Here is a 72,089-nt window from a genome sequence, read left to right as displayed (position 1 = left end):
TCTCTCTCTCCCAAAAGTAAATAAACATTAAAAATTGTTTTTTAGTCGAAAAAAAAATCACCAGCTCTTCCGTCCATTACCTGCATGCCATTAGATCAAGGTTTCTCCAGTTCCAGGCTGTCAATACTTTTGGCCAGATAATTGTCTTGGGGGGCTGTCTTGTGCATTACAAGATGTTTAACAGCATCTCTGGCCTCTACCCACTAGATGCCAGTAGCACGGCATCTCCCCTGCCACCCAGGAGTTAAAATATCTTAGAACATTTCCACATATTCCCTGGGGGGCAGAACCACCTTTTCTTAAGAAACACCACTCTAAAGAGGGAAGTGACCTCTGTTGCTCTGACTTTTTCATCTGTAAAATGGGGAGTATTTTCATGACACTTGAAAGTGTTACTTGAATCAGGTGTGATAATGGTTCTGCAATTGTTTTGAAAACTTCAAAGTGCTTTTCAAATATAAAATAAGTGTTTTGACAGATATCATCAACTTGAGTACTTAAAGAAAAGCCAGCATATCCTCAAGCTACCAACCCTCCCCCAAGTTGCCCAAGAACCTCTGTGAAATGGAGTCCCCTGGGGCCAATTCTGTCCCCAGATGTTGAGTGGAGGACTGGAAGGTGAGCTCTCTCCACCAGCCTCGTCATGTTGGTAGCTGAAGACTAGTCTAACCCAGCCCTGTGGGCGTGAGGTCACAATGGCACCTGCGCTGAGCTGCAAGGTCATATTCTAGAATTCTCCCTAAAACTCAGGTGGCTATTGAGCCTGGTAGATTTGGAGGTCTGACCATTTCTTGCTGCCTATAGACAAGTTTCCATATCCAACACTGCCATTGCTACTGCTTAAAGTTTGCACTGGCAATAAAAGTGAGTGATAATTTTAACCCCAACTAAGTTAAGATCACATGAAGGGGACCACAAGCAGCCAAAACCTCATGGGGTGTAACAAGGATCTGATTTCAGTGTTCAAGTCCTATTGCAACAGCGGCACTGGTGAGATTTTTTTCTGGCCGGAAGTTTGTGAACCTAGAATGTGGGTTGGAAGAGAATAGAGCGAATATTTGGCACAAATGATGCTCCAAAATTTACCTTTTATCTCCCCTTTTCTCAAAGCTTATCCCTAAAGAGATATTGGAAAACAGAGACAATTAGACAGGTACCCTGAGTGATGTCACATCATAAACCACCTTCCAAAGGGCTCCCGCCCTAACAGTGATCTCTCTTCATTTCTCAGATGCCGGTCCTCATTCCCAGCGTACATTGCCAGGCAAGTGTAGCTGCTGGCCCACTCCAGAAACCCAGCAGTTTGGGGTCAAGCCCAGATCACTAGCTCTGGTTGCCCTTGATCCCTGGGATATTCCCGCCTTATGCTTCTGGCGTCCCTCCCTTCAGATAGACTTTGCACAGGACCACGGGTACACCTTGAGATTGTCCCCACTCTAGACCTTAGAGGGTGTGGGGTCTCTATCTATCCCTTCTTCTTCAGAACGCCCTGGACTCTTATAAAGCTTGGTCCAGCCCCTCTAAAGGGACCAGAATATGCAGTCTGTGGGACAGTCAGCCTTTCTCAACCCACAGAAAGATGTGGCATACGCTCCCTGAACAATTTTTTTGTTTTGTTTTATATTGTTGCCTAATGAAGAGGAATCATGCAAATAATTCCACCTGTAATAAAAATCTGCTCCCTGTGACTTTATGGATTAGTAAACTTCAAAGCAGCTCACATAATTTTTAAACTCTTTCCTCCTATAAGGGGGTATCACAGTTAGCTCGAGGATGGGCGTCATTAAGCACGGAAGGAAGGGCTCTTGGCCAAGCAGACAACCTCCTTGCGCCTCAGTTTCCCTGTCTATAAAGTAAGGAGAACAATCCCAAGGCTGTTGTTCGCCGTGGCGGGCAGGGAGGATAGAAGGAAGGTGGCCCAATTGAGTAGAACCAGGAAAATGTCTGCCATAAAGCAAGGCCACCTGGCCTATAAAAGCATTCTGGAGGGCTCTGGGTGCAGATGCAAAGACAGGAAACTGCGAGACAGGGAATTGGTAGCAACAACTCCAGGTAACTCGGCTTTTTAATTAGAGAAGCCTTCAGCCGGCAGCAGAATTGCTTCCGCCCCGCAAACCAGAGACCTGAATCGCAGCAGTGCAAGATCCAGTGTTTGCACTTGGTAGTAACAGGGGTACAGTAAGGCCTCCCTGCTCCGTGCCGCACCATCCATTAGAAAACAAAAAAGGTACAGTAAGTGCCACTGAGCTCCTCCATTAATTGCTAAGTAAGGGGAAAAAAAGAGAAGAATAAAGTGCTTTTACCTGCTCGGCTGGATAATTAAAAGCTGCCTGAAGCACTGCTAACCTTTTTCATTATGGCAGTGTTCATTATAAAGCCAGAAAGAATTAACTACACTGCATTATCAGATATCGAAAAATATTAATAGCAAAAGTGAGAAAGGGAAAGGAGGAATTTTGGGCGAGTTAATTAAACCACACGTCCTCAATGACTTATTAAGTGACTGGTCGAGCTTCCTGGAGCTCGGTGAGTCCCAGAGAGCATGCGATGTGTTTCTACTCCTCAGGAAATGAGTTTCCAGCCCCGTGGACTTGTATTATTTTTCCTTCCTCTATTGCAAAATTCTTGTTTCTGTCTCTCTTCGCAAATACTGCCGAGTGAGTCAAGTCCTGGATTGGGACCATCTTAGCGCCAATAGAGTGGGAGCTGGTTGAGAGCCCTTGAAGGTCACTGCTGTGGGGACCACTGTGGGAACGAGACCACTGTGTTGTTCAGCAAAAGCCTTACAGTTCTTCTGTAACGGAGCAGGTGAGAACATCTTATAATGAGGTCCCTTTGCTGCTTCTGTAACCCAAGCCCGTGAATGAATCCAAGAAGGGCTCACCTTGCCTATCAAATTCCCTTCTACAGGGTCTGATACTACAGCCTGGCACAGGGCATTGAGGGGGGATGTGCCCTTGGGGCCTCAAGAGCTGTTTGGAGTAAGTTATCCACGCTCCATCCATAGAGCAGAACATGGTCAGAGCCCAGCTGCAGCAGGAAGGCCAGCTGAGCGAGGACTGTCATACTCGCAAATCTTTGGTGAATTAAGATGACATCCTCTGCAATACTCTTAAGTGCTTAGTCCAAAAAGGCACACGTACGGCACTGTCCTACATGGCATAACAGGATGGGGGTGAAGATAGTAACGGGGGAGAGTGGGGGGGAGACAAGGAACATCTTCCATGGTGGAAGGAACCAGGGAGGGAATGAAAGCATTTTCATTTAGCAAAAAGCAAAATTGATGATGAAGAAAATGTAATATTGATTTCTTTCTTCTTCCTGCTGGCACTGAAACTTTAAATGAAGTCATAGAGCAACTGAGACTCCCGCTTTGATTGGTTGTACTTTGACCTAATCTCATTTTAAGAGTCTAGTTTGCATGATTGTTGGTGACACGCAAGAGGTTTCTCTTTAAGCAGGGTAAGGTTATCGTTTCTCCAACATGACATTATGACAATCAGACGCTGTTCTGGGGAGCTCCGAGCCTGTCCTTGCTGATGGGTTTCTTCCCTAGGTGGTACGTTGGCCCCCATGGCAGCTTTTCTCAGAAACTCAATGAGCACTTGCCCAAAGAAGAGCTTTCCAGAAAATGGGTGTAAGTGATGGTTTATCCAGCTGCAGCCTACATGGAGGTAGTGGGGACAGGAAAGCTTTGGCTAGTATGTGAATGAATGTCAAAATAGCAATAGGGGCAGAGTCAGGAGGTTGAGCACAATGGATGAAGTCATTGAAATGGACCCAGTGGTCACGTGTCTTCCTGACCATGATTAAAAGCCATGTTTGCACAGGTACCTTCTTGCATTTTGTCAGCCTGCACAGAAGTATGTGGAGCGGCCTATGGGGGCTTAGCTGTCCCGGCAGCAGGACCTTCTCCCTGTTAAGTGAGCTTTGCATGTAAAACATTTAGAACAGTGCCTGGCACTTAGTAAGCACTCAATAAATGTTATTGATTCTTCAGCATCTTGCATCTTTATCTGGAACTTTTCATGAGCTTCCTTTATCTCGAAATGCCTTGAAAGGAGAAATCTGGAGATAACATAGAAAAGGGTATGAACATCGAATTTTGAACAACTCTTTAGAGGTGGATTGCCCCCTGGAATGGCAATGGCACCCCCCCTCCCCACCCAGCCCCGTGATTGGAAAAAATTGTAACTTTCTGGTTTTTCACCCTGTCCTTCTGGGGGTGCGGTCTGGGGTAGGGAGAGATTAGAATCAGTCTTTTATGAATTCCCAGATTTGAGACTAAAATTGAAGTGGGCCACCAATGACCTCCAGCATTCAAGCCTCGAGTGTTTGCTGACCGCTCTGCCTCTCTCTTCAGAATGCACTTAAAGGGTGGGCTGCTTTGGCCAGGAGGAATACCTCTGCTTGGGACCATATAAGATATATAAGAAGGGGTGCCTGGGTGGCTCAGACGGTTGGGCGTCCGACTTCAGCTCAGGTCATGATCTCACAGCTTGTGAGTCCGAGCCCGGCATCGGGCTCTGTGCTGACAGCCCAGAGCCAGAACCTGCTTCAGATTCTGTGTCTCCCTCTCTCTCTGCCCCTCCCCCACTCACACTCTGTCTCTCTTTCCTTCAAAAATAAATATTTAAAAAAATTTTTTAAAGAAATATAAGAAAACCCTTTGGACCTTGGTGACTGGGAGCTTGGAGAGAAGGAAGAAAGAGGTTGCCCTTGGGCCCTTTTGCATTAGGGCAGGCTTCCAAATATATCACACACATTCCCACCTCTTTCTCTTGGCTCAGTCTGCAACACTTCACTCATCCCTCCCAGTATTCTTCCTCCATGGACCATCTTCCAGGTCTCCCGTGTGAGGTCCACTACCCCAGGTCTTCTTCAAGCAGATCCAGTCCTGGTGACTCCTCTTAGCTTCCATAGTGTTATCTGAACTTCTCATGTTCACCAGCCTGGAATGTTTGGCCTATCAGTTTCTCCATTCTAGAGAATCTGATGGCATCATGCTCTCAATCTCTTTTCTGTTCTGTGGGACTCTGGAATGAATGGTCGTTCAAAGTGCTCCTCTTGTTGGGTCCACAGAGCTCCATTGGTTTTTGGTTCGTGTCTGTATTATAGTAAGTATTTTATAGCATTTCAGTGAGATGCCTGTGTTATTGTCCATTCTATTTGGGAGCACTTGGAGGGAAAGCATCATTTATTTATGTTTATATATTTATCATGCCTGGAACAAGCACACTCGGTAGATGTTTGTTGGGTCAAAATGAATTGAATTGAATAGCACTTATTCTATATCTACCACAGGCTCTAATTTGGCTTTGGGCAAAGGATGGGCACACACCAAATATTTGCTGAGACTGAATTAACCCCCTTGGCTGTCTCAGCCCCCTCAGCCTCTCCACACTGTGTGATGTTTTATGGCTGTATAGTGAAGAGTTGGTACATGGCTTTCTGGGTCCCCCTGAACTTGCTCGTCTTAAACCTCTGCAGCCACAAAACAGACAGATCTAGACGGCCAATACCTCCATTTTCCTTTTTATCTCTGTAACTTAATTTATCTCTGTATCCTAGAAAACCACATAACTATTTAGAAAAAAAACTACAGATATGTTTTGAAACCCTAGGTTTCCAGGCTATTCCATATAAGGGACTTTTTCTCAAATGCCTCATAATCCATGTGAAACATGGAAGTAATCCATTTATGCCCCCTTCTAAGCACTGTAGTGTCTGCCACTTAATTTGTGACTTCAGACAAGTAATAACCTCTCTGGGGCTACATCAGTCCGTCTCCAAGGCCCCTTCCTGCTCTAACATCTGTGCTTCTGACGCCTTTTGGAAGGCCCATTGATTAGCTAACTTAGCCATTTTTTTTTTAACGTGTGTTTATTTTTGAGAAAGAGAGAGACACAAAGCACAAGCAGGGGACAGGCAGAGAAAAAGGGAGACACAGAATCCGAAGCAGGCTCCAGGCTCTGAGCTGTCAGCACAGAGCTTCATGCAGGGCTTGAAACCACAAACCGTGAGATCGTGACCTGAGTCAAAGTCGGACACTCAACCGACCGAGCCACTCAGACACCATTTCTAACCCCTTCTCTCTTGCCCTCTTCCTGCTATTCATGATTTTTTTTTTTAAAAAAAGGACACATACTTACATTCCTTGTGGGTCCTCATACAATCTGAGTAGCCATGGGACCAATTTTGGACAGGGGCTTCTTGGGGAAAAAAAATTGCTTTCCAAGGGAAAATGGAGAGATCCAGCTTATGAAGTCCCTTCTTTCCTCCTGTCTTGAGTGAGAAGCTGCTAGCCATTCCATGATAATGAGGGGGTGAGCGTGAGGGCAGAAAACCAACACGTCAAGGATAGTGGAGTGCCCAACACCTTGGTGACAGCACAGAGCAGTGGGTCAGCCCAGCAAAGGAATCATTAATGCCTTCATGAGTCTAAACTACTATTAGGCAAGAGTTTTGTTGAAATTTTTGCTGAAAAAGATGTTGCCATGAGCATCCCTCACATACACCTTTCTAATTTCCAGGCGAGAGGATTCTTCAGGTCAATTACTTCGTTTCCTTGGGTCCTCCCCATGAGTGTTACTCCACCTTGACCAAACTCATAGGCCCGCCTGCACACGTGTGCACGCGCACGCGATTTGTAGCATGCTTTATGTTGCACAAGTTTCCATGTGCATTACCACATTCGATCCTTCTATCCTGTGAGGGATGTCCTATCATCCCCCTCCCCTGTTTATACACAAGGAAACTTAAAACAGTCCCCCACGGTCTCACTGACTCCAAATACAACACGTTCATGCAACTCACCGACAACCCAGGTCAAAGTTCCACACCCACTTCTTCCACAGAGAAAGCTGTTGGCCTTATCCCGCCACCACCCTGGGGCACAGGCCCAGAGTGAGTCTTCAGAACCTTGGAGGACTCGCCAAGGCCCACACAACTCCGTAAGGAGAACCGTGTCAGAGAGGGTGCCTCCCCACCCCTGGAGCTCAGCAGCCCTCAAGGGGGAGGCAGCAGAGACTGTCCCCCAGCTGGGGCCGGAACGCAAGTAATTAATAGGTGATCACGGAGCTGGACAAATGCAGACTGACAGCAGGCTTACCTATCTTATAGCCTGCGCCTTGGCTAACATTAGTTCTACAGCTAAACCCGGGCTTTGTTGACATGTTGTTCCCTTTCATTAATAAATAACTGCCCGAAACAATTACACTTCAGGAAACTAACCTTATTTTTCTCTTTCCCTCTGAAAGTTACCAAAAATTAAAAGCAAAGATGCTTAAATCAGCTGGAGCACTCCTGGGCGGGTGTTCCTAAGTGCAATCTGCTTAATGGGAAAGACCTTTCGGGGGAAGGGCAGTCACTCTGCAGCTCCCCCGGAGGGGCCACGGCAGGTAGAGATAGAATACACGGTTTCTCCATGAGGGCCTGGCCCTCTGCTTATCTCAGGATCCCACTGTCCAACGGACTTAATTTACCTCTCCAGTCTAGCTCTTCCTGGAGCTGCAGGCACATGTCAATCTTCTTTTTTTTTTTTTTTAAACCAATATAATATCATGAAAAGATCGTGACACTTTAAAATCAAGCAGTCCCAAGTTTGAGTCTGAATGCTGCCACTTATTAACTGTCTGTTTTGCACCACTTATCTGACTATTCTGATTATTTGTTTGTTGTTGCATAGCAAAATACTCCAAAACCTAGTGACTTAAAACAGCACCCATTTATTACCCTGCAGTTGCTGTGGGTCAGGACTCCACGTGCAGCTGAGCTGGGCCCTGTGTCCAGGGTCTGCCAGGCTACAGTTAGGGTGCTGGCTGGGGCTGCACACCTCTCCCAGCTTCACCCACGGAGGTACGCTCTGGGCTCCAACCTCACTCACTTGACTGTTGACGAGACGCAGGGCCTCCCGGGCTGTGGGCTGGAGGTCTCCCTCAGTTCCTTGCCACTTAGATCTTTCCATGAGGCAGCTCCCACCGAGGTAGCCGGCTTGCATCAGACTGAGCCAGCAAGAGAACAAGATGAAAGTTAAAGTCTTTAATAACCTAATCTCACAAGTGACATGCCATCACTTCTGCCGTATTCTTTTCATTAGAAACAAATCTCTGGGTTTGGCTCACACCCCAGGGGAGGGGATTGCATAAGGACACGAATGCCAGGAACCAGGATCACTGGCTGCCGGTTTAGCAGCTTCTGAACTGCATCTTCTGAAGCACAGTTTCCTCATCTATAAGCGAGCATTATAATAATTCCCTGAGAGGTGGGAGAAAGATTCCGATGAGATGCTATACAGCTTAGGGCCTGGAAGAATGCATAAGAATGCATAAGGAGATAACTGTCCTTCCCCTCCTCTGCCTGCCACATCACGCTGATACACTCAGAGGCTGATATGCAAAGAGGCTTTATGGCTAGTTCCACTCCCAAGAATGAAGCAATATGGATACAGAGAGCAAGTCAGAGGGTTCCAGGGAACAAAACTGATGGTGGGGGGAACATTTGAGCTCTCCGGACAGGGTCAGAGGCTGGCTGTCCCTGAGGCAGAAGGCCGGAGAGATCACTGCTGAGAGGCTGAGCCCTGGGTGATCTTGAGAGGACAACCAAGGGCCAGACCCCAGCAAACGGCCTCAGGAGCCAGGGCCGTCACAGCCCCCATCACAGGCCAACCCCGCCACCCTCCCCAAGGGCTACCGACAGCCCCAGAGACGCTCCCAGAGGGGGTCCATAAATCACAAGATGCCTTCTTCCCCCAAGGTCAGTGGACTGTGGAGCCAGCTCTGAGCATGGATCACTCTCGCTTTCCTTCCCTAATTTCCCACCAGTTCATTAAAGCTTGACCTTCTGGGCTCCTACGGCTACTGCGGATGTCCAGCCAGAGAGACCATTATATTTTAAAGGCTGTTAAACTGTCCAATGATATTTTAGCCTCTTTTTTTTTTTATATTTGATAGCAAATCATCAATCACTTGTGTAAACTTCCAAGTAAAAACTAGGGAGAAAAAGATGGAGAATTATATGAAATTACAGTGGAATGAAGCAGTTAGATTTCTCTCTATCAGCCAAGGCGAGGCGAGGTGAGATGGTGGTCAATTATCTTTTTCCACTCACTGATAAATCGCCAGCACCATGGAGGCTGTCAGTGTCTGACTCATGACAAGCAGAGAGGGGGGCACTGGTGTGACCAGAGAGCCGGGGATGCAGGCTAGCTTTACAGCCGGTGCTGGGGCTTCTCCAGTGCTGACCTTCACCGGCCGGCCAGGATAGCAGCCCGGGCCCCGACCATGTCCTGGGAGAACCCCTTTCTCTTCTGACCACCGCCCCTATGACCCCCTTCCTCCCCTCATCATGCAGGGGACAGCGGAGACCGCCCCCAGCCTTAACGTGCAGAGGCGTGCTGCTCTCCACTACTGTGTCCCAAACTGACCTTATTATTTTCCTCGCACATTCCTTATCTGAGTTAGTGGTACCATCATTCACCGAAGTGATTTAACTAAAAACATCCTCGTCATCCCCGACACCTCCCTTTTGCTCCCCCCCCCCCGGCTGCCCCCCACCGGTGAATCCATCTCTGCGCTTGGTCTATTGTCTACCACAATTATTTGGCAGACTCACCCCACCTCACATCACCCTGCTGTTGCCAAGGTCCAGGCTCTGTCACTTTTGTTCTAACCTGTTGGAAAAGCCTCTTAATGGGTTTCCACATCTTCAGCGTTTTTATCAAAAGCTCACACTCATACTCACACACGCCTCTGTGCACTCCTGCCGGTCTGTTTTTTAAGGCACGTCCCTGACTGCGTGCTGTCACCACTGGCACTTAGGAAGGTTCCCCTTGCTTCAGGAATAGGCTAACACCCCCCACCTGGTGTACAATTTCCCACAGTCGTCCTGATGCCCACGGGCCATCCCCAGCCAGGGAAGCCATGGTTTCCGTCCCTGCTCTTTTTTGTGTCCAGGACTGTGTTATCTCCGCCCCCCCCCCCGCCAGAGCCCCCTGTCCCTCTGGTTGAACTGGCCAATTTCTACCCAACCTTCACGACCCAGATCAGAAGTCACCTCCTCCAGCAAGTTCCTCCTGACTCCCCTCTTCTCTTGCTTTTATAAAGCAGCGCAAAACACCACCACCACGCCCACACTGAATTCTGATTTCCTTGAGTAAAGACCTCAGCTCATTGTCTGGCAGCCAGCACCACCCCAGGCTCTGGGGCACAGGGAGTACTTGTTGGCCCATAAGCTGCCGTGAGCTGTAGAGTAACACAAATCCAGGGGCGCTTGGGTGGCTCCGTCAGTTGAGCAGCCGACTTCGGCTCAGGGCATGATCTCTCGGTCCGTGAGTTCGAGCCCCGCGTCGGGCTCTGTGCTGACGGCTCAGAGCCCGGAGCCTGTTTCAGATTCTGTGTCTCCCTCTCTGTCTGCCCCTCCCCCGTTCATGCTCTGTCTCTCTCTGTCTCAAAAATAAATAAACGTTAAAAAAAAATTTAACAAAAAAAAAAAAAAAAAAAAGAGTAAGACAAATCCAGGGGGTGGGGCACCTAGGTGGCTCCGTCGGTTAAGCATCCAAGTCTTGATTTCGGCTCAAGTCATGGTCTCATGCTTCATGAGTTTGAACCCCACATCAGGCTCTGCAATATCATTGCAGAGCCTGCTTGGGATTCTCTCTCTCTCTCTCTCTCTCTCTCTCCTCCACCCCCGCTTGCTCACACTCTCTTTCTCTCAAAATTAATAAACTTTTAATTAAAAAAAAAAGACAAACCCAGGGTAGAATATTGCTCTCCCACCTTCTGGCCCTTTGACCTCAGCAAGACTACTGTGCCTTTGAGCTGCAGCCCTTACTGATAAAATGAAAGTCATTAACTTAACCCTGTGAGAATAGTATGGAGATAGGAAGTGAGATTTAGAAAGTGATAAATTGTTGGTAGAGTAAGGGCCGGGCAGGAGTTTGGGATGGGAGCTGAGGTTTCTAGGAATAACGCGGGCGAATGTAGGTACGGAGAGGGGGATGGTAGGCAGAAGAGTATAGTGAAGAGCTCAACACATGGCAGGCGTTCAACCTCTACTTTCCTTCGGAAGTCTGACAACTGGAGGAGCGGAGGAAGTAGTAACTATGTCCCTTAAATGCTCGCCACCTTATTTCTCTCAGTTACTACCCGTTTTCTTTTGCTGACTTGGATACCCAGCCAGTGATTAGGGACAAAAACCCCTCTGTTTGATAGCAGTGTCCCCAGCAGACTCTAAAACACACACACTGAGGGATCTCATCATCCCCCTAAGTGACTCCAAGCTTGCCTGTCTGGCACCACACTATCTGTACACACAAATACAGCTGGGCAGGCAGGTAGGAGGTGTGCACTCTTGTGAGTCATCCTGTGCCAGCATAGCACCAGGGGACCCTGCCTGTGACGGCGGGGGGGGGGGGGGGAGGAGTGGGCTCCTGAGTGACAGTAGCTCATCTTGGACCCCTAGTTCCTGGCTCCGATGCATTTGACCCTGTCCCCAGGTTGGGAGTTGCTACCTAGGGAGCAGTATGAGGGAGAGCAAAGGCCAGGTAAGAAAGCAGGGCCTGCTGATAAAAGGCTTGGGCTAGACTGGAATGGCCCCATGAGACAAAGGTACTCAGAAAATTCTAGATGGTGGAGCAAAGAGGAAAAACAAGGACACAACCCAGCTACCGGAGCCCCAGGGACCAGAGGGAAATAGGAGGACCAGGTAATCCTACAAACAGAAAGGTCTTATATGTAACATGAAATATTTGGCCAAGGAACAATCCAAACACAGAAATGGGTGGGCTAGAACAAGGTGGGGTCGATGTTAGCTCAAAGATGCCATGTCCTCCACAACAGTCAGATAAGACCTGCCTGGTGATGCTTCAGAGGCATTTGTCTGGACAGGAGAAAACAGTGGCACCTTCACGCACATTTCAATGAGCAGTATGTGTCTGTCCCCCTTCACATCTATTACCCACAAACATGAGCAGAACAGCCAGCATGAGAGGTTCCTGACTCCTTCTGGAATAAAGCAGCTAAGTTCTCATGTACCTGGTATGACTGCCCCAGTCACACCCTGTCTACTAACGCCCAGGTAAGCATAGAACCTTAGGACTAGACAATAGCATATATTTCATCTCTTTTTACAGATAAAATAAAGTTTCTAGAAAGATTAAATGAATTCTGAAGCTAATGTGACTAGTCTGTGTAGAGCAAGAACTAGAATTCATTCTTCCAACATCTAATAGAAGGTTTCCTCCACCCTATCAAACAGCCAAAGGGAATCCATTGGAGACTGGAATTGAACTTTTGGAGGAAAGTACTCCTTAGTTTGGAAAAAAAAAAAATCAAAAGAAACATATTACCAATGCAAACCAAAAACAAGGACACACTAAAATTTTTGAGGAAGATCTGGGAGCCATGAAGCAATCCAAATGTTGATGCTTCAAATTGAGCCTTCAAGTGTACTATTTAATATCACACATTTAGAGTAATTTATCCTCACCATTTACATATTTGATTGGATTTTTTTCTCTTTTTCTTAACTTATATTTCAGGAGAGAGGTGCTTGAAAATTACTGTTTGTTTTTGAGTGATGTATCCATGGGCTTGTTTCCTTATCCACTGTTGTTTCCCCAAAAGACCCAATATTAAGATTGGGAGAAGGGAACGGGAGGAAGGTACTGTGCCGTTTAGATCCATCACAATGGACGCTGGATCCATCCAACACAAGCTAGACTAGACAGTTCATGTAGACAAACAACATTAGCTGATACTGAATAAGACAGACCTTGGCTAATGCCATATGGAACCAATGTATCAATGTTTGAGATAATGCAAATAGATTCAACCTTGGGGGTGAGTTGAAGTTACCCCTGAATGTAATGGATATTTCCACCATCAGTCATTGAAGGACAAAGTTAATCTCAGGACAAAAAACAAAATTGGTGTAGAAAAGAAAATACCTACCATTTGGGGAATCAGGGTCAGATGATCTGGAATCAGGAGAGATGGGAGAGAGATGGCACCTGCATGTGTGGAAGCAAGCAGATGCTGGGAAGGGATGTAGCCCCATCATCAAAGGGCTCTGGAGCTGGCTTCACATGTGTAGATTCTAACGATGGCCAGTGCTAGAATCAAAAAACTTCTGTTAGATTCAAGGCTTTAGTAAAAATCATAGTCTGATCTCTGTTGGGCTGATGGGAATTAGAAAAGAGGAAATCCCATATTTAAGAAGGTGGAGCTAAAAGAAGAATGGGTGTCCCTCTCCCTGAAGCCAGCTTGAGGGTTCTCAGTGGCAGCAGCCTCCAGCTAAAAAGTTAGGACCAGATTGGCACTGATCTCTGTGAGATCATCAGCAACAGGGACAATGATAGGGCTGGAAAATTAGTGGACCAAAGACACCAGAAAAGAGCCGAAGGTTCTTATTCCAGAAGAAAAACAGTGAGGATAGGCACTGTGTTGGGGGCTAATTTATGGCAATTAGACTAACAACAAAATTTAACAGGTTGTAACATTTATTTGGGTCGCAAGCAAGAACAACAATCTCTAGCTGGCTTAAGAATTTTTTCTAACTCTTTAATGTTTGTTTATTTTTGAGAGAGAGAGCATGCAAGTAGGGGAGGAGCAGAGAGAGAGGGAAACAGAGGATCCGAAGTGGGCTTTGCACTGGCAGCAGAGAGCCCAAAGCAGGACCCAAACTCACAAACCATGAAATATTGACCTGAACCTAAGTCAGATGCTCAACCGACTGAGTCACCCAGATGCCCCAAGAATTTTTTTTCTTTAAAAAGCAGGATGAAGGATTTATTGGAAGGATAGTTGGACATGTCATGGAACAGAAGGAAGAATTGCAAAATCAAAACCTGAGAAGAGGGGCACCTAGGGGGCTTAGTCAGCTGAGCCTCTGACTTGGCTCAGGTCATGATCTCATGGTTTGTGAGTTTGAGCCCCATGTTGGGCTCTGTGTTGTCAGCCTGTCAGCACGGAGGCCACTTCAGATCCTCTGTCTCCCGTCTCTGCTCCTGCCCTGCTTGTGTCTCTCAAAAATAAAATAAAATAAATATAAAAAAAAAAAAAACCAAGAAGAAAAGGATTCTCAAACAGGGGAGTTGACGGAACCTCTCTATATGGTGCAAATGATAGTGTAGCTTCTCTCTGATTTCCATTCAAACTGTATTTTCTTTCTTGCAAAAATCCAATTCAGAAAAGAAATAGGATGGTGTGAGGGACAATAAAGACTGAGTGTAATGGGAGGAAGGACCTTTCCTCCTTCCTTCCACACTTCTTGGGTCCATAAAATAACTGCTTCCTTCACAGAAACATTACATCTCTTTTCTCCACCATTTACTCCTGTCCCCTTCATTTCTCTCCAAGGGGATAGTATTAGTTTTCCTGGTTACATAACCAATTATCAGAAACTTAGTGACCTAAAGCAACATGCATTTTTATTTCACAATTTTCTGTTGGCTAGAGTCCAGACACAGCTTAATTGAGTCCTCTGCTCAAGGTCTCACAGGGGCTACAGTCTAGGGGTTGGCTGGCTGCATTCTCATCTGGAGACTCAACTGGGGAGGCAGCTGCTTCCAAGACGTATTCAGGTTGTTGGCAAAATTCACGTCCTTATGGTGGTATGACTGAGGACCCTGACTTTCTGCTGGTGTTACCTGGAGGCTGCCCACATTTCATAAAGGGCACCTCAGTTCCTTGCCTTGTGGGCTTCCTTCAATAGTGGCTTATTTTGTCAAGCTAGCAAGGGGAATCTCTTTCTCAGGGGACAGCCCGGTCCCTTTGAAGAGCTTTGACCTGATGAAGTCAGGCCCACCCAGGCTGTGATCCCCTTCCTGACGTATACACTCTCCTTCTCTCTCACAACTTCTCACTCCTCATCGGCCTGCACTCAGGCCACAAGCATTCTTGTCTTCTTCAGGTAGTGAGCTCACCTGGGCAGGCTGGCAGTCACTCAATGTCTCTGCCTATGACTGCGTCCAAAATTTCAATTCAAGAAGGAAGGAAAGAAAGCCCAAGTGCCAAACCTCATTAAGCCTCAGATCCAAACCTTATTTTCCCATACAACTTTACCACCCATAAAACTGATACATTGATCCCTGTCTGATTCTTCTATTTTCCAATTGTTTCATAGCCCAAAGGGGAAAACTCTGATTTATTAGAACCTCAAACCCCCCTCGGTGTCCTGGGGACCGGTGCCATGGGAGTGAGAGCCATTCTTAGCTTGGTAGCCACACTGGGAGGTATCACCTCTGTGCCCCAACAGTCTAGGTGTAGAGGGGTACTAAAAGCTGGTTTTGGTAGGTCCAGCCTACAGAGGCCAGAGACACTTAAAATATGGGAGAAAAAGGCACATAGCATGTTATGTGTCTTGGGGACGAAGGGTTCTGCAGAGACCATCTCATATTTGTCCTGATTTTAGAAAAAAGACAGCTTCTATGGCAAACAACTAGAATGTGTTTTTTAAAGACTTTTTAAAAAAATGTTTGTTTATTTTTTTGAGAGGGGCAGAGAGAGAGGGAGACACGGAATCTGAAACGGGCTCCAGGATCTGAGCCGTCGGCACAGACTCAAACTCACAAACTGCAAGATCATGACCTGAACTGAAGTCAGACACTCAACTGACTGAGCCACCCAGGAGGCCCTAAAACGTTTATTAATGTAAGAAGTTCTTTTCTTCTGTATCCTGTCCACTCCCTCTGCCTCTCGTTACAGAGGAAAAACTAGGACATGTGTGCTGGTGCTTTGCTGCCCACCAGACTATCTGCTCTCCCATGCCTGTACCCTTGTTGTGACTCCCAACTCTCCAGGCTTTTCTGGGGCCACACATCTCAACGTGTCGTCCTGTCCCACAAGTGATAACTAGGTAGAGTCAGAGTACGGCCATCCCATGGGAAACCACTTCCCCAGACCGTGTCCTGACAAGGAAGAGGCTAAGTCATAAAAGCCATTACTTACAAGTGTCCAGAAGAGAAACTGAGGCACAGAAAGGGCAATTCACTATCCCAGATACACACAGCATTCAGCAGGTGAACCAAATAGAGAGTTTTAGACTCTTTCCTTTGTAGCCCCTGACACCACACTGCTCCATTAATCTAGAGCAGAAGCGAATGAACCCCTCCCAGGCCCAGAGCCTCCTGAGAAATAATCCACTGATGTAAATAAGCCTGGAACCCAGGTGCCCTCGGGGGTCAGTTCTTAGAGCACCTCAGTTAAGATGGTTAATAACCACAGCAACGTGATTGATTACTTAGCACTGGAAGGGAGTGAGCGCTGGCCGGCACCCCCTCCAGCCGGCTCCCTTCATTTGCATAGGTAACGGTTGTGTTATTAGCAGCTCATTAGTGCTAAGCCCAGGTGACCAGAAAGGCAGACTCAGTGGTCTAACTGGAAAGAACCTCTCCTGTTTTAGGGGAAAAACTGTACTAGGACTCTTATTCCAGGGCCATGTGACCCAGACACCGTGAGAGTGGGTTCTAAAACAGGGGTCCCTGGCTTTTCTTAGTGACAAAGTATGATTCTAAAATAACATCAGTACAGACAACAGAAAGCTCACCTGTGATATACCAGTAATGTGACGTGATGAAAATGGCACTTTGCCTCTGCGGTCTTCCTCCCCCAAACCCAGAACTCCAGGCTAACCAGGAGAAAAGCATCAGACAGATCACATCTGAGGGTCGTTTTACAACATGCCTGGCCAGTCCTCCTCAGAACTGTCAAGGTCATCAAAAACAAGGCAAGTGTGAGAAACGGTCTCAGGTCAGAGGAGCCTAGAGACCTGACAACTACCTGTAATGTGACATCCCAGATGGGATCCTGGCATAGGAGAAGGGCATTAAGTAAAAATGAAGGAAAGTGAAACTATGAACTTCATCATAATAATTTATCATTATCGGTCCATTAACTGTAACAAATGTACCGTACTCATGTAAGATGTTAATAATAGAAATAACTAGGTGTGGGTTATGTGAGAACTCTGAATTATCATTCTCTGTAATTCTAAAACTGTTCTCAAATAAACAGTTTATTTTTTGGAGAGTGTCTTACATGCGGATGGCACATTCCAATTTATGCCATGATATCATCAAACTATCCTCGTTGGTCCTCAATACCTGGCTAAGGTAGGGTAAACAGGCATCTTTCCGCTTGCTTTACAAAGTAACAGAGATTTGAAGAGTTGAAGTGACTTGTCCAAGATCACAGAGCTACTAAATTAAATGATTAGTTTCACACTCTTGTCTTCTGACTCAGAGGCTAGTATCTTTCACCAAAGCAAATGTTACCACCTCTAAAGAGGTCAGAGATAAAGAAAAAAAGACAGTGCAAGCCTCTGGCTAATGGCTGGAGGGTTTGGCTATGGAGACTGAGACAGGGCCAGGCAAGAAGTCAAGGTCAGCCAAGGATCATGGCCATCTTTGTGGGTCTCCTTGGTCCCTCAAGACATAGACTGAGAAAAAATAAATAAATGTTCCCCTTGCTCCTTCTCATCCATTCTGGAACCTCTCCCACATCCTAGATGTGGAAGCACAATCCAGAATTCTTGTGGCATATTTTTGCCCACCTTAAAAAGCAAAAGGACACAAAAGTCTTTCTTTCTTTCTCTCTTCATTTGACCTTAACGAAAACTTCCAGAATGTCAGTACCAGCCCCACCTGGAAAAAAGTGATCCAGGCCTACACAAAATGAGTCAGCAGGAGATGAGAAAATGAAATCTAGCTCTATTTCTGCCTCTTACAGTTTCTTCAAGCCCCGCCTACTTTCAGATCCATCTAGAAGCAAATAGGAAAGAAGAACTTTCTGTAACTCAGCTGGGCCACTTTGGGAAGGTGGGAAGAGACCCAGGTGATCGGTTCTTGCTATTGTCCATGTAAGAAAATGAAGCGATGGAGAGAAGAGACCAATTTTGCATGGGGAGAGTATACTGATGTGCCTTCAATTTTAACCCAAACCACTTGTTGTTGGCCGTGAGGCACGTTCATGTCAATGCCTCTGGGACCCAGTTTCCTTTTCTGAAAAATGAGAGGTTTGAACTCAGCAATGTCTAAGCCCTTCTCTACTTGGACATTCCGTGATCTAGTTCATGATCAATGGAAACAGAGTGAAGGATTCTCAACGAGAAGCGAAGCCGATGGAGTATAGCCATCGGGCATTTTAGAAATTGAACCAGAAACTCACATTGCACCTGTTTTGGTGACCAGAGAAGTCCCTGGTCACTTCTTCACAAGAAAAGGATGTTTAAGTGATTGTTTAATTCACTGGGGATTATTCAGCAAATCCCCAACAGTTTTATCATACTACCCTACATAGTGGGTTAGAATCAAAAGGGATATTGGGGACATCAAAAATGTATAACCAATTTTTTAAGAGCTTACAAGCTATTTCTAGCTCACTCCACACAGCCCAATCCAACCATTAAAAACACATGTCAAGTTAGCTGCTGCATCCTATGGGTAAACATTCTGGAATGAAGACACATAGGGGGGCACACACATGCACATATTTACATGTATGTTTGGGTGTACATTCCCCCTGTCCTGACCCACCCAGTGTCTCCATTTGCCTTATCAGGAAAGAATTCCTGGAGGAAGTAGGCTCTGAGGGATGAGAAGTATCCTCTGGGATGCACTAGGACCCAGTGGAGTTGCAAAGCTGTAGGAAATCTGATCACTGATGGAGTCTTCATCCAGATCAGGGCATCAGCGAATGCAGGGTCAGCAGGGCTGTCCTCACCAAACTGCTCCTGTTTTGCTCTGTGCCCCCTCCTTTCCCTCTCCCTCCTTACCTCCTTCCCTACAAGCATTCCTCTCCCCCTCTAGTCACATACTGCCTTGTCCTGGATTCTTCCTAAGGGCAGCAAATTACTCCTATCATTTTTAAAAATGTAATCAACTGCATTTGATCCATCAGGTGCTTTTGTGAGGATGGGTTTAAAAAAAAAAACAGGTTGAAAAAAGTGGATAAAATATAAATTAAAAAAGAAGAATGGGTCTGGTTACAATCAATAACCCCAGAATTATTGACTCCTCTTCCCATTACGCTGTGATGCCTCTGTAATCTTGCTGGCAGATTCTATAAAGGACGCATCTGTGCAAGATGAGATGTCCATTGTCAAAAGTTATAATTCTCTTCAACACAACTCCCATAACAGCAGCCAGGCAGTTTCTGCAGAGCGATCTGGTGTCTGGGAACCACATGACATCACTCTCGAAAACCCATTTTGTGTCCCTGCCCTGCGGCCATCCTTGTCCTTAGCAAGTTGGAAGGAAGAAAGGAGGTAGAACCAGAAGCTGAACTTGGCCCAGCCGAGTGTCCTGAGCTCAGGCATTCCTTTGACCTTCTAGACTCCTTGGAGAGGTTTACCTCTCCTCCTCCCTTTAGTAGAGCTAAGGTCCTACTAGAAACAAATGTATTGTTCACTCAGAGGAAAACCGGAAACGAATCTCCATTTCCTTGTACAGATTCTCTAGCTGGGATTGCTGTCCCCATGAATGTCTTGGCTAAGGGGCAGAGTTTGGAGTTGATTTCCAGAGGTTTCCCCAGGAAAGGACAAGGCAGATTATAGGCTTACATCAGCTTAGGAAAAGCAACCTGTATGGACAAGACCCCAGGAAGCCAGGCTTCTTGGCAGTAGGACCTACCAGGAGTCGAGGAAAATCTCCAGCTGGGAGCCACTCACCCTTGCAGGAGGAACCAGCTCAGGGCGTTCTTTTGAGCTCACGCCTTAACCCCCAGGAGATGGTGTGGCCAAATAGGAAGAGCCCTGGCCTGGGAGCCGTGTGACCTTGCAAAAACCACCTCTCTGAGCCTCACTTCCTCATTTGCAGAGCAAGAAGGTTGGATGGAATAACCTCTCAGGGCCCTTCCAGATTTCTGAGTGATTGTCTGTCTCTCTCAGCTCTGCATTGGGGTGGGGACAGTAACTTCTGTCACTTCTCGGCCTCTCCAGCCCTTGCTGGCTGGCGCCCTCATCCCCAATCCCAGCAGGAGCCCCTGCCTCACCAGAGGGTGTTTGGGGGTCTCCCTGCCAAGGAAGGAGGACTAGAAAATCTGGGTGGGCCCTGCCCTCAGGGACACTCTGTCCAAACCAGAAAGCAAAGCTCTGCTGGGTTTGATTATGAAGATTTACAGCCAGGAGTGAGTTTCCTTGGCAATATTGTCTGCTGCCTTTATGAGCCGCAATTACATAGCATTTGGTACCTGGGAAGGCAACAGGCGAGGGCTGAAATGGTGAAATGCTCTATCACTCCAAGAAGCACACCGCCTTTGGTAATAAATATTGACGTTCATTAAGACAAAGCCAGAATTCAATCTGTTCTGGGGAATTCTCTGCTTCCGGCCTCAAGAATGGCCCTTATTTACAAGATGTCCCTAAGGGAATGAGACAGGCCGGCTCACCTTGCTCCCCAAGATACATTTTATTCAACCGACTTGTCCTGGGCAAACGTGTATCTGACAAGCCAATTTGAAAATGAATTTGGTACATTTTTTGAGTTGATTATTTATCCTGAAAATGAATGCCCATTCTGGTCAGGCTGACAGCTCTCGGGATGAGAGCTCTCTGCTCCCGGCTCCCTTGTCACGCCTGCTCCGTCAACAAAGGAGCAGCGGAAGTGAGAGAGCCAGCCTTCTGCACAGGGGCTGGGTGGGCGCCTCCACCCTCACTCACCAGGACCCTGGCCCAGCGTAGTTTCATCCTGCTGACGAAAAGGCTAGCTTGCAATGCCTGTGCCGGGAGAAGTGGGTGGTGTGAAAGCCAGAGGGGTTCCATCTGCCCTACCGTCTTGCAAGGTTCGGCCAGGCGAGCAGCTGATTCCCACTGCCCAGAGTCATCAGGAGGTGTTAGTCCAGGGTAAGAGAGCCTGGGGGCAGGGTCTGGGGAGGGGAGGGGGCTTTCAGTCTCGCTGAAGTTTACTTGCCCTGTTTCCCCTCGACCGCCATCATTTCAAGATGATACCTTGGCAAATTTCACAGAAAGGCAACATGTTGCAGGGATGTGCTCAGAGGGCGCACCCCTCCCCCGCCCCTGCCACCCCACTCCAGCTATGCTTCCTTCACAACCCACCTGCCCAAGAACTAAGAGACCCTGACCTTCTGGTATAGCCCTGGAAGGCTTCATGCAGGAAGAGGACCTTGGGAGGGAGGTGGGAAGACTGTTTTGGAGACACTGACTTGCCTGTGGCTAAAACCTCATCAAGAGGAACTGGGCCATAGAAGGCCTTGAATGTTGAAGCCAGGAAGCCACAGGACTCTAAATTTCCCAAGGTGATGAGATAGCTTTAGTTCGGTGGTTTTCAAACCACAATGAGATCATGAGACCCCTTGTTCTAATGTAATCTTGTCTAGAACCTCAATGTAGAAAGCAGATGAAAGTGAAACTCTTCCTGTTAAACACAGACTCCTGTTAAAGCCCCAGAGCCCAATCCTGCTGACACAGGATCTAGTCCCTGCACCGTAACTAGCCCAACCGATATCAGAATCATCTGCTTGTCTTTTCTGTTTGTTTGTTTGTTTGTTTGGTTTGTTAAGATTTATTTATCCAAGTTAGCTAACATACAGTGTAGTCTTGGCTTCAGCATAGAACTCAGTGATTCATCACTCACACATGATACCCAGTGCTCATCCCAACAAGTCCCCTCCTTAATGCCCATCACTCATTTGTCCCATTCCCCCACCCACCTCCCCTCCAGCAAGCCTCAGTTTGTTGTCTGTATTTAAGAGTCTCTTATGGCTTGCCTTCCTATATTTTTATCTTATTTTTCCTTCCCTTCCCCAATGTTCATCTGTTATGTTTCTTGAATTCCACATATGAGTGAAATCATATGACATTTGTCTTTCTCTGACATATTTCACTTAGCATAATACATTCTAGCTCCATCCGTGTTGCTGCAAATGGCAAGATTTCATTCTTTTTGATCGCCGAGTAATACTCTATTGTTTATATGTACCACATCTTCATTATCCATTCGTCAGTCGATGGACATTTGGGCTCTTTCCAAACTTTGGCTCTTGTTGATGGCACTGCTATCGAGGTGCATCGGGGTGCATGTGCTGAACTGTCTGTTGAATATGCAGATCTCTGCACTCCTCATCAGACCTACTGATTCATATTCTCTGGAGGCGGTGCCATAGCATATGTTTTTTTTTTCCTACTCCTCTTGGTGGTCGATAAGGCACAAAGTTTGAGGCCCATGCTGCAGAGCTTTACAGGGCAAGGTATGAAGACTGATGCATGTGTCTGATTTGCAGGTCAGTCCTCCACTGAGCTTCACTACATTCCCACTCATCTTCCCTCTCTCCCCCCCACACAGTCTGCTTGTTCTATGTTGTGTGAACATCGTGTGGTTGTTCCTGGTAATGAACCCAGAGAGGAGTGGACCAAGGGAACAGGAACTAAAACACCCACCACCTTCCCAAGCCCCTGCACCTCACTAGGGCCTCTGTGGCACTAGAAACCCCAGCTCTGAAAGCAAATATTTTTAAGCACCTTGCAAACCACACACCCACTCTCAACTATTATGTGAAAAGAGTTATCCATTTCCCAGCTCAGCTGCAAGAGCGAGACGGTTCAAGAGGTTGAAATCAGAAAGCCTAAAGTCAAAGATCTTCAGAGACCCACTTTCTGCCAAGCAGGCTGGGGCACCAAGCAGCATCTAGAGGCACAGTGTAGACTGGGAACCATTTTCCATAGCACCGAGCCCCAAGGCGACACACCCCCTAGAAAGGCACGGCTTCGGCCAGTGTAGCCGTCAGTATTTCTGCTTGCCAGATGGGAGAGTGAGGGAAGCAGCCCTGAGCAATTAAGTGTCTAGCCTAAGGTCACAGAGCAAGCCAACGCAGGTCCTCAGAAAGCACCGAGTCCTCCTGCGGATTCAGGCAGCAAGTGGGCAATCTGCCCTCGGGCTCCTGCCTTAGAGCACCTTCATCTTGCCTGGCTCAGCACCGGGGGCTGGCTCTGCCTCTGCTCCCACATGCCTCAGCCAACCCATCACTGCCCTGATCTAAGCCTCCCCTGCCACCCCAGCCTGGGGCCTCTGGAAACCAGGAGACACCTGCCCACGTGGGTGATGCCTGTCACGAAGTGAGCCCTGAGAGGTGGGCGGCCTGGGTGGGTGGGGGGGTTGGTGCTTGGAATTCAGCTTCCTTTAGCTCTCAGCGCACTAATTAGGGCAGTGATGGGAATGTGAGACATACAGGCACAGCCTTGCTGGAATGACAGAGAAGCTATAAGCCAAGTACTTGGAATGTAATTGGACAGCTAGTGTTTTGAACTGACCCCCCCCCCCCACCGTTGCCCATTGCCATTCTTCCTTCCTGTGGGAAACCACTTAGTGGCCATGTCAATCATGCAATTCTAAGGGGGTGCCGATCACTCCTAGGAGCAGGGATGGCAGGCAGTTGAGGTCCAGTCAATCATCACTCCTCATGCTCTTAGCCACAGGGATGGTTCAGGGATGGACATGGGGCTGTGTCTGGCTAATCAGAGTTTTCCCTGGAAATTTTTCCAGTCGGAGCATTGTCAGAGGCTGCTGGAGATATATACCTTCCCAGACACCTGGAGAAGGCCTCTTTGCAGGAGGAAATAATGAAGCCAAGCAGAGACGTGCGGAGTGTGAATATAGACAGAAAGAATCCTGATGACATCATCTGGTCCCTTAATCCAAGAAGAGCTAAATTTCCCAATCACACATGCCAGTAAAATGCCCTCAGTTAGTAAAAGATAATACAAGTTGTTTCTGTTACTTGCAACCAAAGAGCTCTGGTAAATACAGAGCGATAACTATATAGCTGACTGTCAAACTTAAAACAAGCTGTTTGAATTGGCATGGACTTCAGGGCATGGGTATAAAGGGAACCCGGCCAGAAGGACAGCAGGCAGCTGGCCTAGAAGAAGCGGATTCTAGGCTGCATCTGCCTCCATTTCTTGGGTGATGGAATTTCATGGTCATTGAGGTTTCACCAAAGGCCAATTGCCTTTTAAGGGTCCTCTTGCACCATATGGAATAGGAAGAGGGAGCAGATAGGTCTAGCCAGGAGCCAGCAATGGAAGGAACAGGTGGAATTGGGGGTGGGGGGGAGAAAAGAAAAAGACAAAAGAGAGAGAGAAAGAAAGAGAAATCCTGGAAGTATGTATATGGATTGAGGACCCCTGTTCTAATCTGGGGCCTGACAAATGGAGCTAAGATGACATCCCTATCGCTCATTTAAACTCTCTCTTCCAAGGGCACCAGTTGACAACCCAATCACTAAATCCCCGAGTGCTTTCAGCTCTTCCCTACCCCACCCCCCGTACCTGTCTGCAGCCCAGAAGGCTGTTTCCAGTGTATTCTTCTTCAAATGCTCCCCGCACCTGAATTCCAGACCCTGTCCTAGCTTAGTTCCATTCTGATACAGTTGTCTCCTAGGATGGCTTGGTTTTGTGCTCCCAACCCTAAAGTATGAGCACTGCTCAAGATTCTACCTTCCAGCCCACATTCCTACAGAAGCCCCCTCTTCCTGGACCAGAATTGCTAGCCCTCATCCCTCTCATAAGCCTCAATTCACATCTCAAATTCAAAGTCTCATCATCTGATACCTCACCCAGGGCTTCCTCTGACTTTCTTGGTACAGGGAGGGGACCCACGATTCGTTGAGTAGCTCAGATTCCAAGCTTCGGAGCAATGACTCTTTTCTTGCCTTCACCGTGCATGGCAGGTCACCATGGTCCATAATTTCTTCTTTATGAATGTCACAGCCTTCTTCCCTTGCTTTTTATTTTCCATGTTACTCCCTTAAGGTGTTTATCGCCTTGCGCCTAGACTTTTGCAAGAGTCCCTTGTTTGCTCTATTCAAACATTTTATTCAAAGAGCAATTTACAGGGTACCTTCTAGGTACCAAATCCTGTGCAATCTTCCTGCCCACTAATCCATTCTATATGCCACAACCAAATTAACCTTTCTCAAGTACTACTTGGATCACATCATTGTGGGACTCTACAGCCTTCAGTGGCTCCCTGTTGCCTACTGAGTAAAGCTCACACTCATCATCTGTATTCAAAGCCCTTCACTATTTGTCCCCGACCTACCTTTCTGGCCCTGTCCCCTACTATTTCCTCTACATAGACCTTACACACAGACCCACAGATCTATTTGCTGTTTCTTAAGCAAGCATGGCACTTTTCCTCTTCTGACTTTTTTCTCTAGTCTGTTTCCTCTGCCTGAAGGTCTCCCTCCTCATCCTGTGTCTCCTCTTACTCGTGACTCAGAGCTCAGCTCAAACACTATCACCATCTCCTTCTCTTAACACACCTGCCAAAAATGATTGCTCCCTGCCATTTGTTTTTAGCATTTCAAGATACCTAGCACATGGTGCCTTGCACTGTTGATCGATGTTTTGATCCCCCATCATCGTAGTACTTACCTGAAGCATCTGTATCAGAATCATATATATTAAATGTGCAGGCTCTAGACCCCTGCCCAGGGAACGTCCCAGTGTCAGCTGCGCTAAGAGCAGCTACCCTAGGAAAGTGTTAGGTCCCTGTGGGAGGGACCAAATCTTACAGGTCTTCGTAACTATCAGCACACCAAGAAAGTCAAGTTGAAAGGAAGCTCCAAGAGCACCAAGTTCAAACACCGCTGTGTCACTAGAATATTCTCTCAACACTCCTGCTAAGTTAAAATTTGCTAAAGTTTGCACAAAGAACATTCAACAGTGTTTAGTCTAAGATTGCTGTGGAGAACCCATCTTGTTAGGAAAACATAGCTTAAGACTTAGCAGGAATTTTTCTCTGGTCTTGGTACCTTAAATTATTGTAGTTTTCATGAAAAATTTAGGTGTGTTTTGTCTTCTGGGTACTGAATGTTGCAACCGATCTCACTCCCCTCTTGTGTTGACTGTGGGATGACCTCTGGTGAACTCTGTGGCCATCACCAGCAGGTAGATAGGACTTCACAACATCCACAGTGAACCTCCTTCATGGTTCTACAACTTTCTCTTAGCCTTGTTACCTTTTTCCTTTTCTTCAAAAAAAAAAAAAAAAAACACAAAAAACAAAAAACAAACAAAAAACCCGACTTATTTTTGTTTGTTTTGCCGTATCATTTGCATCTTTGTGAACAGTTTTAAATCCTTTTTGCAAGAAGGCAAGTTATAAATAAATAAAATAAATTCTTGAACTTATGGATGTGCAAATTTTTTCTGATCATTCTTTCTTTTTTTTTTTTTTTTTTTTTTTTTTTTTTTTTTTCTGAGGCGAGAAATTAGTCTGGAAGGTGAGTCCTTGGATTGGCAATTCTGATGGAAAGCAGGGCCAGAAACAACAGATGGAGTAAGTGATGCTCTGAGGTCAGAGTTGTAAAAAATTAGGACTTGTAGAGAAAACATGGATTCAGAAATGATGATGAAGTTTTAGAACAGGAAGAGAGGAGAGTGGTTTTAGAGTGTGGTCATAAAAGGCAGAAAGCAAGAAAAAGCTTTTAGAGCAGGAAGAATAGTTAAAACAGGGGTGGTTTCAGGGAACTGACCATGGGGTCTTTATATCCAGAGCAGGGAGGGTCTAATTCATTGCAGTTCTGAGGCCCCAGTGCAAAAGGAACCCAGTCGGGTTCAGATGGCTGTGTGGAGGGATGAACTTAAGGCCCAGAGAAAAAAGATCTTGTTTTCCCAGTGATCAAGGAAACCAAAGAAAAGCCTCTGGGCCAGATCAGAGCTTGAAACAAGAATATACAAGAAGGGGAGCCAGAAACAATTATAGAGGTCAGCCCTGTGTTGAAGGCATGCCGAAATGAGTTGAACAACGTAAGCCTGTGTACCTGTGGCTTACCCAAGGGGCACCTCTTTGGTATAGTGAGGCCCTCCTCAGTATAGTAAATTGTGTGACCTTTAAACCAGAGTAGAGATGGAGATACAGGGAGCAAAGCAGTTGTAGGAGAAACTCGCGACTTCAGAGGACCAGACAGGGGCAGACTGTCATCTGCCAAATGGCTAGGCCAATGGGCTACATCCCCACTGTCACTGGTAACAGCTAACCACCTTCGGCCACAACTCAGGGTCACCATGGTTCAAGGGGGCACCCTCATTGAGTAGGAATGAATCTTCACAACAGTATCTGATGCCAGCTCAGAACCCAGAGTCCCCAAATATCATCAAACATAAGAAAATGGAAAAGTGTTTATTGAATGGTTGTTTATTTTTGGTGTGTGCAACATTTATTGAATATTTAATGATTGCTGAGCACTGTGCTAGGGGATGGAGACATAAAGAATACTAACACATACTTCTTGCCCTTAATAAGCTCAAATCCCAGAGAGGAAACCAACATAAAAGTGAAGTATTACAGTGTGTGGTGAGATTAATGCTGTAGTTGAGGCATGTGCGAAATGTTACCGTAGAGATAAGATCACAGAGGACAGAGCAGCTAACTCTGCCCTGGGCAGGTGGAGAAAAGGGCCATATTTGACCGAGGTCTTGAAGGATGAGTAGGAGTTCTATAGGCAGAACAGAGAAGATAGTAGATGGCAAGGCACAAAGGGCATCAGTAGCACGGTGTATTTTTGGAAGCCTGAGTAGTTTGGAGCAATTAGAACCGAGTGTGGAATAAGAGTGGCTGCTGGGATGTGGTCGAGGTTTGGAGCTGGACTGTGAAGGTTCCTGGTGTGACAGCCTAAAGGGTCTGGACTTTGTCTTTCAGGCAGAACAGTAACCTCAGACAAGTGAAAGGAAAGCGACCCTTGGTAGTCAACACCAACTGAAGGGTGGCTTCCAGGATCCTATCTCATGGGGATCCACCCTCAAGCCACCGTCAGAGTGGCAGCTTTGTGATGCATTAGGTCCCAGGGCGGTGGAGAGGCTTAAAGGGTGCAGGCTAGCCCGAAGGTCAACACTGTGGGCAAAGGAAAAAGCTCTAGAGAGGCCTCCAGAAGCCCCATCTTACCTGGAGGTGGGGGGGGGGGTGTGCAGGAATGGGCTGAGGTGCTCCCCTGCTTCCCAGGCTCAGTGCGGGTCCTTATTCCTAGCACCCAGTCACTTCACACAATGGCAAGAGTAAATTCGCGTGCCAGGAAGAAATGAAAGGCTGTACTCTTTCCTTGGAATCAAGTTGTTATTGTTCAGATGCATTATTAATGATCAGGGCTGCAATCATTTATAACACGGTCATCACAAAAGCAGCTGTTACCATTTACACATAGCTCTCTGTGAGTATGTTATTAAGGTAATATTTTACCATGCATTCGACTTGCTCAGGGGCTGCATGCCTAATGCTCGGCTTCAACGGATCCCCCCACTCCCTTCTTAGAAGTAATCACTCCTTCCCTTTCTTTATAGAGATGCCCAATGCCAGGGAAGGGAAGCGGGGAAAGGAGATGAAAACAGGGAGCCGTGAAAAGTGGAAGCAGAGATACAGGCACTGTTTCCCCTCATCCTTTTCTTCTCCCCTGCCCTTTTTTTTCCCCTTTTGAATAAAAAATAAAAATGCAGAAAACCTCAGGAGCCTCATAACTTTCCGGTTTTTATTTAAAAATAAACCTGCTTTTGCAGCTGTCACCACTCCCGTACGCGAGGCGCAAGCTTCAACCCCACTGCCCAGTATTTATATACGAGAAAGTAAATGCTCAAAAGAGAACAAATAAATTAGGTTAGATTCTATGAAAGGAGTCAAGCTTTCGCCAAAAAAAAGGAGAATTTGGCAGCCAGCATGGTTCTTTGAGGACCCTACCAGCCGGCAGACCCAGGGTGACAAAAGACACAGGGTGACAGGTTCGGAGGAGCAGGGGATCCCACGCCCTCCCTCTCCAGGCCGGGCCACCGACAGCATGGCCCCTGGAAATCTGCATCCAGGGTGTCAGGAGCACTTGCAAACAACAGCTGTGGACAGGCTGCAAGACTCCAGGGACTCAGCAGCCGGAAACATTTTAGCGGGACTCATGGATGCAAGGGCAAAACAGGGGCTGGAAAAGGTAGAGGTGGCTGCAGCTTTTCCCCTGATGAGTGGGAGGGGGGAAACAGGCAGGAAAACAGGGGTGTCGCAGGAGGATCTGTGGCAGGACCCTCAAGGCTGACGACGGAGTGTGCAGAGCAGGAGCAGCGGCCTCAGCAAATGGTTGCAGAGCTGTTCTGAGCCTGGCGGAGGCCTCGTCTGGTCCGAGAGGCCGCGGGAAGCTGATGTGCAGAAGCTTCGCGAGCTGAGAGCCCAGAGCTGACAGAAGGTTAACCTGGCGAAGCAGCAAGGAAGAACAGTGCTTCAGAAGTGGCAGCACGTGCAAAAATCCTGAGGCAAGAGGGAGCATGGACTAAGAAGCCGAGAGAAGGGCACACACTGGACCTTGGAGAGTGGGGAGGAAAAGTGTTAAGACTCTCGTCTTACAAGGAGATAGCACGGCCACACTGGGGAGGGCCTTGGTGAGGATTTCGGTCTACATGTTAGGAAGGGTGGGAAGTCTCAACTTAGAAGCCACATGGCCAAATCTGAGTTTTGAGAAATGCTCTTGGACTACAGCGTGAACAGACTGTGGTGGGTGGGAGGCCAGCACGGGTGGCGTGAGCTCAGAAAGCTGTCACCAGCAGGAAAGAATGGCACCTTGATCTAGGGTGGTGGCAGACAACGAGGGAAAGGAAGCGTCAAGAAATAATTAGGAAGTCAAATCAGCAGGGACTTGGTGATCAGTTAGATGAGGGTTGCGGAGACAGGGGGAGCCCTCCAGGTTTCCAGTTTGTGCAAAGCACCTGGAGAAAGAGAACAGTGGAAAAGGCCAAGATTGTGAGGGAATGCAATGAATTCAGTTTTGAAAATGTTGAGTTAGAGGCAACTTTGAGATAGCAGAGCAGAGCCTCCAAGTACACCATTGGACGTTCAGCTCTGGAAGGGACAGAAGAGGTCTGGGTTGGAGGTACATAAGGGAGCCACTGGTTTGGGGAGGGTCACCGTTGGAGAGAATATAGAATAAGAAGAAACGAGGGTCACTTCTTAAGGAACTCCAACGTACACGTGGCAGATAGCAGAGGAAGATGAACCTACAAAGGAAACTGGGAAGAAATACCCGGATAGGAGAAAAGAATCCAGTTAAGCATCATACCCCAGAGAACAGGAAAGGAGGATGTTTCACCTGGAGACGGTGGTCAAGAGGGTTGAATATCGCTGAGAGGATAAAGGAATCAAGAAGCGAAATATGTCCACTAGACAGGTGCACCAACATCAAGGTCCCTGGCGACCCAGGACAGGGCCATAGCTGTGTGTGTATTAAGGAGCTAAGGAAGGCATTGTAAGGCACCCAACACAGTGACTGCCACATAGCCAGCCCTCGGTAAATGTTGGCTCTTGTTAAATTCTCCCTTTAAAGTCTATAAAGCTCATATTCTTCTATGCTATTGAAGGGGGGAAAAAAGGAGACACAGGCTAACATTTTAATAGGAGAGCTTTAAGATTAAACCCAAAGAATTTCCCGACAGGAAGGACTATAAAACGCCCATAAAGGCTATTAAAGAAGATGACAGAATCCCATATGAAATTAGGATCAGGACGGATTCCTGTGTGTCTGGGACAAGTTTGATGCAGCCTTTCCGTGAGGCAGGGGACCAACCCCAATCACCGAGGCAGGTCACTTGTGCCCTGGGTGGCCCCTGCCCTTCTTCCCTGGCCCCCATGGCGAAGAACGCTGCCTTGTGAAGGAAAGCCTCCTCGTTTCAATAGGCTGGGCTGCCGAGGTGAACGTGAATAGAGCCATCCAGCAGAAAACACCCAGAGGACAAGCACCGAAAAATACGCTTGAAGGGCCAGCCGAGTGGCCAGGATCACAACGTAATGCCCAGCCTCGGGTCAGTAATGGGGAGGTATTAGTCATCTCTTCAGACCTCAGCTCCATTATTTCTGCCGGAAATGTGAGAACAGCTCTCACTAATAACGTGTGGAATCACTTCCAACTATTTGCCTTTCAAGTCAGCCTCCTCAGGTCGGGTGACATATCTCGTTTAACAGGGGGTGCCATTAGAGGGGAGATTTAACATGTGGCTAAAAGCATTTGTAGCGGGAGCTGTGGGTGGGTTCCTTTTTAAGCTTCTGTGGCTGGTAACTTGCGTCTCTTCCCTCCGTGCTGTTGGGTTTTGTAACTGAAGCCTTTTTCTTTTCCGAAGGAGGTTGGCTATTAACTCTCCCCTGCCCAGAGCATCCCCTAGCATGGACAGGGCAGATCAAGAGCTGAATTAGGAGTCTCTCCTGCTCTCTCACCGGAACCCACAGGAGGCTCCGAAAGCGGGCATGATTACTCCAGGCATCTCGCCACCCTTGTGCCCTTCACCCTGCTTGTGTGACCCAGCATCTCCCTATGCCAAAGTCTTGCAGAAATAACGATAGCTTTGCAAACGCAACCACAAGTCTACCAACCCGCAGAATTTGTATCTCTACCTGTAATATGAGTCTCGCCTCTTCCCACACCTTGAGAGGCTCAGAAGCCATGAGAACAGCAGGACGAGAGGGACTGAGGTTGTAGAAGGGGAACTTGTCATTTAATTGAAGTTTCTTTTCCTTTTCTTTCTTTTTTTTTTTTTTTGACTTAGACTTGATTTTTTTTTCTTTTCCCTGAAGGCTTGGGCCCTTTAAGGCCCAGCCTAAGCTTCCTAAATTTTTGTCTCTAAGTAAACTCCCCAGCTTCCAGAGTCCCAACCTATCTGAGCCTCAGATTCTTCTTCAGAAAAACAGGGACAATAACAGCCCGCTATTCAATAAGGGGCTATAATTAAATGCATTGAACACAGTGCTTTGCACATAGGAGGGGCTCAGTAAACACATATCAGTTATATCTCTTTCAGTTACATGTTACAAGTGATCAAATCCCCAGCGCAAGTGCCTAAATAAAGAGGGAATTTATTCGATTATGTAACTGACAAATCCAGAGCTAAGCCAGGCTTTAGATATCTAGAGCGTGACTCAGGGAACTGTCCCCAGGACAGAGTTTCTCTCTCATCATCCTTTGGCGAGGCTTCCTCTGCCTCTGCTCCAACTCATCCAGGACCTGGTGGCAGCAAATGGCAGCAGCTGCTTCAGGACCACATTCTCACTATCCCCTGCCCAACAGACAAGAAGCTACTTTTCCTCTGCACAAAATTCACCTAAGTCCTGAGCTGGACACTCACTGGGTGACCTGGGTCATCCTTGCACCAATCACCATGCGTCTGGTTGGGAATGTGATCAATGGTTTAACCCTGAGTCTCAAACACCACCTGGAGGGAGAAAATAAGCGGGGAGGGAGGGATGCCCGACTTAACTCGAGGCACTGACAATTGCAGGAAAGATGTTTCCCCAAAAGGAATTTATAGTACCATCCCCACCCCCCAAAAAAGGTGGGCATAGAGGATGCTAGGTGCCTAAACTTAGAACCATCCTCTGCAGATAATTTCCCATCCTACCCCATATGCGATGATCATTTGATAGTAATGGGTACTATGGGAAGTCTCCCCCAAAACTCAGCAAAATGCCCTCCTTTCCATATATTAGGAACATACCGATTGTGCCCGCTATAGCACCTTTTCTTCCTCCACCTCCCGTTAGAATTCTTTCCTCTAGGTCTCTGTCACCTCCCTATGCCACATAGGACCAAGCACATGAAGGGAAATCCATTGACCCTGGAGGTGCTTTCAGACCCACACTGGCTCCCTGTGTCCAGCTCAGTTCTGCTCTTCACTTCTCTGCCCCTGACCATCCCTCTGCTTGGGGGGAGACTGGCAGAGACCAGCACACCTGGTGAGCTCTAAGGCAGGATGTTTCCCAGAAGCTCCCTCTTCTGCTAGAATCTGCCTCTGTGATCACGTCTCTTACGGTGTATCTCCGATGGTTTTCCTGGTTCCCCACCACCAAGAAAATCTGTGGGAGCAGACAGAACCCTATCTTTTCATCTTTGTTATCCTTGGTACTTAGAACAATATCTGGCTCAAAGAAAGCACCCATCAGGTGGTGTAGCTACCCTCAATGTAACTCACAGTCACCCTCAGGTCCTCAACAAAGAGCCTCATCTGTCAGGGCTGCGGGAAGGGCAGGTACTCACCCAGGAGAGGGGTAGAAAGCTAGAGGGTCATATGCAGACCACATGAGTAGAGAAAGAAAGGTAGAACTCACTGTGGTTCCTGGTTCTCTATCAAGCTGGAGCAGACATAGAAATGGCACAGGGCACCCGACAGAGTATAGGAGGTAGATTGAGCTAGTGAGCATGGGGGCAGGGAGGCTTCGGCTTGATTTCAGGATGTGGTTGGTACCCATGAAGAAGGGGGGCGGGAATTAGTGGGAAGCTGGCAGCAGAGACCCTCAAACGTCGATAGACAGTACAGCTGTGGTTCTGGATGGTCAGCCCGGTCAGAGCATGATCCCAGTGGCATTGGGCATCCAAGAGGAACAGATTCAGCTCCCTGGGATGGGGGTGGGGAGGGGCCGGAGAGGAGGTGGGCACCAACAGGGTAGCCAGGTGTGACAGGGGCTCTGGGGCAGGCAACTAAGCAGAACCCCAGGGGTGTGATTAAAGGAGGGGAGTTTGCCCCCAGCATGCTGGATGCTGAATGTATGGGCAGACACCCGAGCACAGCACGGCCCCTACCAGCGAGATGGAGGAACTGGTGCCCACCTAGCTTGGTCAAGGCAGGCTCTGAAACTGGGTGGGGCTGAGCCTGTAGGAAAAGGCCCTGGTGGCTGTGCCCTGCAGGGCTGGGGAAGGCAGGACTGCCAGGCTGGGCGTCCGAGAGAGGCTTCCTGGCAGACTCTCAGACTGAGTGTGTGTCTGGGGCCAGGGGCTGAGGAACCGCCAGCACCGTCTGACCTCACGGATCCCCTAGTCAACAAGCAGCAAGAACAGGAGACTCCTGGGGCTCCCTCAGCTTTGGAGAGAGCTCTGCAAACAAAACTCAGCTTTTAGGGGTTAATCTCAAGCCCCAGGAGGGCCCAGAGGGCCTCCTCCGAAGGCCAGAGCCAGCGAATGGGCTGAGACTAAAAGGAAAGGCGTGGCCTGCCCGCCTGGGATTAGTCTGGCAGCAGCTGCAAAGAGCCGCCCTTCAATCGCCCGTCTTGTGTGAGCCCTCAAAAGCACTGGCTGTCTGCCACCAGCCAGCTAATGGGGCTGGGCTGCCAGGGCCACGACCTCTGTCTTCCCGGCCCCCTGCAGCTCTGAATCTCACCTCCCCAGCAACCATGGGGACCAAGGACTCCGCTTGGTTTGTGTTTTCTCATCACCTACTAAGTGCTCGGCCTCACACCGCCTGGCCCCTGCCTCCTGCTACTCCCATCGGCCTGCGGGGGGCATAAGCGATCAGCCCTTTGGCCAGGCGGTGATTTGGGCTACACTTCTTTGCCTGGCGGGGGTGTCCGGGAGTAGGTGTCCAAAGAGAGGAGACAGCAGGAGGGAGGGACTAGGCCTGCCCTTTCTTCAAAGTCCTGAGTCCCGAGTCCGTGTCTCTGCAACCGAGGGAGCATGGAATCGGAGCCATGCCCATCCGGGAGATCACACACTCAGAGCCGACTCCCGGGGAGGAAACTCGGATTCAAATGCACGACTTGCTCATGAGCGGGGCTGGGCCCTGGTTTCTCTGGGTTCTGAATTTCTAGAACGCTAAGCGTCTCCACGGCCAGGCGGCGTCCCAGTGCCCTCCATCTGGGTCACGCCGGCCTCTCCCCATCGCCCCCCCGGGGAGGGCCCCTGCGAGTCTCCGCAAGGCCCGGGAGCCGGGCCGGGTGGTGTGGACCGGAGGCTTGCAGGCTGCGCGGGCGGCTGCCGGCGCGGGGGCGCGAGGGTCAGCAGGGAGCTGCCCGGCTGGCGGGGGCCGTCTCTGCGGACCTCGCCCGGGGAGGGAAAGATGCGCTGGGAAAAGGAAGGGGAGAAGGAGCGGGAGCGAGGAGCGGAGCTTGGGGCTCCTCTGTCCCCCTCGGCTGGCGCTTCCGATCACTGGGCCGCCGCTGCGGAAGGCGGTCCCCGCAGCCACTCTCCGGGACCCGTCAGCCGGCCCCGCCGCCGCGCGCATTGGCTGCTTCCCGCAGGAGGGAGCACTCCCCCCGCGCCGCCTCCAGCGCTGGTGCCTGCGGTGGGAGGTGAAGGGCGGGGGAGTCCCCTGACCCGCCTGCTTCCTCCTCCCACCTGCTGGACCCGCCTTCAGCCCCGAGAGGGGGCCTGTGCGCCCTCTGGCCTTCCCTCGGGGTCTGCGCCCCCCTCCACACGCGTGCGCGCGCGCGCGCGCGCACACACACACACACACACACACACATTACACACACACACACACACACACACACACACACACACACACACCTGCTCCCCGGATGAGCACCTAGGGGCAGGGAGCGGTGCAGCAGGAGCCCTGGAGCGCAGGCAGGAGGCCAGCTGGAGAAAGGGACGCAGGGAGAGGGGAGGGAGGACTCCCAGAATACCCAGGGAGTGGGCAGGAGCTGAACCCCAGCCCCCCCCCCACTTCCCGACAACTGCACAGGTGTCCTCGCCTGTTTCTGGTCCCCAAAGAGACAGCAGATCATCGCCCCAGAATGGAAGGCCCCGCTGACCTCGCCTCGCCTCGCCTCCCCATTCCAGGCTCCACCGGCTTGCGTAGGTGGGCCCCCTAGACGCTGGAAACCCCTGCCTCCGCGGCCTCTTTTGCCTTCACCAATGAGAACCACCTCTGAAATTCCTAAGACTTGCTTTCTCAGTGCTCGCAGCTCCCTGGAGAGAGAGAGATCCGTGATACCCGGCCAGGGTGCTCAGCTACCCCTCAGGATAAGGATGGGCAGATGTTTTCTGAAGCTTGTGCAGAGCACAGCTTCTAAGTCAACATACTCTGTCTGTCTTCTCACCAGACTGTCTGGCCTCAGCTCCACTGAGGAAATACAAATAGCACTGGGACCACCATTAACCCAATCTCCTGTGCCCTTGAGAAAGGACCCTGGGCACCCCCACCATTAACCCCACTACCTTATGCTTGGGGTCAGTTACCCCACCTCAGCAACTACGGCACCTGGAGGATTTACCTGGTGGCTCCAGCCCACACTGACTCTCCTCCACACAGAATCCACGCACTTAAAATCTGCTAGACGCAATCCCATGCTTGCTAAGAGTCTGGCTTTGTTCTCCAGTAGTTTCAAGGGCCTCTGTTTGACTCTCCAAGGAAGGTAAAGTCATCACAAGCAGTATCTATTGCTTTTCTTGTTTTGATTCCCACAGAGCTGAGCTGAGATTGATGTAGCAGAAGCACTCAATAAATGCCCATGGACTTGGCTGATGAATGGACTGACTTGCAGGGGACACCGCCCCATCAGGAAAGAAAGGCGGCCTTACTCGCCTCCTCCCCAGCAAGAGAAACCCAAGGTCCTGTGTCCTGGAGCAGCAGAAGCCAGCTCTCCTCCCCATCCCTGCTTGCCTCCAGCCCTCTTGGCCTTCTGGATCCCTGTGGGTTTGGAGAGGCCGATGCTGTGGCTCTTACCAACATCAATTTGCAGCCACCAGGATGCAACTTCACCCTATGCTGCGTTCATAAATTAATCTCCTGGGATTAGATTCCGTGTTTTAGTGACACTCCCGAGGCATTGTATTGACACATTACTAATAAAAGAAAAAAGTGAGACAAGTTCTGACAACTTTCAATAACATTCAGAAGTAAAGTGTGAGGTGCAGAAGTGTCCAAAGTTAATTAAGACCATTTGGTGCTGACGGGGGTGGGGAGTGGTGCCTGCCGTTCCCCGACAGGTGCTATTTCTGAAACCCAGTTTCCCTGCCTGTGATGTACCTGATGCCTGCAGAACAGGAGATACCGAAATAAACTGAACTAGCAGCTTGAGCTCGAACTTTCTTCCTCTTCTTTTGTTTTACAACACCATGGACCCTTGGCCAGAATGTGTGGAGGGTCCCTAAGGGGGAAAAAAACCCCAAAAACCTTTGGCCCTTCCCTATGGATAGCAGATGATGTGTCCAGGCTATTCACACCTGCTCTGTGCAAGTGGGGTCCCGGGGGAAGTTAAAGCGTCCCCTCTTCCTTGGGGAGGGGCTGGGAGCTCACCTTTTCACTTACAGCTGTAAGAGCCTCCTAGACATTTACCAGACAAGAACTTTATCCCAGAACGTGAAGGAAAACAGCTCTGGAACCAAAAAAGGGGGACACTGGGCATACTCCTAGGACAGGGGATGGAATGAAGCTGGGCTCCCCCGCCCAATAACTAGTATGATTTATTGCACAAATTCCTATATTTTAAGCCTACGCATGTGTATGCATTTTTGTATTTTCTTCACTTCCATTTTGGTTTCTCTCAATTTTAGAATTGTTGGGTTTTATTTTCTTTTTAATGCAAAGCCTTTCTGGAAGGAATAAGAAAAAGAGGAATAAGGGATTCTCATTTGTTGTTTTATTGAGTTCCTGTGGTCCACTGGGTTTGGGGCAGTCCCGCCCCACACGGTATCTTCTAGATGCGGTGTTTTGTGTTTTGTTCATTTAAGGAACAAACGAATCCCTTCCTGGGGAAATCCATGGGATTGCCCTTGATTTTCACACTGAGAGTAGACATGAAGCCAGCAGTGCCAGCCTCCTCTGCCACTCCCCGTCCCCCCCCCCCCCACCCTGGACCTAATCCCAGCTCATCACTCTCAATCCTTGATGGAGCCTGTGTTCATCCTAAAGAGAGAAGACATAAGGGTGAATGCAAATAGGGGTTTGGAAGGAGAATGACCATCCGTGTTGCCAACACAGCCTGGGATCTCCAACCCGATTAAGATTTTCAGTGGGTGACCCTAGGTCTTGTCTTCTGCTTTGGACCTCTCGCCCTTGGCTCCAGAAAGGGTTTCTCGGTAGCCAGTAGATTTTTGCCCCGCTTGTGAAGCATGAAAAGTCATGTTTTGTCATGGAAAATTATATTTCCTTTAAAAAAGTAGGGATTGGACCTAGCCAGATATTTTCGCTGCAGCCATCATCCCAACCCTCTAAACAGGAAGCAAATTCAAAATAAAAAGAATAGGCAAAACCTCTCAGGATCCATGAGGTCCCTCGACATGGCCTCATAGGGAATGACCTGTCTCTCAAGTCTTATGTTTGCCCTCATTGCATGGCCGTTTGCTCTAGATCAAAGGAAAGTCATCTGACCTTCATCTGAAGGTCAGACTGGGAGATGCTGGTACTCCGTGGCTGTATTGCTGGAGAAAGGATAAGCAGTTGGGAAATGCAGGATGGGGGTGCAAAGAAAGATCCTTCAGCTGAGCTACACCAGGAGTGTGTCTGCCCAGGGGGCTGGCCTGGAGAAAAACCTGATGGGAAGGAACTTTGTTTCTCTCTGCACCCAAGTAGAAACGATGACCACCTTGCATGCCTGGAATGAACCCTGGTGGAATTGAGAAGGCAGACCTGGGTATTAAGCCAGACAAAGTCCTATGTTATGACTAAGCTGTGCACCTATAAACTGACTCATAGTTGAAACTGGACCAAGTAGTTTGTTTGTTCACTCCAAACAGCTCACAGTAAGCGTCAATATTCTGTGATCCACTATGGAGTGAGGTTTCTGGAAAGAATAGAGGCAGTGCTACAGGCCCAAGGTTGTTGTTTAAAGAGTTTGCTGCAGCACACACTTTCTTTTACCTCTTGAGCCATGAATGCAGATACCATGGCTCCATCTGTTTCTCGGGGACCGGGAAGGCTGATGGTGGAGATTCAGAAGTAGAAGCTGCCATGTAGCCAAGAACTACTGTGCGATGGGACCTGGGGAGCTCTGTTTCGTGGCCAGGCTCGCCTGCCGTCCTCCCACCTTCCGCCAATGTGGCTAGCCCCTCCGAGGCTCACTTCTTAGACATCAGAATAATCATCCCCACAATATCTCCACCTTCGGTGACCCCTCACGGGGCCTGTACGTTTGCCTAGCAGGACGGGAAGACAGAGTCGATCCCACTGAGTTCTAGAAGCCAGAATTTAGAGGATTTTTAAACCACTTCTATAAGACAGCCCTTCAGAACCTGTAGGTTTTCTCATTGTGTTCAGTGTGATACAGACATTAAGCATGAAGGCCTGGAGTAGACTGTCTGGATTTGACTCTTGGTTCGAACACTTACTGGTTATGTGACCTTGGGCAAGTGGCTTAACCTCCAAGCTCTGCGTCAGTTTCCTTATCTGTAAAGTGTGGTTAATAATAACTGACCTCCCAGGGGTATGGCGAGGTTATTGTGGTAATTAAATTAGTTGATTCATATAAAATATTTAGAAGAGTGCCTGGCATTATTATTAATAGTAATAAGTATAGTTTAAGTCCTGCCGGCTGATAAGGACCTGGACCGAATGAATGACTACTTAAGATTCCACTTCTTGACCTTGTCTTTTCTGAACTAGGTGATGCTTAGTCTTTCTTTACCCCTGCAAAATTTATCTCAGCCTGGCAAGGAGCAGAAAGTGTATGCATGCATGCACATGTGTATACACACACACACACACACACACACACACACACCCCTCCACGCAGGGGAAAACCCCTCCACGCAGAACTGACAGAACTACTAGGCCATCAAGCACATGACCTACAAAAGAGAGGAAATGGTGTCACCACACTTTATGGGTATATATTCACAAAGCTCCTGATCCTATCACTGTGAGCCCCCGCCACTCCCAGCCCACGCACCTGTAGGTACTGAAAACCTTCACCTGCAGACTCCAACCTGCCCTGTCCCTCAGCCTGTCCTGACTGAGCCCAGACGTTTATTAGGGGTCCAGTCCCACCTGCAGTTGAGGGCCTGTAATTAATGGGTCTTGCTTCCTCAAGCTGGTCACCCAGTGGGCGCAAAACTAAACCCCATGAAGCTTTACAAGGCCCGCTGAGATGAATCTTCTCCACCGCTGCTCACCCTGTCTTCGTGGTGAGCATGGCTGGATTCTGTCCAGTTCTAAATCTGCACTCTGTTCCTCTTCTGGAACTATCACCCTGCCCTAAATCTCTATTTTCGAATTTTTCAGCTTATCTGTCCTACACCAGTCCTTTTTTCAAATAAACTGAACTTTACCTTAACACCCACCCTCCCCCTAGTCCTTGGCCCGGATGGTAGCTGCAATGTCCAGAGTGCTATTGCCACCTGCACCAGGAGAAACAGTGTGTCACCACTAATCTTACTATGACCATCACCTTGTCTGGAGTCTCCCCGTGCTGAGCTGAATCGACCAGCTTATCCTTATTCTCTGGGATGCTGATTTGGACCATGGGACATCATCACTTGAGAGCCAGCCTTACCACTGGTATGGGCTCCACTGGTATAGTCCCCACCCTGCCTGTAGTTAGCTTTCTTCTCTTTCCCTATTGACCCATGGCTTGAGTTACTACATGCCCAGTGGCTAACTCCTGGGGGTCATGACAACTACCAAGCAAGTATTCCACATGCAGTCTGTCTGAGGCCACTGCCCACTGGATATCTCCACTATGATGCTTGGAAGACACATCGAATTCAGTAGTACAAGACCAAACTCATGATCTTCTTCCCAAAATCATACCCCACTTCCACTCTAGTGCCCCTCTAATCGGTTTTCCACACTGCAACCAAAGTGATCTTTTCAAAATGCAAATCTGCTCATCACACACATACACACTCAAAACCCTTCATTAGCTTCTCATTGTTCTGAGGACAAAGGCCCGTATCCTTAACAGGGGCTACCAGGCCTGCAGGTCTGGCCCTGGCTGCCTTTCCAGCCTTACCCGGTCGCACTTTTCCCCTCCCTTGCTGTGGTCCAGCCACCATGGTCGTATTAGCATTCGGGGTACCTTGCAGGGAATTAGATAAAGGTGCCCCTTCTGGGCAGCCCAGTTGGGAAAAGGGGCCCTTACCTCTGTGCTGATGCAGCTTCTCATCCGGGTTCTAGCATGGCAAGTGGAGCAGGGCTGGATTTCTGCTCCTGACTCACACATTGTTGGCCCAGCTGTATACGTTCTTCCACACCACGGCCTGCACGGTGGCCACACCAATCGTCCTTGCCTTCTTGGAGCTCCCCAAGATACGCCATGCTGCCTCCCACCACTAGGCTTGTTCATACGACTCGCTCTACTTGGGATTCCTTTGCCTCTGTCTTTACCCAAAGATCTCCTGCTTTATCATATCACATCCTCAGGGAAGCCCCCCTGAGCTCTCCACCTCTCCACCTGCTTAGGACAAGTTTTGAAGGGTATGAGCTTTCATCAGAGAGCACTCCCATTTCTCCTGATACTATTATCTTGTAAGCATGCAATCATTTGAATAACTAATATCTGACACTCTCATTGTATTGTGAGCACCATGATAGTAGGAACCATGTCTTTTCCCCCCTCTCTCCTTTGTATCTCCAGACCTTAACACAGTGTCAGCCATATAATAGCTGATCATTAAATATTTAGTGAGGACCTACTGAGTGCAGGCTACTACATTGTAGATAGTAGTGTCTGGACTTTATAATTGGAACAACTTAAGCTTCCCAGAGGCCTGATTAAGCACATCAAAGAAGAAAATATTCTGTCCCGCTTAATTATGCATTTTTATTTAAAAATAGAAGTCTTTATTAAAACAACAAAGCATAAATATTAAAGAATGTATTTAAATAACTTGTGCAATTTAGTGCAAACTTTAAAGGTGCATAAACACTGAAATGCAATCTGATGCCTTTTAAAACCATTTTTCAGCATTATCTCCACTATATCTCACCTTGTGTCTTACTTAACCTGGGTTGGAAAAGAAGCAATTCATTCTGACTTTCCTCATTTTGTCTTGAAGCCTGCTAAGGCTTGTCCACAAGTCAGGCATGTTTCTGGCCTCCCGGGCTTTAGATCAGATTGTAGCAAAGCCTTTACAAAGTTTGCCTCTTTGCTCCACTGTGGGAGAGCTCCTACAGTTTTTCAGGGAAAGGGTCCTTCTTCTGTGAGTATTTGGGATATATATACACATGATCTTTGCCTGGTTAGCTCATCCTGGTTCCACAGAGAAGATCAGCTGACTCAGCGATACAAGGGCATGGCTTCCACCCAAGACCCAGGGGTGGTCGCCTATCCCAGGAGGGCTTTCCCCAGACCTGGCTTCTGAACTTGCCTTTTCTTCAGGAGGAGAAATGCTTTGTGTGCAACTCTGCTTCTCCACGGCCGGGATTTCATCAATAGCCTGATCAGATACCAGTGAGACACCTTCCTCACAGTGACAGCCCCCTCAGTACTTAATGTTGCCAACAGAACTGAGCCGAGCCCGGGAGGGTCATAAAGGAGCTCCAGCGGTGTCCCACACAAGACGCAGCCATCGGGGACAAATGGCTCGCATGCCACCCAGCTCGCTCTGTTTCCGGGCTTCCACTTCTCTGCCATGTTTTCCCACGGCCGTGTGTTTCCAGGTGCACGGAGAGGGAAGCCTCCATGGTGGTAAGAGCTGCGAAATAAGTCCACCCATTGACAGAGCTGCAAAGAGGCCATTAATGCTAAGCTTCGGCAGTGGAACACAGAAAACGGCATTAAAGGATTTACTTTTCATGACCATAATTCACAGTTAATGTACATTTGATGTTTAATGTATGAACCAGAGGTGACTTCAAACTTGTGGGCCTTTTCTAAATAGTGTTTTAATCTAGTTTTTTTTTTTTGAAAAAAATAGAGGTTCATACACTCAGTCTGTCAGACGAGAGGGAGGGAGGGGCAAAGGCAAAGCTAGGTGTGAGAATCCGATGTGGGAGCAGGCTTTTGTTCAGTCTTTTATTGAGGTTTTACCTCTAATCTCTCCCTTTTTGATGCAATTTAAGATTAAGGAAATGAAAGGCAAAGGCTGACTGTGAATGGTTTTACAAACAGGACAGCCAAGGGGCCCTCAGAAGACAGTTTTGTAAGAGGCTTTGGGCTTCAATCCCTTGGAAGGACGGAAGGACGGGGTCCCAAGGATCGGCAGTGCCTCTGTGTGCCCGGGAGTGTGGCACCAGGAAAGGCCCGTCTGCCGCCAGGGATACTGGTCTTCTGGGTCCCAACAGGAGGCGACCGTGGTCACAGCTCAGGTCGCCATGAGCCAGAGTCGGGCTAGGGAGGCCACAAAGCATAATCGTGAGAGCAGGACTCTCATGCTCTGGCAGGAAGAGCAGAGTCAACATTCCGGACCCGGGTCTGTTGCGTGACCTCAGGCAAACCATCTGACCTCTCTGGACCTCTGTCCCCTCACCTCAACAACAAGTGTCTTAGGCTAACTCAGTGATTTCAAAAGGACTCTGCTGGAGCCCTAAGGCATGAGAGCAGCTTCGGAGGTAGTGGAGGTAGCCGTGCAGGGCCCCCGAGGGAGTATCCTGGCCCTCAGCACCTTTTCAGCAAGGGTGGCTCCATCTCATCTGTTATAAGTAGTGGTTCTATGGAAAAGGAAGGTTTCACACTGAAGGGTAAAAACATCAGCCAGTCCCTAAGATGCTACCCAGCCCAAGTCTAGAGAGTGGCTGGGCAGAAAAGTCACCCACGTGGATGTCCGCAAGAAAATAACCCTCCAAAGTGGGCACCAGAAATAGAGCAGCCCCTGACAGGACCTACAGATCCCCAAACCCACACTGCGGGAGATCAATGCTGGGCGGGATCAGGGGTGACTCCCTTGGAGGCCCATTGATCTATTTCAAGGGGAGGCAGATTTTCTCGGGCAACGCTGAGCTGCTTCCGAGAAGGTGTAGAGCAAGCAAACTGTTGGGGTTTTCCAGGTGAGCGCGGTGGAGGGAGATAGGAACAGGGAGTTAAGGATGCGAGAGAATTGCTTTGTAGAGCTGGGTTACAGAAGGAAAGGAAGAGTGAGGGAATTTGATGCGTGAGGATGAAGGAAGAAAGCCTTCTTTCTTCAATAAACCATGGGTGATCTCTAAAGTCTCTTGAGCCCTAACTCTTTTATGTTTTTATGATTTGTTTTTTCCTGTTGCATTTTTGTGAAATGCCCCTTCCCCTTCCTCCTCCGTACTAGGCACCGTGGACAAAGGATCGTGAGAAACACATGTGTGGACTCGGCCCCCAAAGCCTAGGGGGAAGTCAGAAGCTGAACAAGTGGTTGTCCGTGTGATGCATGTTATAGGGGGCAGGGATCCAGGTCACTCTGGGGGATGTGAACAAGGGGAACCAGCTCAGTCGGAAAGTACAGAGCCTTCTCCTCCTGACGACCTGCCCAGGTCCCAGGTCAGCATGAGAAGGTTCAGAATGACTCCCAGAGTCCTCTCCCCGAAGCTGCCCTCCCACTCACCCCTGCGGCCCCACCCCAGCTCTGGTCTCCCTGCTCATCCAAGAGGAAGAAGTGCTCCTACCACCTGCACAGCCTGCTTCCTCCCCGTGCAACCAAAAGAGGGCTTCAGCTACTGCCATTTGACGTCGGCCCGTACTTTCTAATTGATTAGATTCTTCTTTCCACTTCATCTCTTAAGGGCAAAGCCTCCTCTGATGGGAACTGAAACTACCCCCCGAGCCGCAAAGACCACCCTGACGCCAGCAAGACCTCGCGCGACCGACCCCAAGACAATGACCTACTTGACCTTCACTGCCCACCTGCATGTACCCACCGACCTTGTCCCACATTTTCCTTCTCTGAACCTGGAAGTATTTTCGGCACTTTTAGACGGTCTTCGAGACCCTAGTCTTCTGCCTTCCCGGCGTTGGCCTCGCTGAGATAAATCCCTTTCTTGTTTCACCACTGCTGGTTTCTCTGCCTGTGGATGTTGTCAGCGGCAAGTGGCCGAACCTGCGTGGGACCCCCGGAGCCACCTGCTCTTGCACCCCTGCTCCCCGGCCACGAAATGCTCACCAGCCTCGTGGGACATCGTGTTTCTCTGTGGGCTTTTCAGTCTACTCTTCAGGAGGGATGGCAAAGTCTTCTACCAACTGTACTCTCTTTAAAAAAATTCCCTTTCTGAGGTTGCATCAATAAAACAACATTTTCTGGAAGAAAGGAGATAGACCTGCTCCACCCTGTGGTGGTCAAACGAGACAAGTATCCTCTGCAATTCTCAGGTTCAGAATTATGTGAACCAAACCTTGATCAAAGGGGGTGACTAGGGTGGCAAGGGGACATGGAAGGGTCTTGGAGCTCAGGAAGAACATGAAGAAACTGGATGCTTATCCAAGAAGGCACAGTGGGGGGCAAGGTTGTTCCAAAGCCTGAAGGACAGTCCTAAGGAAGAAAAACAACCCCAATCAGTGCCCAAAAACGGGAACAAAGGTCAACGGGCAAAAGTCATAGAATGCATTTTTTTTTTATTAAAGTTTATTTATTTTGAGAGGGAGAGAAAGAATCTCAAGCAGGCTCCATGCTGTCAGCTCAGAGCCCAACGTGGGGCTCCATCGAATGAACCGTGAGATCATGACCTGAGCCCAAATCAAGAGGTGGATGCTTAACGGACTGAGCCACACAGATGCCTGCATATTTTAATCTCAATTAAATATATATATATATATATATATATATATATATATGTATATATATGTATATGTATATATGTATATATATGTATGCCCGCACATATACATACACACATATACATATATATGGTTGAAAATGGAGTGGAAACCTTAGGAGATTGAGTGAGGTCCCCATGGAGAAGTGTAAGCAGGGGCGAGGTGACCATTTAGCAAGGATATTTTTAAAGGAATAGAGAAATGAGGTGAAGGGCTAGACACTATCTAGACTTGATAGGGTCTTTCTGTGCTGGTCATACTAATCTGTCTACCTTCCCCAGTCTTCAGCCCTTGTCATTCCTCCTTCTGTGGTGGCCCCAACCCAGCCCTCCGGAGGCCCCTCAAGACTCAGGAGGAGAGGAAATCCTCCCTGGGAGGACTCTGAACCTCTCTGTTCCTTTCTCCACAGAACATGCTTCATGAAGGTGTTGGGTTCTCCACGCTGGAGCCACCCACCACACCTCTCCCTGGCACAGGGGCCATCTCCCCTATTGGGCGGTATGAGATTGTGATTCATAATAAGAAATGGTCTTTCTAGCACAGAGCTCCTAAACCCCTTGGGGGTTTTGTTAAGTTAATGAGGTGATTTTTGGACAGCCCCAGAGTCACCTAAGGATGGGGGCTGGTTCCCAGGGGAAAGAGCCAGAAGATCAGACGGTTGGAACTTTCAGTTTCTCTTCCCCCCATACACCCACCCACATACCTCCAGGGAGGGGGGAAGGGCTGGAGATTGAGTTCAGTTGCCAATAGCCAGTGATTTCATCGATCAAGCCTATGAAATGAAGCCTTCATAGAAACCCCAAAGGCTGGGTTCAGAGAGCTTACAAGTTTGTAAACACATGAAATCTGGGGAGAGGAGTGCTCAGAGTGACTGGAAGCTTCATGGCCTTTCCCCATGCCTTGTCCTAGGTATCTCTTCCATCTGTCTGTTCCTGAATTATATTCTTCTATAATAAACCAGTTTCTCGGAGCTCTGTGAGTCACTCTAGCAAATTAATCAAACCCAAGGAGGGGGTCATTGGAATCTCCAATCTGTGGCTGGTCTGTCAGAGTCACAGGTGACAACCTGGACTTGGAATTGGCATCTGAAGGGGTGGGGGAGGGGGGACATCTTGTGGGACAGAGCCCCAAGCCTGTGGGATCTGATGCTCCTTCCAGGTAGGTAGGTCAGGACTGAGTTAACTTCTTGGAGGTGTGGGAAGACACCTCCCTGCCTCCCCCCTCCCCACCACACACACACACACACACACACACACTGGAATTGGGCATGAGAACTCCTCCACTCTAAGTGCAGAAAGGAGAAAGGGCCTGGTCTCTCCATACCTCCTCTCACTAGTTTGCATGGGGATCTGCATTTCATGTCCTCTCAAACTTCTGCTTTCCAAGGCTTTTGCCTCCAGAAACCACTGACCTACCTCATCCACGCACAGGTCTGTCAGCCCCGGGAGCTCGTCATTCACCCCATCGCCTCAACCACTGCCCCCTCACGAGTTGTAGCATGTGCTACCTTTGTACACAGCAAACTTTTTCAGAAAGGCAGAGGGCAAAATGGATCCTATCCAGGAGAACTAATCCCGAAAAATCAAAATCCTCCACGTGGGGGTGATGATAAACAGATGCCTGTCATCCCGACGAATGAAAGGTCACTCACGGACAGTAGAGAGTAATTATTAAATAACTTCCCCCATTTGTTCAGGATCAGTAGCGGCCTCATTACCTGGATCCGAAGACAATATCTCTAAGTCCTGGGCATGGATCCAAAAAGGTCATTAATAACAGGAGAGTCCCCAAATTTGCAGGAAAAGAAAGGCCAGCTCTAATTAAGGAAGCAAGACATTCCAGACCAGCCCCTTTATATCAACTGTTTGCAGGGTAATAACAATTTGCATTTTCAGGTGCCGACTTTCACAGCCTCTCGACAAACAGCAGCCTGGTTAATGGAGCCTTTTCCCCAGCAAACTGGACCGGCCTGTATGTTACAGGTGGTGTACTGAGCCGACTGGAGGGTGATTTTCTTACTGTCGCTTCTCGTGGCTTCAGATCAGAGTTCAAGGACTGGACCCAGAGGCTCAGATTCCTGGCTCTTTGCCCAGACAGCTGAACTTGAAGAAGAGCCAGGTGTCTATGGGTCACCTCGTGGCAAAGATCTGCACTGAGTCCCGACCCGGGTTCCCCAGGCCTCTGCATTGAGAACAAGGCTACCCTGGGGCTGGGGGTTAAAAGGGCAGCCCCTCTTCTTCGACGGCCCTACGTTAGCCAGGCGTCGTTGAACTGCTTCCTCAAGCTGGGTGCCCCTGACCCACCACGAGGAGCCCCTCAGCCCCTAAAGACAAATTAGATTGTACTATCAGAAGAGAGCCAGCGTCCCCACAATCTCCCCTCCCACCTCGTTTCCCTGCCTTTCCTCTTCTCCACCAGCCCTGAGTCTGAGAAGCCAGTACAAAACGCCATCGGCCACTTAGCGGCTGCAAGGACTCAGGCAAAGCTCTGAGGCCTCAGCACCTCACCTACAAAACCTGGGGAGTACTTGCGGTCCCTATGAGGAAGGGCCCTCCCGAGAGTGAAAAAAGGAGCACCCTTCACAACTACTCGGGGACAACAGGCATAAATCAGAATGCTCCTGGACAAACCATGATGCATGGTTACCCTGCTGAGTAGGGTAATTGTGCAGATCAAACAAAAGGAGACGCGAAACATGCTTATCGCGATGTTTGATGCATTGCAACTATCAGAAACCAGCATTGCCTTATTATCACTCCCCGACCTTCCCAAACTCCCAGACTGCCAAAAGGTAAAGAGTGGTAAAAACGCAGGGAGTCGTCCGTGTCCTCGGCCCCACCGGGCCTCCCGAGGGCCTGTCACCACCCTCACTCGGAACCCAGCGTCGCCGGCCCATGTGAGTTGCTGCGGGATCCATGAGTGCGCACCCCAAGTCTCATCAAATGCAACTGTTTGGAGTCACGGACTGTCCTTGGGAAGTGGGCCGGCGTCCCCCATGGTAAGCCTGAAGGATCATCACACAGCCCGTCTCAGGGTTATTATGGCAAATGGATCCGACGAATCGAATTAAGCGCCGAACATCCCGTTTCCTCCTCACTCCGGCCAGTGCTGGGGGGCACACCGGGGCTAGATCCAGGGTGGCCCCCAAATGTGCCCGATAATTAAAACAGTTTCTGCCCTGGCTGATTGCTTTGCCCATTACTCTCTCCCATTACTGGAGATGCAAACAATAAATAATGGAATAACCCAGGTTGAGTAGAATCGGGTTCCAAAACAAAGTGTTTTAATTCTCCAGCGTGCCTGCTTTCAGCATTACTGTAATTCCATTTCCCTTCACTTGACTGGGCCTTTTGCTGCTTTTTAGGCTTCTCGTATTTCTCCCCAAGTTTTCCCCATGGGGCCCTGACAGCTGCATTATAGCAGGGCCGGGCAGCCGGCATGACATCACTCACTCCTCAAGTCCGAGCAAGGCAGTGTGCATCACGGTCTCATTAACCCTAGCAATCTGCCCTCTTCTTGAGGTGCAAATCTGTGTGTGTGTGCGTGGCTGCAGGCAGGGCACCCGGCACCCCCTTTTCCTACCACCCTCTCATTCTGTTGCCCTGCCTCCCCGCGATCTTGGTCCCGCCCTGGCTAAGAGGAAAAGACTGGGAGTGGGGGGTCAGCACTGGAGGGGGTGATAGGGCCCTAGCCTCTACCCTCCCCCTGCCCGGTGGGGGGGGGGGGGTCTGAACCTCACCAGATTCCCATCCTGGCTCTGAAGGAAAGATCTCCCGAACCCCCGGCTTTAGCCCAAGACTAGGAGACCCCACCCCCCCCCCAACCTCAAAGAGAGATTCGATTTTGCTACCTGTCAAAGGAGAGGCAGAACCACAATTCCCAGTCTGGCCTAGGACAATCTGCCTGCTCTGTTCCGCCACCCTCGGCAGCCACACGGTCCTCCCCTCCTGCCCCGCGGCGGCCAGAATATGCTGACGTGCACGCTGGGGAGTCTGGTGCCCTTGCCTGAAGCCAGGGGGCCCGGGGAGCAGCAGCTGTGGGAGGAGCAGGGGTAAAAGAAACGCACCAACGGAGCTTTCGTTTAAATAAAGAGCAGGGAAGCATTGTGCTCCATTGATTACAATTTTTTTTTTCTGGGTGTTGTGACATTTGCAGGAAGGCTAATTTATTCAAGCATGGAAATCTTTAAAAACTTAATTAAGTTATTTCTGTGATTTTCCATGCCTTATTGTTTCGGGTTCACATTTACTTTCATCTTCGTTAATAAAAAATAAAAAAGTGGGGAGGGGGTGGGGAAAGGAGAAAAAGAGAAAAATGCTCTCACGGAAGGAACCTCCCGGGACTGTTTCTAGATGCTCCGTTCGCCCTGCAAGAGGCCTCAGAGCACAGAGTGTACAGAGTGGAAGGAGAGACCCTCCCGCGTCAGGATCCAAGTCAGGGCCCCATCTCTATGGAGATGGCGTGGGATTAAAGCCTGGCCTCCTCCTCCGGGCGCTCAGGCATCTATAGCAAGCATAGGTGAGTGTAAGCTTGGCATGATCTTCATAGAAAACACTTTCGCTTGAATCAAGTTTGATGATGCTCCTCCGAGGGAAGCTTGCTACTGCCCTTTGCAGGGTGTCATGGCAGGAGGGGTAAAGATGGCAAGGCTGGAATTCAGAGAGCCAGGCCCAGTGCCAGAGCCAGACAGCTGGGCTGCTTTGCCAGTACAAGTATGGGCTTCATCAAGGCCTGGGTGTTCTCCAGCAGGGGCCCCAAATCCCTAGAGGCTGTGTTCACCCCTTTCTCCCGAACAGAATAGGGAGGATGCCCCCATACCGTCGCTTAGTTACACATCGGCTAACGGCCCTTCCTGAGTCACTAGTCTGTGGGTGGTTAAGATGCCAGGGCAAAGGTGGAACAGAGCCAAGAGTAGACCGAGTCAAGAAACACAGAGGCGAGTATTCCCATTAGAAAAGCCAAGCCCATGGGGTGGCTCTGTGGCTCAGTCAGTTAAGCGTCTGACTTCGGCTCAGGTCATGATCTCACGGTTTGTGAGTTGGAGCCCCACATCGGGCTCTGTGCTGACAGCTCAGAGCCTGGAGCCTGCTTCAGATTCTGTGTCACCCTCTCTCTCTGCCCCTCCCCTGCTCTCACGGTCTCTCTCTCTCTCTCAAAAATAAATAAACATAAAAAAAAAAATTAAAAAGGAAAAATCAAGCCCATGCTGGCAGGAAGAATGTATAGAAGCTATTGTGTAGTTAACATTAATTTCTACAAAGACACAAATAGTAGGACTCTGCTGTTAAGTTGGTTCCTGCCTGGGGATGAGCACTGCAGTGGCTCGGCTGGAGGGTGAGTGGGAAGGAGGGAGGCCCTGGATGCGGTGTTAGGACAGGCAGGGGTGGGGGGCGGTGAGGGGAAGTGACTGCCTCTTGCTGCTAATATAGGGAGGCCGAGCAGGTGGCCTTTAAAGGACTGCCTGAATGATAAAGGACAGGTGATTTGATCAATGAACTTATTTATTGAGAAGGAAGAAAAAAACAGTCAAAAAAGACAGGCAGAGAAGATAGTCTTCAGAGCCTGGTCGAAGGCTTCCAAAGTAGATGAAGAGGCCACAGAGAATGAAGCTGGAGAAAGAGAAGGAGATAGATCTTCCCCCAGAAGAAGCGAAGCAGGGAAGCCAAGACTCAGCAGGTGTCCAGATGTGCTCAGTGCCTTCCTCCCTGGGTTTTGCCTGCTTGGAACCTTTCCTGCAGATGATCCCAACTCAGAGCAGATGGGAACCAGAACCCTCCCCTGGGGGGTCTCCCTGAGTTTCCCTTCCTGGTGCCTTAGCCTTAATCTCAAAACTGTGTCGCAGAGGAAATACAGTCCCTATAGGTGTCTCTGGAGTACCTGTTTTTGTTTAAAAATAGAACATTGCCATTGCATACAAGACGTGATGCATCCTGCCCCAACTCCTAAACGAACGCTCTGCTTTGTGCAAGACCTCAGACCGGCGTTCCCCGCTGGGGCTACCACCCAGGTCATCTGTATTCTGATGACATTTGCACATATTATTTTTAAGTCATTAGTCTCTGCCTGATACTGTGAGTCAAGAACTTTAATAGGAGAAATTTATGGCTTGTCTCCTCCAATCAACACAATAATTCATGGTTGTGTTGAGTGTGCTACGCTAATGGATATTGCTTTCAACTGGGTGTTGTGTGTGTGTGTGTGTGTGTGTGTGTGTGTGTTTCTCTTCTCAAATTCATTAGCTAGTTCCTCCTGATCTATTAACAGGAACAGCAGCCATTTCCCTCCACCCGTGCTGTCTGCTAACACAGTGGGTCTCCAAGTGTGGTCCTTAAGAGGCCTCCGGGTGGTCTGCCAGCTAATCCAAAGGGAAAGGCACATAAAAATGCCTTTTCTTACAGTAAAATCTCCAGAGCAGATTTGAATCTATATTAAAATGGCCCAATATGAACATTTTCAAAACTGTAGGTACAGTAATGATTATTTACCCAGGCAACAGTCTCCCTGGATCATTATAAGGTTTGCGTAGAAATAAGTACAAGAGACTTCGTGAAGCCTGTGCCTTCTCTGCTCCTGAGGTCTGGGATGGCGGGGGGGGGGGGTGCCTTGTCTAGGAGTGCAGCTCAGTTGGGCACCAGCCTTAAATAAGACAACTCAAATGTCAGGGTTCAGAGAGAAATGTCTCCAGTTCTCAGCCCATCCATCTCTTTCCAATACAAGAGTGGACAAGGAAGTAAAATAAAAATAAAATAAAATCAACCCATTATGTAGAATCAGAGACCAAGACTGAGGCCCACCTTCCTACCCAGCTCAGGCTTCTCCTGCCTTGTCAGCACCTGAGCCCTGTGTTCAAGGGCACATGACTCTGTACAGAGGAACTACAGTCACTCGGCCCCTGATTCTTAAGAGCTTCCCATCTAGGGGAGGTAGAATCAGAGCCTCCCTTGGTGAGCAAAGAGGAAAAGGGTCATCCAAACAAAAGGCTCTCTGGGCATGCTAACCATTGGTTGCATTTCTGCCATGGTAACAAGGAAATGAGAGTGGGCACCACTCCCTAAGTCCACTGGAGCCCTAGTTCTCTGCAGCATCCCTTCCCCGGGTGCCTCCCGCGTGCACCCATGCTCTTCTACAAGTTGATGGAAACTTGACAGGTAGAGTTCCAACAACATTAAGACCAGTCACGGGCCCTTAACAGCTCGTTTTGTTTCTGGGTCGGCCCCCGAGCCTTCTGCTGGCTGCTCTGCCTTCCTCCATGTCCCGCCTTGCTCCAGGAATGACTGACAGTAGCTCACCACACTGTCTCTCTCTCCTCTTAGGACCCTCCATGATCCCCATGCGCCATGCACTTTTCCAGTAGAATAAAACTGTTGTTTTTTGTCTCTTCTCCCATGACACTTGAATTTGAGCGAGACCTCTACATACTCCTGATCTCACCTCCTCATTCTCCCCATCCCTCTGCACCAGTGGTTCTCAACCTCCAGCATGCATCAGAATCACCTGGAGGGCTTACTGAACACACAATGTTAGACTGGGCCACAGAGTTTCTGATTCAGAGGGTCTGATGTAGGGCCTGAAGTTTGCATTACTAACCCGTTCCCAGGCAATGTAGTTGCCGCTGGCCCAGGAACCCCACCTTGGGAACCAGCGTTCTACATCCACGCGTCTTCTCTATTCCTCTCCAAGAGCCTTGGGCATGCAGGAAGCAAAGCTTCTTTTTCTATCGGATGCATCCCACCCGTGGGTTGCCCCAAGGGGCCATGCCCCCCTCACCTGCCCACTCACAGAGACCAACTGGGCTCCCATCTCCCTCTCTGAATTGCGGCTTCCCGGTCTCGTGGCCACCCCAGAGCTTCCCTCTCCACCCATGCATGTGGCTTTTTGCCTTTTGCTTTTCTCTCACTCCCCGTGTTTCTTCACATCCGTCTCTGTCTGCCAGATTCTCACACCCAGCCTTCCTCTGGCATCTCTCCATCGCCCTCATCCATCTAACTGTGCAGATATTTACATTTCTAAAGCCCAGTGTGTTTTTATGATTCCTCCTACTTCAGCCAAACAGGGATTTTCCTCTCAAATCTACTCACAGTTAGACCCGGGGGGGGGGGGTGGGGGGAGGGTGGACACTACTCATTCGAGGCTCTCTGGAAGCTGTTTATTCATCAAGAACACAGAGTGATGTCAGCAGGGACAGACAGCAGACAAATCAGTGCCATACCTTGGACCACCTGTCCCACTCAGGGACAGTCAAGAGAACAAATAGACTATTTGGTTGGGTCCTATTGATCCTTTTTAATCATATGGAGCTGACTTGAAAGCCCCTCCCAGAGGCCTTGTCATGAGTATTTATTTGCAATACTGAAGGACCAAGAAAAAGAAAATTATATATTCTTTCCTGGAGTAGAAACCCTTAATCCCCGGGAAGCAGAATAACAGAAAGAAGTGGTTGAGGGCATGTACTCTGGCCTTGCCTGGTTTGAATCCCAGCTCTGGCCCTGAATAAGCACGATCATGACCAAATACCGTGCCTCTCTAAACCTCAATGTCCCCATCTGCAGAACAGGCATGATACCTCGGGGCAATATGCAGAGAATTAATCGGGGTGACGTGCCTAGCACTGAATACCTCTGGCTCACACATAGAAGGGCTTAGCAAACGCTACTAACGTTATTACCCTATAGGCACATCATACCTTGGAGCCTCAGAATCTGGGTACCAAGACTGAGCAAAACCACCGATAGGTCACCTTGTACCTGAGACTGATTCCACGCTAGACTAGCAAACCCGGAGTTTCTCAGTGAGATAATAGTCATTCCCCATTTTTCCCTGAACAGTCAATCCCCCAGCACTTTACTTAAAAGCTCTGCGCTTTGGTTTTTGTCTTGTTTTGTTTTTTAAATAGAAAAAAAAAAAATCCTATTCTCGTCTGTCCAGTGTTTTTCCAGCAAAAGAGCAAGTCAGCAGGAAGAATTCTTCTTGGTCAGCAGAACGTACGTTGCAGTGGGACAACTGGGGGAGTCTGAGGAGGCCCTAATGAGCCGGGAAGTTAGGGGTGCCTGGGCACTAGCCAGTTTTCCGGGCCTCCCAGAGAGTCCTTAGGAGTAACTCCTTCTGGTTCCTTCTACATCTGCTTCATTCCCTGTTTCCCATGGAGTGCATGCGTAAGGCAAGCCGGAGGTCTCAAGTCAGGTGCAGATAAAGCAATTCTCCCAGCACAGCCTGGAGTCTGATGACCAGAAAGCTGTAGCCCTGCCATGGACATGGGGCCATGTCTTTGAGGGCCTGTCTTCCGGGGATTCTGTGTGTGTGGCTTTCCACAGCAGGAAAATATAGGTCATAACAACAGCCACCCACCCATCACCAAGGCGCTCTCTGGCAATGTCCTGCCCCCAGCGGCCCTGGCTCACCAGCCACAAGAAGGACATGTTAAAGCCCGTTGGCCATATTCACCCTCAGGATGCCCATCTTCTGGTCACCACTAGCAATGTGTGGCAGACAGAATGAAAAGGCCGTTGACTTCTATCAGGCGGGCCAGCGAGTCCTCAGAAGGGCTGCAAGGCCTCATCTCCCAGGCTCCTGGACTGCCAGGGCTCCCCGCCCCATCTCCACTCCTAGAGATCAAGCCCTGCTCAGGCATAGCCATGGAAAGAACACAGGCAGGGGACCACATAGGCCCGATTTAAGATCCAGGCTCTGCCACTCTGATGCGTTAGGCAAGTCACTTCATCTCACGGTGCATCCATTTTCTCACCTGGGACACAGGCATGGCTTCTCCTCCACAGAGCTGTTCCGGTGACGAAATGAGTCGCACGAAAGCAACTAGCTTGAGTGCAGAGTAGGCACTGGGCTTGCCCCATAAATTACGGCTCTTGTGATTATTTAAAATACGTTGCAGTACCGATAAGTTTATCTGTTCCTGGAGTCAGGAAAATGGTCCAATTCGGCACCCCCCAAGTACCTTCAGCTAACACTGACCTAAGGTGCTGGAAAGCAAGTCCAAAGTTATCTGCTGCTGCCCTTGCTCTCCCCAGCTAATCTCCAAGTGCATTTGTATTCCTTTGCCGCCAGCCGGCCTGTACATATGGAATACATTTTCTTTGGATGTCTCACCATTAACGTTTTCATTTCTGCTTAGCGTCAGGGGCTTTGCACATCGCTGGCCTTCCAGAGCACTCAGCCCGCCTTTGTGTTGGCGTGCTTTGTTCTCTCATTTCCTCATCAGCCAGGGAGCGTTCCTGGGCAGGAGCTCTGGGAGGAAGGGTTTTGCACGGCAGTTCAATACACTTCAAGTTTTGGAGAAGGATGGAGCAAGTCTCACCCCATCCACGGGTCCCCCCTCTCCCTCCCTAGCACCCATGGCTGCCTGAGGATCGGCTTCAGCCTCTGTCTTCTTAGGTTTTCTGACTCGCCCCACTCGTGGGTTGACTGAGCTCTGCCCACAAACACAAAGAAGTTAGCTTCCATGCTTGGGGTTCGTGCTGTCAGTAAGCTGAGCATGCTTCTGGAAAGATGACCTTCCACTTAAAAGAATATAATAACTCACACTTATTGGCAAATGGGCAGTAAAACGGGCACTGTCATAGCCACTGATGAATGGGAATGCAAATTGGTATAGCATTCCAGGTGGGGGGTGTTAGCCAATGTGTAACAAGAGCCCTTGAAGCACGGATTCCACTTCTGGGAAAGTGACCTAAGGAAATCGTCAGGATCGTGGCCAAGTATTATGATGATGAAAAGATATTCGTTTGTAGTAGTGTTCACAGTGGTACAAATTAGCAAACAATCTGAACATCCAACCGTAGTCTATTAACTATATGTATGCACACACACAGAATTAAATACGCTATGAAAGTTTTTCAGAACATATTATGGAAAAATATTTAATAGCATGGGACTAGGCTCTTGATATAATCTTACATGACAAAGGATGATAAGAATGTAAATATAATATAATTCCAATTGCATTTTAAACTGTGTGTACATGGGGGGGGGGGGGGGGGAAAGCCTGGAAGGAAATTCCCTGATATATTAATAGTAACAATCTTTGGTGGTGTGCCCGTGAATGACATCCTACTTTCTTCTATAGATTTTCTGTATTTCTGATAACAGACGTGTATTGTGAGTCAGAAAAGAATGACAGCCATGGAAACAAAAGCAATGTTTTCCTCTCTAGGGTCCGTGACTGCAGAATAGGCAGGCTTGCTCCCTGGAACCATCTTCCACCCTGAACTTGAGGATAGGATGCGGCACAGGGGAGACTCTGCCTGGTCCCAGGTGGCCTGGTTCCACCCTGACAACCACGTGACCAAAGCTGCCCAGGCCCGGTTGGCCGAGTGGACAGAGCTGCCTGGTCATGATCTCCCGCGGCCCTGTACATCCTGGGAGCCTTTTCTAAGCCTCCTGTTAGCAGGCTTTCCTCCTGTCTATTAGGTCACTGCAGATTGATTCATCTCACTTCACTGTGGTTTACAATTTGCAGTTCTTGACCCTTACATTCTCCCCTGGTGCTGGAGCCATGTTTCTGCAATACCAACAGACCAATGGCAGCAAGCAGGGGATCAGCTGCGAGCCTTGTGTCCTGTTGGCCTCCTCCGCAGGCTCCTTGCCCTCTCCCTTCCGCTCTGTCCCCATCCAGCATCCGCATACACAAGGCTGCTTCTTTAAGGAGCCCTATGGGGTCCTCCCTGAGATACGTGGGGAAGGCTGAGACCCGGCCGACAGGAATTCAATTCTGTGCAGCCAAAGTCCTTATGCCTGGCTGAGCTGCAAAACAAGGGGACTCCAGGGACCCCTGGGTGGCTCAGTCGGTTAAGCGTCCGGCTCTTGATTTCGGCTCAGGTCATGACCTCATGGTTGGTGAGATGGAGTCCCCACATCGGGTTCTGTGCTGACAGCGGAGCCTGCTTGGGATTCTCTCTCTCCCTCTCCCTCCTCCCACTCACACATGTGCATGCTCTCTCTCTCAAAATAAATAAACATTAAAAAATATTTAAAAAAAACAAACAAACAAGAGACTCCACGTGCAGAGCACTCAAGGTCTGGGATTCGATGCCTTACCTTCCAGTGTGGAACATGGAGTACAGAATTTCTGACCCAGATTAACATCCTGGGTGAACTCTAAAAGCCAACAGTTTTTGATTTAAGGTGGAGTCTTTGCAGAATAATCCATTTTACAAATAGTATCAGCAGAAGAAAGCCCTGGAAGACAGCTAGAGGGAGTCTATCCTCCAGGTCCTTATTGGCAATCATGGGTGGGGGGTGGGGGTGGGGCCGGAACATCCAGATTTAGTCCACTCAGCCTTCAAGGTCTTGGGTCACATGACCCCCATCACCTTATTCTCCAATTTCTCACTTCTGTTCAATATGAATGCTGGTCTGTAAGATCCCCTCTCCCTGCTCCGTCCCTCTGACACCTTTTTCAGTTGGTTCTTCCCCCCATTGTAAGAGTAATTAGACACAGAATGGGGGCGCCTGGATTCTGATCCTGACCCTCTCGTTCATTGTCTTAGATCCTCAAGCCAATCATTAGCCTTCCCGAGTCTCAGCTTGTTGTCTGAAAATATGTGGGTTGGACTGAATATCTAGACCCCTTTCCAGTCCTCACATCCCGTAGGGTTTCTTGTGGCCAGCTCAGAAGCCTCATCTGAGTGAACCTGCCCCAACTCTGATGACCAGACGCAGTTACGTTCTCAGAGGAGAGGAATTTACACGGACTTGTACATTTCCTTTGTCAACGTGTGCAAGGCTTGTGTGTGTTTGTCTTCTCCTGTCCACGTACAAAGTACCTTTGGAGCAATGGCCGTGTTTCCTCGTGAGCTCCTACTCCGGGGTGCAGAACACAGGAAACAGTCAGGCGAGGTTGTTAGTTCCCTGACTAATGCCTACCCCTCAGGCGGACTTGAAAAGGGACTCATTTAAATTTGGTTTCCCTGCCAGAGTTGTCAGGCCTCAGTAGCCTTGGGAAATCACCAAGGAGGAAAATCACCATTTATCCTAAAATCTCTGCAATCTGCACTGGCTGTCACCAACTCCAAACCTCTGCCTGGCCCTCACAAAGCAGCATGAGCTGCCCCATCCCAGCCCTTTCCAGGGTCATGGTCACTCCTGGAGAAGAGCAAGCCTATGCTCCCTGCCAAGGTGTACCATTCAGCGATTGCCAGACTCATCAAAACCCCGGGCCTGTATTCTCCAGCAGAGATGAGCTGGAGAGGTGCCGACCCACACATCGGATGCAGATGTGAGAAGCGTTACACTCTTGAAATCTGCAACTGTCTCTGCTGTGTGACCCTGAAGGGTTCACTTGACGTCTCTGGGCCCCATACTCCATTGCCTTAGAACAGACGTCATAACCCTTACATTACAAGGTTACTATGCTATGAGGTGGAATGTGATCAATTATGTGTGCATGCTTTTAAAAATGTGAATATTTTGCACTCTTGATATGTTGTGTTAGTGGCATCCAGAAGTATCTGGCCCAATATCACCCTTCTTTCCCTCCCCTAAAAGTCCCCTTCCCACAGGGCCACTGTCAGAAAAGCTGTATGGATAAGGGAGAAGCATTCATACTGAAACACGGAATTGGAACTCACAGTGTATTTTCCCAGTGAATTGCTGGTGAATGTGGCATTTAGGTGCTGGGGACAGAAATGGTCATATTTAGTACTTTAGTTATGTGTGAGTTAATAGATTTTCACGGAGTTCCCTGAAAACCTCCCCCTACATTTAACACTTTTTCTGTGAGACAAAAAACATTCCCACCTCATGGTAACCAACTTCCAAGCAAATCTTTGGAACCCTGCCCACCCGTAAGTAGGGTTCTACCTGTGTTAAATCACCTTCAGATGCAGCTGTTCCGTGCCAACCCAGTGGGCTAATGACACATTTGCGGATCCCAGCATGTCTGTGATATTACAAACACAGGTGTGGTCTCCTGCCTTCCCCTGCAGAGGAAAGAAGGGGTAAAAGGAAAGAAAGCACAGTAAATTCCTCGGCCCTCTGACCTCACAGAAGGGGAACTTTCTGCATGGGATCTTCAGCAGCTTAGAGCTCTTTTCTGCTAAAGGGACTTCTGCAAAAGACAAATGCATTTTGACAATCCCAGGTGAAGAGTCATCTCAGAAAAGACCCCTATTTCTCAGCCAGACACAGAACGCAGATCCATCCCAAAGGCAGGCTTGAGGAGGCAAGAGGTAGGGGTTCAGGAACCCCAACACCAGCGGAGGATTACCCAGTGGCTCAGGGGAAAGAAAGCCAAGAGTCTTCAGAAAGGGATTTGCACCTGCTTCCAAAAGCCACCAGGTTCTCAGTTCCACTCCTCTCCAAGAGAGGAGGCCCAGTAGGCCAACCCACCCACTTTTCTTCTCTCCCAAGGAGCTAAGACCAAAGGGGTAACTTGCCTAGTTGTATGTTCTAGACTGAACTGGGTTTCCTCCCCTCCCCCAATTTCATATGTTGACGTCTTAACCCTCCAGTAGCTCAGAATGTGACTGTATTTAGAGATTTGGGTCTTTAAAGAGGTAATTGAAGGTTAAATGAGGTCGCTGGGGTGGACGGTAATCCAATATGGCTGGTGTCCTTATCAAAAGAGATTAGGACACAGACGTGCACAGAGAGGAGGCCGCCTGCAGACACAGGGAGAAGACAGCCATCTGCAAGCCAAGGAGAGAAGCCTCAGAAGAAATAACCCTACCGACACCTTGATCTCAGACTCCAGCCTCCAAGATGAGGCAAAAATAAATTTCTGCAACTTAAGCCGCCCAGCCTCTGGTAGTTTGTTATGGCAGCCCCAGCAGATAAATCACAGAACAACGGCGGAGGCAAAGCAGAAAGGAAATGAGACGCAGACCTAGGAGTCTGGCCACCCAGTCAAGATACCGGCCAGGTTTGCATGGAGACGGTTGACGTGTTCTCAGCTACCTCGCCCTCACGCACAGGCCCGGGGCTCCTGCGTTCAACCCAGCTGGCCCGCCCTGTCCCGGGTCTCGGGCCTTGGGACAGTGTCGCTTCTCTCAGGAGCCACCATCTCCCCCACAGAGGGAGTTCTGTGAAAACCAGAGGGATGAGGAAGAGCTGGGAAAAAGACGAAACCCAGGAAGTTCCTGTTCAGGCCTCACTGTCTGATCTCCCAGGCAGCCACTGTCCTGTCCTGGCTTTGGAGGACACCTTGGGTTTTCGGAATCTGCTCCGTGAGAAGCCTCTCCCCCCACTCTTAGCCTGTCAGGCAAGCAGATTCTGGGGCTTAAGGGCCATGAAGGGTCTAACTGAAAAGGGTGGGTATGTGTTTGTTTTGTCTGTGAATTCTATTAAGAATTTATTTCTTTTTAAGTTTACTTATTGATTTTGAGAGAGAGAGAGAGAGCACAAGCAGGGGAGAGGCAGACAGAGAGGGAGAGAGAATCCCACACAGACTCCGAGCTATCAGTGTGGAGCCTGACTCAGGGCTCGAATCCATGAACTGTGAGATCATGACCTGAGCCGATACCAAAAGTCAGCGCTCAACTGACGGAGGCACCCAGGGGCCCCGAGACTTTATTTTTTAGGGTGGTTTTAGGTTCACAGCAAAATTGAGGGGAAAGTGTAGAGATTTCCCTTATACCTCTTGCCCTTACACAGGCACAGCCCTGCTCTGGCGTTATTTAGATCCCCGCGAGAGAGGGACATATGTTACAGTTGAGGTGTTTGTTTTTCAACCCAATTTCCTTCTAGTGGCTGAAGCTCCATAGGCCTTTTCCCTTCTTTCAGTTGTCCACTCTGCCCACAGTTTCCTGTGTTTTCAATCAAATGCATTTCTCTACCAGGCACAGCACCTTTTCTTAATCATACGCTCAGAAAATCTAGAACAGTACCGCTTTTAGGATGCCCACCGTGTGCATCCTAGGACGTCATTACTCACATGACTTCTAATTCTCCCAAACCCCCTTGGAAGCAGGAAAGACCATCCCCTTCTTAAAGAGGAGGAAGCTGAGACCAGCCTGGTGAAGGAGGCTGCGTATAATCGGGCCGCTGGATTGAGGCGAGAGCAAGGTCGGAGAGCAGACTCCCTTGTTTTGCCTTTCTACTGCACCTGCTCCCTCCCCACCCCCCATGAGAAATACACCCATGAGCCTCATTTGCAGTGTGGGATGCTATATGATGAAAGTGTTTTTTTTTTTCAATTTTTTATTGTTAATAACTGGAAGAGAAAAAAATAGAGAGAGAGGGATATCTCAACACGAGGAATCCCATGACTTCCGAAACGGAGATCTCCACCTTAAAAACTTTCTATGTCTTCGTGTTGCCTGAGCAAAGTCCAGATTCCTCTGGAGGCTGCTGTCAGGGCACCTGCACGTGGCATTCACACCACCCAGCACAATCTGGAGTTCTAGATCTGTCTGCTTTCTGCGCTAGGCTGAAGCTCTCTAGACAGAATGACCACACAATGTGTGTTTCTGAAAGTAAAGGGAGGCTTTAGTAGTAATTATTCCAGGACAAGAAGGAAATGGGGACATATGGCCATCCTATGTAGGAGACAGAGATCGACTCTGGTATGCTTGCCATTATAGTCCCCGTGACAGATTCCGTACTTGGCACATAGCAGATGTTCAATAAATAAATCTGTTGATTGATTCAACAACATATCTTTCAAAGCTTTCTCACAATTTTGTCCCACCGTACCTTTCAGACCTTATCTGTTGCAACTGCTCATATATCCCGCCCCTAGACACACTGGGCTCTCCATTAGGCCCATCATGGACACACCATACGCTCTCACGCCCCCCAAACGTCTATGAAACCATGGCCTCTGCTCAGTGTCCCCACCACACCCCACCTACCCGAATCCTCCCATCCTTAAAAGTCTCCGCAGCCCTGATACTGCCTCCTCCCTACACCTTCCTCCCATTTCCCAGAACACTTGAATATACAGGATTATATTACCATATTGTAATCATTTGTACATGAATATTTTGGGGTTGTGGAACGAATCGTCTGAGTTTCCATTATTTCTTATGGGGAAATTCGCTTTGATATACAAGTGCTTTGGATTACAAGCATGTTTCCAGAAGGAATTATGCTCTCAAACCAGGGTTTTACTGTACTCTCTAATGACCCGCATCCCACTGCATCAGAGTCGATACGTGCCCTGTTCCTCACTAGACCGCGGATTCCTCCAGGAGTCCCAAGTTCCATGTGTCTCTGCAGGGCCCATCCTTCCAGCAAACCCGGAGCAGTCATGGAATAAATGCTCATTGAAGGAATCAGAGGGGGTTGGGGGTCCTCTTGGGTATTGGCAGTCTAGAAAGATAGAGAGGAGTGAGATTGCATTCTGAAACAACCTTTCCCACTAGGAAAAGCACGTTTATGCCGCTGAGGCGAGGCTGCTTGATCCCTTCCTGCTTCACACGGTGTTGGGCACCCCGTCAATCAATATGATCACCACCATCAGCAGCAAAATCAGTCTTTCCTGCTGACGTGTCCATTCATCTCTGTCCTTCCTGTCTTCCGTAGCTCCCCTGCCAGGCAACCCACTGTTCCCTGTGTCTCCGTTCCCCACTTATTTTCTGTTGGAACCAACCTTCTCCCCTGCCTTCTGTCAGCCTGGACCTATTTGAGGAGTCCTTCCTTGACAAGACGTCCCGGCACTTCATCACACCATATCCCGCCAAGTGCCTCCAACACGGTGGCTGCTGTGGGACTCCTTGGATCCTCCACCTTCCCCTCGGCCAGGCTGTTTGTATTCTTTAAAGACCTTTCACGTAATGCCTATGCTAATATTTACATCCCTGCTTAACTAGGCTGGCCTCTGCTGCCCTGGGCATTTCTTAGACTCAAGCAGGATGGAGTTGCAATCTTTCCAAGCTATTCGGTAGCTGTTTCCCCCTCACAGCATAAAGCACGCTAAGAGCTGGAAGCTGCTTAGTGTGAAGGCTGCCTGGGGGTTGGGATACGTCCAGGGAAAGCTGTGCTGGGTCTGCCTAGTCCTGTGTAACTATGGGCTCCACCTGGAGCCGGGCTTGGCCGCACATCAGCTGTGTGACCACTCAGTGATGTCATCTGTCCAGAGCCTTACTTTCCACATCTATACAATGGAAGTAGTAATATTTTATAGGGTTGCTATGACGATTCATCGTGATCATGAAAAGAGGCAGGCACGTAGTAATTGCTCACTAAATGGCACCTATTATTATAAAAAACCAACCAAGATGTATTGCACCTACATATATCAGATGTGCTTAGTGTGGAGCTCTGGGCTTGAAGCAGGGGAGATGTAAAGATGAGGTAAGCCATAGCCCCTGCCCTCCTCAATTTCAAACTCAGAACTCAAAGCTGGCCGCCGCGATAGCCCTACCAGGTACAGTCATCCAAGGTGGGAGCCAAAGGGTGGTGCCCAGGATGGGGCAAAGTTGGAGTCTGGGCTGGGCCCGGAAGACTGAGAAGAGCCTTGGCTTGCAGGTGTGATGGGAGAAAATTCTACACAAGCAATTATTCCTGCAAAATGCCAGAGAGTGGGTGGAGCATCACAATAGCAATAACGAGGATTTTCATTGGGTGCTTCTGACCAGGCAGGTGCTGTACCAAATGTTTTACATCGCCTCATTTGCCCTTCTCAACAACCAGGCAAGATGGCGTCCTTGTGCCATGATTCCCATTCTGCAGATAACTCCGCCACCTCAGAAGGTAAAGGGACTTGCTCAGGATTGCGGGCCTTGAGTTCAGGTTCGTCTGACCCCAAAGACCCTCAAGAGCCAGAGCTCTCGATCCCACACGGGGCATGCTGGGTGCGGACATGTGGGCACTGTGCAGGGAAGACTTGCGTTGGAAGTGTAGGTGGGCGTGGACAAACACGTGTGTGGGTGTGTGGGCGTGGGCGGGTGCGTGTGCACGCACGCGCAGGACAGGGGTTTACTGCAGGGGAAATCGACAGAGAAGGCTTGCAGCAGAGAAAGAAAGAAAACTACTAAAGAAGATTCTGGAGTCCAGGCTGAGGGCTTACTCTCTTTTTGAGGCCAGCTTCAGTTCCTGATGCCACTTAACCCCAAGGAGCCCCAAGGGTTATGAATAACAGCGATGGTCTTGCGGATATTGACGGTGGGGACAGCTCTGGGGAGGGAGGGAGGCACACCTGGGCATGCGCACCACTCTCTACAGGAGGGACAGGTCTCCGACTCCCATTCTGGGGACTTCGGGGCCAGGCCCAGGCCTCCAAATTGACTTTAACTTCACAGAGGAGCTCAGCAAATGCTGCAAAAGCAAAATACCTGGGGGAATATATCTCCTTCTCTGGAGTTTTGGCAAACTTATTATCCCAATCAATATCTGAGTAATTACAATCCCCTGTGATCAAAGGGGGGTGGTTTTCCCTTTCTCTGGCCTCTTTACAGGCCTCTCTTATCTGGAAAAAGATTTCTTAATCTACTTTCCCTAAATGCCCTGAAGGTGTGCGCGCCACTGAGGCCCAAGAACTCCCAGATTGCTTTTCATTCCCTCCCTGCCCCCTGACCCAGCTCCCAGGCAGTGCAGGTAAGGCTCTGCTTTTAGCCCAGCCACCCACAGAGCGCCCCCAGGGGTAGGGGAGGTGGGCTGAGCCCAGGAGAAGGAAGGAGGGTCCCTCTTCTCTCTGCACCTAAGAGGAGTTGGGGAAGGGTTGTAGGGCAGGGCCGGAGGACCTACTGGGAAAAGCAGGCAGGCCAGCCTGGCCTGATCCCTCCTACTGTCCACACTCTGTACCCCGCTGTAGCCCACCAGGCTCTCAACCACTCTCGAGACCCACATGCCCGCGGGGGTGGGGAAAGGGACTTTGGGGAACTGGAAGGAAGTAGGTGGGAAGTTCTCTTTTCCATCCTTGACAAAAGAAATTGTTCAGACATCCCAGCCCTCCGTCTGGGACCATGAACCCCTCACCTATGTGCCCTCCAGACAAAAATCCATCCATCTGGTTTGTGGGGCCCCACCCTGGGCACGAGACCAACACTCTGCCTCAGCCTCCCTGTGCCTCTCCTCTCGGCAACAACTGTTTTCTCATGTGGGTCAGGGTGGGTCCCCACAGGGATACCCGTAGCACACCTACAGGAAAGCGGGGCTCCTTGTGGCCAATAGCCCACTGACGAGGGGGAAGGCAGGGGCCCAGCCTGGCCCAGTGTAGGATTTACAGACCAAATCCTCTCTGACTCTTGATGACTTAAGAGGTTTGTGCACTCCAGAAACCTAATTACCCCCAAAGATTTCTGTTAAGTCTTCTCGGCTTTGCTTCTGAAGAGCCCTTTCCAAGAACGCCACTGGGTTACAGTCATTACTCTGTGGACCCCTGGCAGGGCTGTTTGTTGTATTTTTATGAGGGGAATGCTGTGTAGCCCTAATGCATTTCCCAGGAAAGACTCTGCAGAGGGGGCTCCCCGCACATGGCTGCTAGCTGGGGAGGGTCGGATCAACACTGATGGGCGTGCATGCGAGTGTCTCCACACTTTGAGGAGGGAGTGTGTGCCCAGAGAACACAAATAACTGAAGCCAGGGCGTGCACACTTAGGAGACAGATAAGCCAGCTGAATACTCACCACCTGGGACATTTTGATAAGCATTCCAGAGGCCATCCTGTCCAGCCCCCTGCCTCCAGGCAGATCTGTTCCAATTTACCCCAGACAGCATGGGTTTCTCCCTCTCTGAGGCAGGCAATTTCACCGCTCCTGTGGTAGAATTTTCTAGTGTTTAACAGCCCTCCTCCCATGAAGCATTTTCCTTCTGGAATTATAAATGTTTCTGCTGTAAGGGGACTTGGAAATCATATAGACCACGCTTCTTGTTTTAGGCATTTGATGGTGGAATCCGAAGGTCTCCATTCTCGGAGAAATCTCTCTGCCCTATGGCACAGACACTTCTGGTCTAGGAGGGGATCGAAACACCCTGCAGACTCCTTCAGCTTAGCTCAGAACCAAGAGGGTGGCCCTCTGATCAAGTCCAGGTCCCGGGTAGGCGCATCGATTTTCATAAGAGAATGACAACCCTCCCCTAGGGCTGGCAGATTCCAACTGCTCGTGTGTTTGTAAGGCATATGGGGCCGTATTTAATTGGCAGCCCGAGAGCTGCACTTCAGGTATTTGGCAGGGAATATAGTCTCGAACTCACTGCCATGCAGTGTCCATCAGAAACCCAGCTGAGAGAAGGAAAGCGTACGCACAGTTGCCTGAAGGGTATGCAGTCCATCCGTCCCTCCAGAAATATTAACAGTCACAGGATTAAGGCAGAGCCCCAGAGAGCCGGTTACTGGACCGAGTCCTTCTGGTTCCATTTTCCTGAGTCAAAGTGTGGTCTGTGTTGAGGGACGATGCTACTGGGGGCGGCCTAAAGACGTGAGGAGTTGCGGCTACCGGAAGGGTACTGTTGAGCACATTGCCCCTCCCCGGTTACATACAGGAAGGTGCCCAGGAAAGCCCCGTGCCCACAGGGCACCGGGAGAGTTGGGTTTCTCCTAAAACAATATTCTTTCCTGGGACATCTGGGTGGCTCCGTCGGTTAAGCATCCGATTCCTGATTTTGGTTCAGGTCATGGTGTCACAGTTCATGAGTTCAAGCCCCAAGTCGACCTCTACCCTAACAATGCAGAGCCTGCTTGGGATTCTCTCTCTCTCTCTGCCCCTCCCCTACTCTCCCTCTCTCTGTCTCTCTCTCTCTCTCTCTCCCTCAAAATAAATAAACTTAAAAGAAACTTCTTTCTTTCCCCTCCCATCCTTCCTACTATCCCTCCTTTTCTCCTTCCCTCTCTCCCTCCTTTTTTCCTCCCCCCTTCCTCCCTCCCTCCCTTCCTCCCTCCCTTCCTTCCTCCCTTCCTCCCTCCCTCCCTTCCTTCCTTCCTTCTTTTTTCTCCCATCGTGCAGGCACTATGAATTGTGAGACTGATCTATTTACTCTGCTCACATTGGCTTCCAGATACCCTAGATTTGAAGCCAGCCGTACGTGTTTAGGGCTGGGAGCTCTGCGTCCCTCTACTAGCCTCATTCCTGATCCCCAGGGATATTCCTTTGTTTTTTTTATCTCCCGTTCCCACTGGCTTCTCCTGTATATCATCTCATTCCATTTTTCATATCCGTGTAAGCCACCACAAGTCCGCTCTGGCACAAGGCAGATATAAGTAAGTACATTAATAAATTAATTAATACGTCTCAAACTGTGCAGCACACACAGATTATATTTACAAAAGAGTGCGTTTACCAAGCTGGTACTGGAAGGCCTCCCAGGCCACATGGGCCTTGAGCTGAGTGTTGAAAGATGTATAAGATCCAGAGGAGCAGGAAGAAATGGGGAAGTCGTCCTTTTAAATTCTGTCCCTCTCGCTGAAATCTTCTGCTTCTTCTCTCAGGACCAGCGTGGAGCCTGTCTCCAGGAACTTGGCCCCGGTCTAACATCCCTTCATGAATCTGAAGGCGCAGAATAAGAAAATAAATAAGTAAGAATCATAGAATCATAAAGGTAAGCCCCTGACGGGACCTGAGAAATCATCTCCTCGGAGCCCTTCTGTTAGCATAAAGGAAATGAAGGGCCAGAGCGGGTGGGTCTAGTTGCTGGATCAGGTGGCCACTTTGAGCAAATTCCAGATGGAGAACCCGGTGCCCCTAACTCCCTGTGAATCTGTGCCCTTTGCGGAACCCCATGAGGTTAAGTAATTGGAGTGCCCGTTCGCCAGCCTGAGCTCCATACTTGCATGGTGCGCCCTGATCGCCTGCAAAACAGAGAAGCGGTGGATGGGACCTTGGCTTATATAATCTAACCGTTTCAGGGGGGATTCTGTACAAGTAGGACTTTGGGTACGACTTAACCTCACTGTGCCTTTGTTTCCGCATCTGTAAAATGGGATGATAAGAATATTTCCCTCAGGCTGTTGTGAGAATTGAAGCAGAAAATACATATAAAGGGGAGCCGGGGTGGCTCAGTCGGTTGAGTGTCTGACTCTTAATTTTGGCTCAGGTCATGATCTCATAATCGTGGGATTGAGCCCCGCGCCGGGCTCTGTACTGAGCGTGCAGCCTGCTTGAGATTCTCTCTCTCTCTCTCTCTCTCTCTCTCTCTCAAATAATAATAATAATAATAATAATTAATAAAATGCATATAAAGAAACTTACAAACAGTAGGCACTCACAAAGATTAGTTATGGTGGCAGTGGTTTATTTCCCCTATTTTACAAAGAAGCAGCAGCAGCCCAGGACAATGCTGTCATTTGACCAAGGAAACAGCAAACCTCTGAGCTGCCCCAGAGCATGTACTTGCACTATTTCGGATCGCTGGGGTGTTAAAGAGCGGAAGCACTTAGATTTCCCATTTCTCATTCACACCATGCCCATCTCTGCCTTATCTCGGGTCTCTTCCTGATTCCACAGCCTGCCTCTGCTGACCAGCTAGCACCCTCCTTTATAGATACCGTCTGCCCAGAGACCAGAACCAATACCAAAGTGCCTAAGTCAAGGTTAATGCTGGAGATAATAACCAAGGGAGATTGCACTATCTCTTTTGGGCTCTCCTACCCTGGACCACTTATGTGAGTTTCTGATCAGAGGCAGGAGGCTGGGGACAAAGTGATTTTCTAGGAATCTCTTCAGGCTGAGGGCTCCCATGATTCTATTTTCTTCCATCCCAAGTTTAAGCATCTAAACTTGGTGTCTTGAGTAGAAACATGAACATATGGGGCCCTTGCTGAGTTCACACTTCAAGGCCTTGGAGCTTTGTCTCGCACACCAGCCTGAACTACTTTGTTCATTTCCTCTGTTTCCCTGCTTGAGATACTGGCACACAGGAATGGAAAGGGGCAAGCTGGTGAGATAGGTGGACAGAACCGAGGGGATAGTGGACCACACCCATTTTCTCGGGTGCCCTAGGACTGGCTTTTGTCTTTATGATCAGCAAAGGGGAGAGTGAAAACTGGCGACTGCCAAGAGGCTCTTGTGTTTGCTCCCATTGGCCCACATTTTGTCAGAGATCTGATTACATTCAACTCCCCTACCCTACCATCCACCTCTCAGAACCTCAGTGTTGGTTGATCAGCAGCTCTCTACAGATGGGTTTTAACCAGGGGCCCAGGGCCCAAGGACAGCTGAATTGTCCTGCTTCTTGCCAGTATATACCATGACCAACCAACAGTCAAGGCTCTAATCCATGAGTTATATAGGACTAGGAAGGCCCAGAACATCTTTCACAGGATGTATCCCAACCCCCAGGCAGCCTGCACACTAAGCAGCTTCCAGCTCTTAGCGTGCTTTATGCTGTGAGGGGAAAACAGCTATCGAATAGCTTGGAAAGATTGCAACTCCATCCTGCTTGAGTCTAAGAAATGCCCAGGGCAGCAGAGGCCAGCCTAGTTAAGCAGGGATGTAAATATTAGCATAGGCATTACGTGAAAGGTCTTTAAAGAATACAAACAGCCTGGCCGAGGGGAAGGTGAAGGATCCAAGAAGTCCAAGAGGCCTTGGAAGTGTGAGAGGCCTTGACCTTACCTCACACCATATACAAAATGCAACCCAAAAAGGAACATAGACCTATATGCAAAACCTACATCTATGAAACCTTTAGAAGAAATTATGAGAGAAAACTATTTTGACTCTAGGTAACACCAAAGTCATTATGCATAGAAGAAAAATTGGCAAACTGGATTTTATCCACGCTAAAAGCCTCTCTTTCGAAGACACTATCAAGAAACTTAAAAGACAAGTCACAGACTAGGAGAAAATATTTCCAAAACGCATATCTGACACAGGACTTCAATCTAGAATACATAAAGAACGTTTAAAACTCAACAATAAGAAAACAAATCACCCATTAAAAAAATGAGCAACAGACATTTCACCGAAAAAGATACACAGATGGCAGACGATCACATGAAAAAAATATTCAATATTTTTAGTCATTGGAGAAACATGAATTAAAATACAATGAGATATCACTTAAGACCTATTAGAATGGCTGAAATTAGAACTAAATAAATAAACACCTGGCAATACCAAGCCCTGGGGACGATGTGGGACCCCCAGAACTCTCTTTTTTGTGGGTGGGAATGTGACACGATATGGCCATTTGGGAAAACAGTACGGCTGTTTCCTATCAAGTTAAATATGTACTTGTCATATGACCTAGCAATTCCAGTCTAAGTATTATCATACTTACCATATGAAAAGAACTTATGTGCACACAAAACCTGTATGTGAATGTTATAGAAACATTTTTCATAATCACCCAAAACCAGAAACAACGCCAGTGTTCTTCCTCTAGTGAACAGATATACAAACTGTAGTTTATATGCAATGGAATCCTACTCAGCAATAAAAAAGAATGAATTACGTGAACAACACAGATGAATCTCAAATATATTATGCTAAGTGAAGAAGCCAGACTCAAAAGGCTATATGTGATATAATTATATTTATAAGTTATTCCAGGAAGGCAAATTGTCAGAACAAAAAACAGATCAGCGGTTGCCAGGGGCTGCAGGTGGGGAGTGGTTAAATGACAAGGGACATGGGAATTTGGGGGGTGGGGGTGGGGTTGATGGAATTGTTCAATATCTTTACTGTGGGAGTGGTTACATGGCTTTATGCATTTGTCAAAACTCATAAATCTATACTGGAAAGGGCTCATTGCACTGATGTAAATTATACCTCAATCAAAAAAAAAAAAAATCAAAGGACTCATTATTCTTGACAAACATAACCTAAAAGATATGTACTAAAAATTAGTATTCCCATTTTACATTTGAGGAAATAAAGGAATAAAGAGACTGACCGACTTGTCCAAGGTCACAGAGCAAGTAATGGCTACCACCCTGATTGGCATCCAGGTTCTGGAGCTCTAGGTGGCCATGCTCGTGGCCACCAGTCCACGCCATCTCTCACATTTGGGACTTTTCTTTATTCTTAAGTATATTTTAACTCACCCATTGGATTGTATCCAACTTGAAGCTACCATCTAAATCATAAGCATTTTATTTGTATTTCACATATATGAGAATTACTTAGGTATGTTGTATCCTTAAGGACATTCAAACAACAGAAGAATCCAGAGAGCAGAGTAAAAGGCCCCTTCCATTACTCCTGCCCCTGTCCACAGCCCTCTTCTAGGGGTAGTCTGTTGACAGATGTTGGTTAGCCTTACACCATGGAAATACAGACTCATGTGGGCACATCACATGCATTTCCAGCACCCTGCTCAATCTCCAGTTATGGAAGCCTGGTTGACGTTCAACCAAACAAAAGCCGTGATAGATTCATACCCTTGCTTTGTCATAGACCAGCTGTATGACCCAACAGAAGCTAGGTCATCTCTGTGTACCAGTTTTCTCATTTCTAAAATACAAATATCCATTTTTTTTTAATTTTTTTTTTACTTTTTTTTTCAACGTTTATTTATTTTTGGGACAGAGAGAGACAGAGCATGAACGGGGGAGGGGCAGAGAGAGAGAGACACACAGAATCTGAAACAGGCTCCAGGCTCTGAGCCATCAGCCCAGAGCCTGACGCGGGGCTCGAACTCACGGACCGCGAGATCGTGACCTGGCTGAAGTCGGACGCTTAACCGACTGCGCCACCCAGGCGCCCCCAAATATCCATTTTTAATAAAGGCAGATCCCTCATCACATAGTTACAGTTCAGTAAATGCCATTTAATCCAAATGTGTAGAGAACTGAATGGCAGCAGACAACAGCTAAGACGGGGGGACTTCACTGAACAAAGGTGACTCCGTCTCGAGTGTATCTGAATTCAGCACCTATTTTTTTTTTTTTTTTTTTTTTTTTAACAATCCACTACCCAATGCA

This window comes from Lynx canadensis, chromosome D1 (genome assembly GCF_007474595.2).
Source record: "Lynx canadensis isolate LIC74 chromosome D1, mLynCan4.pri.v2, whole genome shotgun sequence".
In the NCBI taxonomy this organism is placed as follows: domain Eukaryota; kingdom Metazoa; phylum Chordata; class Mammalia; order Carnivora; family Felidae; genus Lynx; species Lynx canadensis.
The sequence above is the reverse complement of the archived record's forward strand: the minus strand, read 5'-3'. Positions refer to the sequence as shown.